The sequence below is a fragment of the Malania oleifera genome, chromosome 3 (assembly GCF_029873635.1).
Source record: "Malania oleifera isolate guangnan ecotype guangnan chromosome 3, ASM2987363v1, whole genome shotgun sequence".
Taxonomy (NCBI): Eukaryota; Viridiplantae; Streptophyta; class Magnoliopsida; order Santalales; family Ximeniaceae; genus Malania; species Malania oleifera.
Window position 1 is genome coordinate 88,746,434 of NC_080419.1, and position 72,089 is coordinate 88,818,522.

At 35.7% G+C, this 72,089-nt stretch overlaps 2 protein-coding genes across 2 annotated transcripts; both read right to left on the bottom strand.

Annotated features, from left to right (window-relative positions):
- Positions 1–37,943: 37,943 nt before the first annotated feature.
- LOC131150458 (ATP synthase subunit b', chloroplastic) lies at positions 37,944–39,021 on the bottom strand. The gene has a single exon (XM_058101183.1). It carries the CDS (start codon positions 38,955–38,957, stop codon positions 38,151–38,153), a length of 807 nt encoding a protein of 268 aa, XP_057957166.1. The 5' UTR covers positions 38,958–39,021; the 3' UTR covers positions 37,944–38,150.
- A 994-nt stretch (positions 39,022–40,015) lies between these two features.
- LOC131150459 (uncharacterized) lies at positions 40,016–51,301 on the bottom strand. The gene is made up of 5 exons (XM_058101184.1): positions 50,724–51,301; positions 50,305–50,404; positions 44,845–44,944; positions 42,720–42,808; positions 40,016–40,559 (listed from the first exon to the last, which is right to left on the bottom strand). The coding sequence occupies exons 1-5, from the start codon at positions 50,920–50,922 to the stop codon at positions 40,280–40,282; spliced, it is 768 nt and encodes a 255-aa protein (XP_057957167.1). The 5' UTR covers positions 50,923–51,301; the 3' UTR covers positions 40,016–40,279.
- Between the last annotated feature and the right edge of the window lie 20,788 nt (positions 51,302–72,089).

A 72,089-nucleotide genomic window follows, 5' to 3' on the forward strand; every position in this document is an offset into this window, starting at 1 on the left:
AAAAACAAGATAAGGAAATCAAAAGAAAATTAAACTTTAAAAAAAAAAAATCAAAACCACTTGAACAATTATTCAAATAAACTCTTCAACTTTAATAAATAACTAAATAAAAAAAAAAAACAAACATTCAGTTGCAATTTAAAATTAAATGAAAGAAAAGAAAAGAAGAAAGAGGAAGGAGAGAGAGAGTGAGAGAAAGAGAGGGGTTGGTATGAGATGGTGGCCCGGTTATAGTGGAATTGCAGAGGCTGAGGAGCGGCTGGTCTATAGAAGAGTCTCAGCTGCTGTGGACTGGTGATGTTGTTGCTGGTGCTGTAAGCTGTCGTGGGCAGCTATGGTGGTTGGAGTGGAGAAAAGAAATTAAGAGGGATAGAGGGAAGAGGGAGACCGAGGAGGGAGACAGAGGAGAGAATTTGAGAGGATAAAAGGAAAAGAGAGAGATAAGAAAGAAAAACAAAGCAACAGAGAGGGAGAGAGCAAGAGAGGAAAAAAAACACAAGGGAGAAAGAGAGTATGGTGAGGGAGCAAGGGAGTTTGGGTGCAGGAGCACCACCCAACTGAGAAGAGAAAAGGGGAGAAAAATAAATAGAAGGGGGAAAGTATGAAGCCCTAGGACTTGGATCCTTGACCCATTTAGAGGACCCGACCCGGCCATGCATGGTCGGGTCACATCAAAGGAAACTAATTTTTTTTTTCCTTTTTTTGCTTTCATTTTTTTTCTCCATGTTCACAGCCAAGTTTGACCTTCCTAGTGCCCGTTTCGCTCAACACTCAAAACATGGAAGTTATAGATAATCTTTTCCTCTTTCTAAAAAATTTTAATCATCTCGATCGGAGTTCGGACGAAAAATTTATGCACGAATTACAAACAGGTGCCGATTTTGGTTCCTAAGAATTTTTCTGAGATAAAAAATTACAAAAAATTCATAAATTGTTCAATAAAACTCAAAAATGATAAATAGGGCACTTTGTTAAAATATTGGATGTAATTAGAAATTTAATTAAAAATAGAAGTCATAATGTCTAGATTAAGATGCCTAATTACGCAGTTGGGGGGTGTGATTTTGGCGTGTAATCACACCCCCCAACTAATGTTTTGTTAGTCTCTAGAAAATGACGTGAATGAATTTCAGGGTAGTGCCCACGACTACGAACTCCAGTGAACATGAAATTAATGCACATGCGATACAACTATATCGTTTCACATACAAAAATATAATTGAATTTCACACAGACTCATTCATATTCAATGCACACAACTCCGAAGCACGTCACTCATGCAAGTGTCATCATTTATGTGTCATTTAAGAACAATATACTCACATGAAGTTAATCTATGGCACAATTCAGAGTTAATGCGATCATATAAGTTTGAGTATGAAAAGGTGAACTCTCGAGGTGTGTGTGATGTGCTTGACTTAGTACACCTAGGATACCAGTAGACACCTACAGAACGATCACTTTGACTCAGCCTAGTTGGTATACCCTCAAGAACACTCAAAGAAAATAGGTTCACTCATCATATGTAAGGAGGAGTGTCGCGATCAAACATCCCACATATTAAAGGGAACAAACGCTAAGTATATGGAGTGGACTAGTTTGGAAAGGATCTAGCCTATCTATGAGGTGTCGGGTCCTTCATCCTAGCATCTTCTCACCTACTCGCCATATCTAATTGAGACTACCCTAGATCAACTTATTCACAAAATTATCGTGAATACATCTGAGGCATTAACCGGTTGAAGAATCTTCATACGTGGAAAATATGTGTCATGTCCTTGACTTTTTGTGATATTTATGTGGAGCCGACATTAGCATTTCATTTCATGCTCATGTTTATTTCTTATTCTTTCTTCTGCTCATTCTTCATTTTCTATCTTTTCTTGATCAATTAGGACAATCTTAACACTTCTTTTGTTATCTTCATACCGTCAATGGGAATTGAGTTCGAATAGTGGTCCGTGAACTAAGTCTATCTATAGGGGTGGCTCAGCCTTCACATCTTGAGTAAGTTACAAGACCTAGGTTTCTATCTCCCCACTAGATGTCACCTCTAGGCTAGCTGTTGATTAAGGTGTAATCCCAAGAGGGGGGAGGGGTGAATTGGATATAAAAAAAAATTCACTTAATTTTCTTTTACACACTTCTTATAAGTTTACCAACTACTTCTAGTTGCTTAATTATGTGTGAGTGTGGCAATCCTATCTATGCATGCAATATAGTCAATTTAAATATAACGTGGAAAATAAAAAGTAAAAGGAAGAGAGAAGACAAACGTGATTTTATGAGGTTCAGCCGACTTGGCCTACGTCCTCGCCTTGAGCAACCACTCTAGGATTCACTAAAAACCCTACTCCTTAAAGTGGGACGGAACTTCCCTTACAAACCGCTGCTTACAAGAGGTACAACTCCCTCCTTATCCGCTACTTACAAGAGGTATAACTTCCTCCTTACACCCGGTTCACAACCCGAACCGTGTTTACAATGAAATCTAAAAATAACACTCAAAACAATGCTTCTAACAAAAGCTTGTGAGTACAATTCAATTTCCTAGTTCATTAATATATGATATAACTTGAAGCTCAAGAAGGTATGAAAAACGATACAATCGTTTAATGTATGATATGTGTCAACACACAAATTCGTAGTTAATCAAAACTCCCAAGTGAAAATATATTTGGAATGCTTTGGAGTCTACTAGGGTTCTCAATTCACTTTGTAAAGATGCTCAAGTATATTTGAAGTGAGCTATTTAACAAAAATTTGACTTGAATACAACTCAATCAAAAATCACAAAGTTTTCCTTCAAGTTCCAATATTTTAATCAAAGTAGGTTTTTCAATAACAAGCCCAATGAACAATATATATATATATATATATATATATATATATGAATATGTGTTTATGTACTTCTTGAATTTCAAATCAATCAACCAAGCTAACAAGTTTTTCTCAAAACATGATCTTCCTGAAAATCAGTTTTTATATGTGAATACACACTCAAGATCAAAACCTTTTTCTAATGATAAACACGTAAAGAGATGAGAGATTCTTGAAGAATAATAACTTGACAGATCAAACCTTAATACTGCATCAAAGTTTAGTTGGATAAATGAATGCCTTTTTGATTTCAGTAGAGATTTTCCCAAATGAAGATGGAAGAAGATTGAAGTGCAGAAAATTGGCTCTAGGGTTCAAGTCTTGCAATGAGAAGTATATCTTTCTTGTTGTGTCCTTTAGCTTATGTTCTAGGGTTTAGATATTCATAATATATATTATATTACCCTTAGAATTAATCTCAGCCATTGGATCAATAAGATACTTCGCGTATCTTTTTAATAAAGAGCTAATTTTTAGGCTTTTCCAAGAGTTCAGGAAACCGAACTCGACTTCAGACTCCTGAAGTGTCAACTTCAGGCGCCTGAGGTTTCAAGGTCAGACGACCAAAGAGCCTCGGCCAGGTTCTATCTTCTCCATTTAATTCTTCAGGCGACTGAACTTAATCTTTAGGCAACCGAAGAAATTCTTCAGGCTATTGAGGTTTGAGTTTAGGCGACCGAACTACCCATTCTCTCAAATTTTTATTTCTAATTAAAAATCTGCTTGGCTTCTTTTCTTGGATCTTTCATAAAATATATTTTTCATGATTTTGAAAACATTTCAAGGTCCATGAGAGTTTCCTAATGATGTACATGAAATGTATGAATCCTAAAACCATTCTAAGTTATAATGAGCCTAAAATTAAATCATATGAAAATGTTAATACATGAGTTCTAAATACCCTTTCCCAAGATATTCTTGAACTTTGCCGCTTGCATCTTGATTCCCATACTCTTTGAGTTCCATGGATCTTGCCAAGATTTGTTAACTTTCCGTGCATGCTTAGTATAAGTCCTGTTCACAAACTCAATGCACAGATCAAATATCAAGTGATTTGTCATTATCAAAATAAGATTGGACTCGTAGAGTCAACACTAGCAATTCAAAGAGAGAGACTAGTGTACAAGGAATCATCCGGAAAAAAAAAAAAAAAAAAAGAGAATTGAGTTCCATGAACTCTAATTTGATGTTAACGCTCAAAAGGAGGATAAATAGTTCAAGGATATCTCACAAAGTGTCATAGTCGCCACGAGTGTTCTCTCAATGCTCGCAGAAAACCCTAAGTGCAATAAATCACGTGAATGTGCTTACTCAGCCTCGTGAGATACTGCGTAGATACCAAAAATTAATAGTTAGATTAATACGAGTGTACTACCAATCAATTCTTCATGGAGTCATAAATAAAATCATATAAAGAGAAACTATGCATGATTGACTCAAGTGTGTAATTATTAGGTTATATGCAAGTACGTGAAGGGTATGAGTCAGCGTTAAGCATGACATAGTGTAGTGTAATTCCTTAGTGCTCTTCCCTTTTCTCTCTCTCTCTCTCTCTCTCTCTCTCTCTCTCTCTCTCTTTGAATTTTGATTTTTTTTATTTTTTATAATATAGAACCTAATATAAAACCCATTATGTATACGTGCACAGTGTCACATGCGAATGCTCACCCCCCCAACTAAAGCGGAACATTGTTCTCAATGTGAAAACATGGGGGAAACAAAAAAACTGTGCATGGGAAAAGTAGGGTGTACCTAAGTGGTGGGGTACTGGAAAAGGAAAACTAAACTACAAGAAAATGGACCTGAAAATTAACTAAAAATAAAATAAGATAAAATAAAAGGAAAAGAAGGAAAAGAAAAACGTCACAATTGTTTGGCGGAGGCTCAGGAGGGATTTCGTCTAGTGGCCGCAAGTCTATAAATTGCACCCGTGGGTCTCCAAATTTGAGCCGCCACAATGGATCAGTCTTCATACTTGCACGAAAATTAGCCTCAAATGAATTAATACTCGTCAAAATACCAAACAATATGTGTGCAGATCGACCCTCTTGTGTTGACAAGAAAAGGTTTTATTCAATATCAAGTCTAGGAAAATTGCTTCTTTACGAACTAGTGTTTGAGAGAGAGTTATTGGAACAAGTACCTGTAGTTCTTCAGAAGCATTAATATTACAAGTTTTACCTGGTTCCTTGAAAATTAGATTCTCACCAGACTGGTCACCCTCTTTATAGGGTGTACGAATCATTTTACCACTGCAAAGGTCTACCTCCACATTGGGCTCCTTTACATCTGATTCAGTCGGGAGTGACGGTTCCACGATTTTTGAGCACTAAGTATGAGGTACTATCGGTTGGTACTCCATATTGGTATCAGTCTCCTCATTAACTAACTGCTCCGCTTCTGGGCCCGTTTTCTCTAATTTTTCTTTGAATTCATCTATTTCAGCCGTAACTTTCGGTGTTGGGACAACTGGTTGTTCGGCAATGAGCATTTCATATTAGGGAACTTTTTGCTCACTTCTTAAAGTGATGGCGGCCTCCGCCGTCTCAAAAGAAACATCGTGTATTTTTTGTTGTGGTTGCTGGAACTTTTGAGGACTTGGTTGATGTTCCGCGAGCGATTCCTCTTTTTCTAAGATGTTCAACTGCGTGCTTATAGCATTAATGGTATCCCACAATTCATTATGATGATCGACTTGAGTTTGCATGAATTTTTGGAGCATGTTCGCCATTTGTGTCATGCTATCCTTAAGAAATTCTGATGGCGTAGAGCTCTGAGGGATCTGTTGTGGCTGGTATTGAGGCGGAGGATTATCTGGATAGTATGTTGGCTCATATGCTTCTCTACCACTAATTGTGCTGATAGGGCATACAGTCATAGGTACCTGATCATATCGTGTATTCCACTGTGGTACACATTCAACTAGGTAATCAAAAAGCGATAGTACCTGATCTGGATCCTTGCTGAAGAGTTCTCCATTGCACATGGTCTGGACAAAATACTTGCAATCAAGGGTAAGAGCAGTATAAAAACAATCAGCTAACCTCTGTGAGTCAAACCCTGATGTGGAAAAGTACTTAGTAGATCCTTAAATCGCTCCCAGCAAGCCCAAAATGTCTTGTCACCTTGCTGCGCAAAATGAATAATCTGTTCCTGCAAAAATTGAGTTTTCTGTAAGGGACAAAACGTATGCAAAAATTCACGCTCCATATCAGTTCAATTATTGACAGCGTGAGGTCTCAAGGAGTGAAACCACATCTGTGCCCTATCCTACAAAGAAGCAATAAATAATTGCAGTCTAGTAGATTCGTCAGTTCTAGCATGAGAGAAAAACATGTTGCAGGTTAACACAAACTCTGCTAAGTGCTAATAGGGACACTCAAATTCCATCCCAAAGAACTCGGGTAGTAATGACGTCCTCCCGCATTGCATCATGAAATTAAGCTCTTCATTAGGTAAAACAGTGGAAGAGGATGCAATGACATATTTAAGCTGCAAAAAGTCCATTATCGTGCATGGTGCAGGTACAGCCATTTGTATTTTTTTTTCTTTTTTTTTTCTTTTTTTTAAATGATGGGAAGAACTCTAATTTGAGACTAAGACCGACATTCCCCGTCAACGGCGCCAAAAACTTGACTCACTTGAAAAATGAGCAACTCGAAAGCTATCCTAAGTATAGGAGTCACGTTGTGTAATACTCAGCCCAAGGGCTAGATCATCTTCTCAGGGAATGAGTTTTAACCTCAAATTTTATGTTCTTCTAATCGAAATTAAAAAAAGTACTGAACTCAATTCAAATTCAGGTTTTTCAAGATTGTTCAATTTCACTTTTGGCAAATTAAATGACACACAATTTAAAGTCCTAAAACTAACATGCAGTGAATTAAAGAACAAAAACGGGAAACCCTAGTCTACTCCAAGAAACATCGAAGCACACGCTAATTAAAGATGGTAACTGACAACATGGAATTAAAACACGCAGAGATAGAAACTCAGTAAAATACAATTTAAAAAAAAAAACTAATTTTTTTCTCTTTTTTTATGCGATCAAGAAATTAAAATGAGATTCAAACATTCCGAACTAAACAATGAATAGAAGTACGATAAAAATTCAAACTTTAACTAAATTGCCCTAAACTTAAAGAAAACCTAATACAATTCAATCTTAAAACAAAAATAGCAAATTTACTCCTAAAAGTATTTTTTTTCCTTTTTATACTTTATTCTTTTTTTTTATTTTTTATTAAGAATTAAAACAGAATCTAAATTAAAGACGGATAAATAGAAAGCCACTAAATAAATCTAATAATAACTTGAATTAAAAACAAGATAAGGAAATCAAAAGAAAATTAAACTTTAAAAAAAAAATTAAAACCACTTGAACAATTATTCAAATAAACTCTTCAAATTTAATAAATAATTAAATAAAAAAAACAAACATTCAGTTGCAATTTAAAATTAAATGAAAGAAAAGAAAAGAAGAAAGAGGAAGGAGAGAGAGAGTGAGAGAGAAAAAGAGGGGTTGGTCTGAGATGGTGGCCCGATTGTAGTGGAATTGCAGAGGCTGAGGAGCAGCTGGTCTGTAGAAGAGTCTCGGCTGCTGTGGACTGGTGATGCCGTTGCTGGTGCTGCAAGCTGTCGTGGGCAGCTATGGTGGTTGGAGTGGAGAAAAGAAATTGAGAGGGATAGAGGGAAGAGGGAAACCGAGGAGGGAGACAGAGGAGAGAAGCTGAGAGGATAAAAGGAAAAGAGAGAGATAAGAAAGAAAAACAAAGCAACAGGGAGGCAGAGAACAAGGGTGGAAAAAAAACACAAGGGAGAAAGAGAGTATGGTGAGGGAGCAAGGGAGTTTGGGTGCGGGAGCACCTCCCAACTTAGAAGAGAAAAGGGGAGAAAAATAAATAGAAGAGGGAAAGTATGAAGCCCTAGGACCCGTATCCTTGACCCCTTTAGAGGACCCGACCCGACCATGCATGGCCGGGTCACATCAAAGGAAACTAATTTTATTTGTTTTTTTTTCCTTCATTTTTGTTCTCCGCGTTCACAGCCAAGTTTGACCTTCCTGGAGCCCATTTTGCTCGAAACTCAAAACATGAAATTGTAGATAATCCTTTCCTATTTCTCAAAAAATTTTAATCATCTTGATCGGAGCTCGGACGAAAAAGTTATGCACGAATTACAAATAGGTGCCGGTTTTGGTTCTCGGGAATTTTTCTGCGATAAAAAATTACTAAAAATTCATAAATTGTTCAATAAAACTCAAAAATGATAAATATGGCGCCTTTTTAAAATATTAGACGTAGTTAGACATTTAATTTAAAAATAGAAGTCATAATGCCCGGATTAAGATGCATAATTACAGAGTTTTGGTGTGTGATCAATTTTCAATGACCCAAGTTTCTAATGTTTTGAGTCTAGGAAGATTAGCTTTTGTGGCGATGTTAGGACTTCAAATGTGGCTGCTATTATTTACTAATTTCTCAAGTGATCTTGAAAGTTTTGGGTCATTATCACCTCTATCTCTTAACATAGATGGTACGTACTACTTTTTCTCTTTCCAAGTTCGAGTTTCGAGTTCCAATAAGTTATTTTCTAGTTTGTCCTAGCAAGTGAATATGCCAAAAAAAGGATTTTTCATTTTTGCATATTTTGTAAAACTATTGAATTGTAGGCTTCAATTAATTTTTAAAGGCTCAACTATCTCACAAAACGCACAAATAAAATAATATAATACATCTAGTCCTAAATTATTGTCTATTTATAATTATACTATATTTAAAGATAAGAATAGTTATGAGCGTTTTATACTTTTTAGTTAGATAAAAATGCCCTTTAGGTAGTGTTTAAAAACATGAGTTTCATACTTTAAATTTAAATTTGAATAAATTTAAACAAATTTCAATGCAATTTTTTACTACATTTGATCTATATCCAATACCACTTTAAATCCAATCCCTATCCACACATTGTGTAAAGTTCGGGAAAATAGTAATTAACGAAATAATAAAGGAAAGAAAGGAGTTGGTTTGGTATAGGTCCAAATTGTCGATGGTTTGAGGCCATCTTAGGAAACTGTCGACAGTCATAACAACCAAGAGTATTTTAAATGTCAAACCATCGACAGTTTTGTCAAACCCAGGAAAACCGTCGACAATTTTGAGTTACTATGGCCAAGTAAAGGTAAAATAGTAGAAATTTTTTGGTTAAAAAGGCTAGGGAAACCGTTGACGGTTTTCCCTGCACCAGCAAGCTTATATAAAGGCTTTAAGTTCATTTGTGTTAGAAAAAAATTAAACTTTTTCTCCCTCTCTCCCTCTAAGGCTACAGCCAATCCTCTCTCTCTATCTCTCTTCCATTTTCCTCTTGAAACAAGCCCGAACCAGTTAATAAACATCATTTTGGGATCCCTGCAACGATTCTCCATTGTTTAATTGGAGCAATTTCGCTGTTTAGGCTTCCTAGACACTACTCCAAACCTGCGGTAAGGAAGTTGTTTTTCACGTTTAATTAATTATTGGAATATGTGGACCTCAAGGATGTTAAAATGATAAATATTCTGGGTTTGAACTGATTGAGTTAGGTATATGGATATAAGGTTTGTACGAGCACCACAAGCATAGTTTTGGGATCCCTGCAGGCATAGCTCCAGGAAACAAGTAAGGAGAATAGGGTATGTCAGGTGTTTTCAGAAATTTTGTTGAGTAAATTATAATATGTGATTTCTGAGTAATATATATGTTTTCTTGAGTATATTTATTTGTAAAAATGGGAACTTTGGAAATGATATACAAACATATATGTTTTGAGATAGTTGAGTTATTGGGTTGAGTAAAACCTTGGAGATAGTCATAGCATTATTTTCAGAAGAAAAGTATAGTATAAAGTATCACTCAATCTGTGTGACATGAGTTTGAATGTATGTATAAAAAAATTTGTTAGTTTTTATGGACATATATATATATATATATATATATATATATATATATACACACACACACAGAGATATGATTTTATACGGTACAGTTTTCATACAGTATTACAGCGTCCTATTAAGGACTACAGTACAGATTTCATACAATATTATAGCGTCCTATTAAGGACTACAGTACAGATTTTATATAGTATTACAACGTCCTATAAAGGACTACAACGTTCTATATAGAACTACAATACAACATTTGATACAAAAATATAGAATGATAGTGTTCTATATAAAACTACAGTATCATAATATTTTATACAGAATTACAGTATTTCATTGGTTTTATACAGATTTATAGTATAACAGATAATACTGATTCGTGAAATGAAATCATGTGATTATATTATTTTGGAAATTGCATTGTATGATTTTAGAACCCTTATGGACCATTGCTAGGCACGATACCATAGCCCCATGGTTGCCACACTTCTTAGATAGAGTGTTGGTGGCATAGTCGATTGTGCCATAGAAGTGTAGAGATTACCACCTAGAGTCCAGACCAGCTGAGTAGGCCAATCGTACTCATAGTTATAGATACAAACACAGATACAGTTGACTTAGCCTGGTTAGGCCAACCATGGTTAGGTCCAGCCTTCGGGTTGCACAACTCAGATCATGCGGGGTTTATATATGACGTTATTGTTTATCCATTTAGGGAAGTTCTTCTATGCATATATGCACATTTACTTATACAGAGTTATTGTTTTATATAGAGTTATATGTTTTATACAGAGTATGATGAGAAAGTAAAGTATGTATTTTGAAATATATTTGTATATACGTGATTACAGTTTTATATGATTTCACATTGAATGAAAAAGTAAATAATGGTTGTATATTTGGAACACTAAAACTCATATTACCACACACTGATGATAACTTATTCTCACTTACTAAAAGGTATCTCATCCCAAGAATTCAAACATTTTAGGAGGTCTAGACAGACGAGCGGAGTGAGCTTCGAGGTAGAGGAGGTTGTGGTACTGCCCTAATTTCAGGGTAAGTGTTTGAGCTGGGGGATGTGTTTTTGTGCAATCTTGAGGATGTTTTATGGATTTTGGGGATGCATATGTATAATTATGGAAATAGTAGAACTTTGGTATTGTATATGAGATTTAGGTACTTTATGTTTTTCGCTGCATAGATAGTATGTATTTATGGACAAGTATATCCCTGGTATCCCACTTTGGGTCCAGGTTGACTTTGTTGATATTTTGTGGTATCAAAGTTTATTATATGGAAAAAAAAAATATAATATAAAAGAATTTTTGGGTCGTTACAGTTTGGTATCAGAGCTTAGGTTGTTAGGTTCTTTAGACTTTAGTGCACAGTTGAAAAGTAATACCAGAGTATAGGAATGGTATTTGATGAGAGTAGGAATTGGGTAGATTAGGATATCAATAAGTCATTGTTGGAGGTTAAGATGAGAATTTAGGGTTTTTTCTTATGGCCTGGAGGCAGGAATTTTGTGACAGTTTCTGTGGCTTTCCTGGAATGATGATTTTAGGAAGATCATGGTAAACTATCATCGTTTTTTGTTTTTTAGTGGTAAGACTAAACCTTAAATTAGGGATAAGGATGTTAAGTTGATTGGTGGTAAAATGATATTTTATGGTTTATAGTTAGATTAATGTATAAGTTGTGTTATGAAGTTAGGATTCTCAGACTATGTTGTTCTATTTTCAGGATGGACCCTGGGAATGACAATACGAATGCTCGTGGTGGTGACGATGCAGGGCCTTCCAGTATGGGCAGCAGAGATTCTGATGTAGTGTTATGTAGCGTTGCCCAGCAAGTAATGACTGAGATAGCGAGAAATTCAAGGGAATAGGGCTGCCTGCCAGCTCACCAGAATTTTACCATTGAGTAGTTCACTCAAATGAATCCCTCGCCATTTTCTGGAGGAGCCAACCCATTCATGGTAGAGAACTAGGTCCAAGAGATTGAGGATACGTTGGCAGTTCTCCCATGCACCAAGGAGCAAAAAGTTTTATTTGCTACTTTTAAGTTGACAGGGGAGGCTAAACGATGGTGGAATTAAGTGAAATTGCTGGAGGAGCATAGGTCAGTGCCTATAGATTTGACCTGAAGCTGCTTCCGAGAGGTATTCTTCGAGCGTTACTTCCATGCTACTACTAGAAATGGTAAAGCAGCAAAATTTCTGAATTTTACTCAAGGATATCTGACGGTATAGCAGTACGCAACCAGATTCATTGAGATAGCGTGGAATTCTAGGGAGCAAGGATGCTTGCCAGTGAACTAGGGCTGCACTATAAAGCAGTTTACCAGGATGAATCCTTCGGTCTTTTTAGGGAGTACAGACCCGATTATGGCAGAAAACTGGATACAGGAGATTGAAAAGATCCTAATTGTACTATGTTGCACCGATGAGCAAAGACTTCTATATGCCACATTTAGATTGAGAAGGGAGGCTAAGCATTGGTGGTCTCTTGTAAGGCTCTTGAGAGAGCAGAGGCCAATACCAGTAGCCTTGACTTGTGGAAGATTTAAAGAGATCTTTTTCAACTGCTATTTCCCCTTTTACGTTAGAGACGCCAAGATGGAAGAGTTCTTGAATCTGACCTAGGGTCATTTGACAGTGCCACAGTACACTGCTAAATTCGTGGAGCTATCATGATTTGGCCCCTTCATGATACCAGATGAATTCAAGAAGGCTCGGAGATTTGGAAGAGGGCTAAGGTAGGAAATTTATGAGTAGGTGGCATTGTTGCAGATAAGAGATTGTTCTGAGTTGGTAGATAAAGCCATCATAGCTAAAGCCAATCGATAGAGGGGTAGGGGGGACAGAGTTAGAGGAAGAGGCCTGTGCCTCCTAGTTTCAGGTGAGCACTAGTCAGGACCAGCGAAGGAGGCGTGATGTGGGCAAGTGTCAAGTAGGGGGATACCAAGTTCCTCATGGAAATTCAGCACCTTCTACTTGCCCTCAATGCTACCGGAGGCACTCAGGAGAGTGTCGAGTTGGGGTAGTCACCTACTACCGATGTGGGTGGCCAGGCTATATGGCGCGAGATTGTCATGGGCCTCTGAGCAATGTGCTTGTTACTAGACCATACCAAGGAAACTATCCAGCACCCCGAGGCGACCAGCTAAGGAATACTGCCACGACATGAGTTTATGCACTAACCTCGGGAGACGTAGAGGTAGCAACCGGCGTGGTGACATGTATCAATTGTGTTATGTCATATGAGGCTATTATTTTGTTTGATTCAGGGGCGACACATTTGTGGCCCAGGAGTTTGTAAGGTTATGTGGGATAGAAACTCAATCACTGGATGTTAGTCTATCAGTGGCGACACTGATGAGGACCATAATAGTGTGTAGGAGGGTACTTAGGAATTATCCGATTAGTATTCAAGGGAGGTCATTGCCTGCTAATTTGGTGGTTCTCGATATGCATGAGTTCGACATGATTCTGGGGATGGACTGGTTAGCTGCCAGCTATGCTAGTATTGATTGCTATAAGAAAGAAGTAGTCTTCAGACCTCTAGGAGAGCAAGAGTACAACTTTGTGGGGACATGTGTGCGTACCCCACCATAGGTATTATCAGCTATTCGGGCAAGGAGGTTGCTTCTGAAGGGATGTAGGGGGTATCTAGCTTGCATGAAAGATACACTGGTAGGGGATTTAAAATTAGAAGATATCTCGGTAGTGAGGGATTTTCCTAAAGTGTTTCTAGAGGAATATTCGAGATTGCCTCCCGATCGAGAAGTTGGGTTTGTGATTGATTTACCTCTAGGGACGGTGCCGATCTCTAAGCGTCCATACAGAATTGCCCTGGTAGAGTTAAAAGAATTGAAAGAACAGTTGCAAGATTTGCTGGATAGGGGATTTATCAGGCCCAGTGTGTCACCCTAGGGAGCGCCAGTACTCTTTGTGAAAAAGAAATATAGGACGATGAGGATGTGTATTGACTATATGGAGATAAATAAAGTAAAATTAAGAATAAGTATCCTCTTCCCCGTATTGATGATCTGTCTAACCAGCTTCAGGGAACATGGGTATTCTGTAAGATTGATCTTCAATTCGGGTACCAACAGGTGAAGGTCAGGGCAGAAGATGTTTCGAAAATAGCGTTTTGGACTCGATATAACCATTATGTGTAACACCCCGAACCCACCACGTGGGGCCCGGAGTGTTATGAGACAATCCATACATCTTTGATACCATTCACGCAATGGAATTAAATAAATAATCTCAAACAAAATACCAGAGTTCTATATTTACATATGCAGACCCATAAAATACAATCTCAATCTTCATATTACAAAACCTGAATAAAATATATTAAACATAAAACTAAATACATATCCATTCTGATATCCACTCACAAAAACTAATCCCGCCCTGGAGCTATCTAAGCCCGATCACCTAGAAGACTTGAAAAGATTGATAAATCAACGAAGTGAGACACCTCTCAGTAAGGAAGAAATAAGTTACAACTGTGTGTGGATGAAGTGTTTGATATAATTAAAAAATACATATACAACCACATTTCACCATCAAAAGTAGCTGAGAGAAAATGCACTCTTAAATCACATCATTATTGATTTCTCGGTCACCCAATCACATACACACATACATCATTATATTTTACTGATAATTCCCGAGAATAGGGAAGTCTACCTACCCATACAAGTAGATTCCCTCTGCTCTAGTGCTAACACCAGGGTACTCACCTTTCTCAGTAAGCCCTCAGGTTATGTATCCTAGTAAAGTCTCTGAGAATAGGGAAGTTCACCCGCCCGTACATGTGGCTTTCCTTTACTATGGTATCCACCAATAATTACCAGAGTACTCACCTTCCTCAGCAAGCCCTTGGCGGAGTATTCTACTTTACCATAAATATTTAAGTAATTAAAATTACACACAACCAATGCCAATCATTTCACAGAGTTACACACATATACGCATACCACAATCAATCCACACAGGATATATACATCATCCATTCTCACCCACACAGGGTCCATATCTACACAGAATGCAACGTCCACATAGGACTCTAGTACACACAACATACACGTCCACACAGGACTATCATACATACAACATACATGTCCATACGGGACAAATCATCACACATATTATAGAACAAACACCCTGTTCATGGTAAAGAGGTAAACAAACTCCTCATACCACTGCTAATGTCTACCCCCCCAAATATAAACGACCATATAACGACCTCTTCATACCACATCCAACGTTATATGACTATTATATCAAGTACTATATAACGACCTCCTCATACCACTGCCAATGCTAAATCGCAATTTACATGAACCACAACACAAATCAAAAGCAAATCCAACCACTCAACACATCCACACATCTATCACAGCATACACAATCAACCAGTATTTCCAACCAAATAGAAATCGTATTCCAAACAGTATTCGCAATCACAATAATTCATTATCCCACAATACTCGCACCCATTTAATTTTCAAAGCTATTTTCATGCCACACAATTTTTTTCCAATATTTTATATATATATATATATATATATATATATTCAATAATAGTATTTTCAATACCTACACGGTTCAGAAAATTATATCTAAATATGTAAAATTTATACCCAAAATTAGCTAGTTTAAAATTAATAAAAATGCTATTATAAAATATTTCCCCTTACCCGTTCCTTGGGGTTCTTGCCTAAATAGAACAAGACAAGACCCTATATTCCAAAAATCTTAACTTACTCAAATCTTAGAAAAATACCCATTTAATACTTCCTAGGCTCCAAATAACTATATTTATTAAGAAAATTCCAAAATAACTCACTTACCCTGATTTTGGGATGTTTCCCAAACTTCTCAAATCGAAATTCTACTCCGCCTATGTTGTAGAGAATCTTCCCAAGAGTCTCATGATAGCTTCCGATCATCGAACCAGGCTAAATCCGAGCCGAATTCTAAGAAAAAAGACAGAGGGGCCCTTTTTAAAGAGAGAAACTGAAGAAAAAAAAAATGAAATCCTCCACTGAAATTCTAATTTTTGCCTATTTATAAGAAACTTGCCACATGGCCTCATCAACAAGACATCTGGACTCGTTGACGAGCCCAAGAACACCACTTGTGGACAAAATCGAGAGCTCGTTGACGAAATTCAGACATATGAGAACCTCTCTCGGTAAACCCTCATCGATGAGACATGCATACTCGGCGACGAGGCTTAGAAGATTGCTTATCAACGAGAAAATCTAGTTCGTCGACGAGTGTTTGCTTGTTACCCTTTTAAAATTTCTTTTCCCTTTCTTTTTTTTCCCCTTTTCCTTTTATTATCTTTCTTATTATTTTAAATAGTTAAAATTTTTTGGGTCGTTACATTATGAGTTCCGGGTTATGCCTTTTAGACTAATGAATGCTCCGGCAGTATTCGTGGACCTAATGGATAGAGTTTTCCACTAGTATCTAGATCAGTTTGTGGTAATCTTCATTGATGATGTTTTGGTATATTCAAAGAGCCCTGAAGAGCACGAGGAACATTTGGGGATGGTGCTTTAGGTGCGGAGGGAAAAAAAGTTGTATGTAAAGTTCAGGAAGTGTGAATTTTGACTGGTGCAAGTTACTTTCCTCAGACACGTGGAATCCAAGGGTGGCATTTTTGTAGTGATCCAAAAAAATAAAAATAAAAATAATAAATAAATAAAATAAATAAATAAATAAATAAAATCAATTAAATTAATTAAATATTTTTATTATTAATTAAATTATATAATATAATATAATAAGATAATATATTATATTATAATATAATATTACATATGTATGTAAACAATCCTTCCTGAAGAATTAGGAAGAATTGATAAATTTCAATCCAGAGGAGTCATGCAGCCCCCCCTGAGAGTTTCCTGTGGCTAATGCTCGCCTCCGTCTCCGTCTCTTCTCTCCTCAATTTCTCGACGGATTTGCAGCGGATCGAGAAATGGAAGGTGCCGTTGGATTCTTAGTTCTGCCACCGACATTTCTATGAGAGCGGATTTGTCGTGGAAGCAGCTTAGACACTATTATTATGGTAAGACAATTTTTTCTTAATTTCTCAATTTCGCTTTAAATCTGCCGTTAAATCGACGATCGGGCACCACCACGGTGTCCTAGTTGCGATCGTCATCATTTTTCCTGGAGTATATTTCCGATTGAGGTTTTCTAGATCTCACTCCAAAGCGAGAGTGAGATTTGGAAAATTAGGTAAATTGGCTATATTTGAAGGTATAATTAGTTATTGGGAATTTATGGGTTTAGGAAATATTAAAATAATATTTTATTCATGGATAATTACATGGAACTAGAATTTTTAATTTCAGAATTCGGGTAAGCGCCGCAAGCATCTTTTCAGGGTCCTTATTGGCGTAGTTCAAGAAATCACGTAAGGGGAAAAATATATATTAAACTAGAATTTTTATGAATTTAATGGAAAATAAATTTTTTTATAAATATGTGTATACATTTTGATATGAGTTTAAAATGCCAACCATTTAAATTATGTTTTTTCGAGTTTAGAGCTATTTATTAGATATGTACATGCGAAAATAAACTAATGAAAGTGGAAAATATTCTCAGGATAATTATGTAAGAAATAAAAGGTCTTTTCAATATTGGTTGGCTTATTTTATGGGCAGTGTATGAATTTTATTACTAAATTGTGTGACATAAGTAAATAGGAATGTTTTGTGGAAATATATGTTAAATGTATAAGATGTAGCTTAAGTAAGTAATACATTGAGAATGAAATATGATATGAACTATGCTGCCTGTGTGTGTTAATGCAACCATGTAAACAACTGAAAGATGCTGGGTAAAATAAATGAAAAATGTTGGGTAAAATAGTTGAAAGATGTTGGGTAAAACAGCAAAAAGATGTTGGGTAAAACAGTTGAAAGATGCTGGGTAAATATATGATAGCTGAAAAATGCTGGGTAAAACTGCTGAAAGATGTTGGGTAAATGTATGACAGCTGAAAAATGGTGCGTAAAACAACTGAAAGATGCTGGGTCTGAAATGAAATGAAATGAAAATGGAAATGAATGAAACGGAAATGAAATGTGAAATATAAACAATGTAAAATGGGAAAGAGTCACATAAAGTGAAATGAAATGAAAAGTAAAGGATGAAAACATGAACAGTTGAGAGATGCAGAATAATGGCAAACAAAATAATGTATTATAGTATTATCAGTATTTATGCTAGTAGAACATATTATGTTTTGGCGAGGCAAACTCTTCGCCCGAGGGCTTGTTGAGCAAGGCGAGTGCCCTGGTTGTATCAGGTGTAGCAATAGGCTGCATAACGTGTTAGGACAGAGGGAAACTACTTATATGGGCGGATAGATTTCCCTATTCTTGGGAGCCTTCGCCAATAAAATTTTGTGTGAAATGTGTGAGTATGAGATTAATTTATCACTTGAAGGCTTACCGAGTAAGGTAAGTTCTCCGGTATGCTACTGCTGTGACCTTTCGGTTGCCTAATGCACCAGAGCAAAGGGGTGCTACTTGTATAGCGGGTAATCACCCCTATCCTCAGGTAATCTCATAGGCAAAATATCTTGCATGTGTTTGAATAGGATCAGAAAATGATTTCAGAAATTATTTCAACGATTTTCAAATGTTAAATATTATGTTGTTATATAAACTCATGTTGGTCACACACTATTTTAATATATTGTTTCTTCCTTTACTGAAATATGTCTCACCCGAATATGAATTTATCTTTTTCAGAACCTCCACGAGATCAAGCTTAGAGAGCTCGAGCTGTTTTAGCACTTTTGAGGAAAAGGGTATAATTTTGTTAATATTTTGGGATGTAAATATTTTATGTTCTATGTTTTATGTTTTAAGCCTTATGAGAAATGGATGGTTGTGAAACATACTGGTGTTTGTGAATACTGGAAGTGTAGGTTATGATTTAGAGATATGTATATATGTGAATACAAGTGGATGTATGATTTATGTCAGAATGTAGATGGATGTAGAAAACTCGGGTACTGTATTGATTGAAAGATTATAGTTATGTTTTCCGTTGCATAAATGAAATTAGAATGTGAATTATTAGGTAAATGAATGGATTAGTAGCACTTCGGGGCCACTTAGGGGGTCGGGGCGTTACAGATGGTATCAAAGCAGTGTCTAGCCGGAAGTGTGATTAATTACACATCGCCTAGATATAGAAATGTTGGAGTATTAGGTTAGAGATGATTTATACCAGAGTATAGTAATGAGTTAGGATGAAAAATAGGAGATGGGTAGGTTAGGTGTTGAAAAGTAGGTATGGTGTAGAGAAGTATAGGATTTTGTCTTATAACTTGGAGGCAAAATTCCTTTGACGGACTTATGTGATTTTCTGATTCAGTCGACGGTTTTAGAAAACCACGGTAAATCCATCGACAGTGATGTTTCTTAGCCGTGAGACTGGTCCTTATATGAAAAACTTGGATGTTTATTGGATTTAAATTTAATGATGGTGTTGATTAGGTTATGATAATTGGATCTAAATTCTTTTCTGTCTAATTTTCAGGGTGGATCATAGGGGTAAAGATGTAGTTACTGGAGGAGGAATTTATGACTTGGAGGCTCCAAGTGAGGAGAATTTTGATACCCTCACGAAGCTGGGAGGTATAGCTTGTCAGGTCAGGGCGCAGGTACGAGTTTATATTTAAAATAAATAATAATTTTATTTAATTGTAGATGATGTAGAAGTATATATGAAGCTATATATACTGATTGAATGAAATATAGTTAGTTGATAAACTTTAGAAATGTGAAAAATGATCGAGTAGCAAATTTCGAGAATGAAATTTCTTAAGGAGGGTAGAATGTAGTGATCCCAAAATAAAAATAAATAAATAATAATTAATTAATTAATTAAATTAAAATTAAATTTTTTAAAAAAATTAATTAAATATTTTTATTATTAATTAAATTATATAATATAATATATTATATTATAATATAATATTACATATGTATGTAAATAATCCTTCCCGCCGCCCCCCCTGAGAGTTTCCTGTGGCCAACTCTCACTTCCGTCTCCATCTCTTCTCTCCTTAATTTCTCAATGGATTTGCGACAAATCGAGAAATGGAAGGTGTCGTTGGATTCCTAGTTCCGCTGCCGACATTTCTATTGGAGCGGATTTATCGTGGAAGCGGCTTAGGCACTATTCTTGGTGTAAGACAATTTTTTCCTAATTTCTCAATTTCGCTTTAAATATACCGTTAAATCGATGATCGGACACTACCATGGTGTCCTAGTCGTGATTATCGTCATTTTACTTGGAGTAAATTTTCAATTGAGGTTTTTAGGCCCCACTCCAAAGCAAGAGTGGGATGCAGGAAATTAGGTAAATTGACTATATTTAAGAGTATAATTAGTTATTTGGAATTTATGGGTTTAAGAAATATTAAAATAATATTTTATTCAAGGATAATTACATGGAATTAAAATTTTTAATTTCAAGGTCTGGGTGAGCGCCGTAGGCATCTTTTCGGTGTCCTTGCTGGTGTAGTTCAAGAAACCAGGTAAGGGAAAAAATATATATTAACCAAAAGTTTTATGAATTTAATGAAAAATGAATTGTGTTATAAATACGTGTATATATTTCGATATGGGTTTAAAATGCCAACCATTTAAATTATGTTTTTTTGAGTTTTGGGCTATTTATTAGATACGTACATGCGAAAATAAACTGATGAAAGTGGAAAATATTCTTAGAATAATTATGTAAAAAATAAAAAGTATTTTTAGTATATAAATATTAAATGTTTGTTAACTTATTTTACAGGTAGTGTATGAGTTTTGTTGTTAAATTGTGCGACATAAGTAAATAGGAATGTTGTGTGGAAATATATGTTAAATATATGAGATGCAGGTTAAGTAAGAAATGCATTGAGAATGAAATATGATATGAACTATGTTGCTTGTGTGTGTTAATGCAACCATGTAAATAGTTGAAAGATGCTGGGTAAAACAACTAAAAAATGTTGAGTAAAACAGTTGAAAGATATTAGATAAAACTGCTGAAAGATGCTGGGTAAATATATGACAGCTAAAAAATGTTAGGTAAAATAGTTGAAAGATGTTGAGTAAATGTATGACAGTTGAAAAATGTTGGGTAAAACAACTAAAAGATGTTGGGTCTGAATTGAAATGAAATGAAATGAAAATGAAAATGAATGAAACGAAAATAAAATGTGAAATGTGAACAATGTAAAATGGGAAAGAGCCATGTAAAGTGAAATGAAATGAAAAGTAAAGGATGAAAACATGAACAGTTAAGAGATGTAGAATAATGGCAAACAAAATAATGTATTATGGTATTATCAGTATTTATTCTAGTAGAATATGTTACATTTGGGCGAGGCAAACTCTTCGCCCAAGGGCTTGCTGAGAAAGGCGAGTGCTCTGGTTGTATTAGGTATAGCAGTAGGTTGCATAACGTATTAGGGCAGAGGGAAACTACTTGTATGGGCGGGTAGATTTCCCTATTCTTGGGAGCCTTCGCCAGTAAACTTTTGTATGAACTATGTGAGTATGAGATTAATTTATCACTTGAAGGCTTACTGAGTAAGTTGAGTGTCCTGGTATGCTTCTACTGTGACCTTTGGGTTGCCTAACATATCAGAGCAGAGGGGTGCTACTTGTATGGACGGGTAATCACCCCTATCCTTAGGTAATCTCATGGGTAAAATATCTTACATGTGTTTGAATAGGATCAGAAAATGATTTTAGAAATTATGTCAATGATTTTCTAATGTTAAATATTATGTTGTTATATAAACTCATGTTGGCCACAAACTGTTTTAATATATTGTTTCTTCCCTTATGGAGATGTGTCTCATCCGAATATGAATTTATCTTTTTTAGGACCTCCACGAGATCGAGCTTAGAGAGCTCGAGTTGTTTTAGAATTTTTTAGGAAAAGGGTATAATTTTGTTAATATTTTGAGATGTAAATATTTTATGTTCTATGTTTTATGCTTTAAGTCTCATGAGAGATGGATGGTTGTGAACCATATTGGTGTTTGTGAACACTGGAAGTGTAGGTTATGATTTGGAGATATGTATATATGTGAATACAGGAGGATGTATGATTTATGTTAGAATGTAGATGGATGTAGAAAACTTTGGTATTGTATTAATTGGAAGATTATAGTTATGTTTTCCGCTGCATAAATGAAATTAGAATGTGGATTATTAGGTAAATGAATGGATTAGTAGCACTCTGGACCCACTTAGGGGGTCGGGGCGTTACAACTTCGGTTAATCCAAGCAAGATTGAGGTGGTAGTGAATTGGAAAAGACCGAAAAATGTGCAGGAAATCACAAGTTTCTTGGGATTGACCGGGTACTACAGCATATTTTTTGAGAGCTTCTCTAAATTGTTGGGTCCTTTGAAGAAATTGACTAGAAAAGGTGTGAAATTTGAGTGGACCAACGAATATGAGCGGAGCTTTTAGGAGTAAAAGCAGCGGCTCAGCAATGCATCGATTTTGACGATTCCTTCAGGAGAAGAGGGTTTCATAATTTATAGTGATGCGTCACACAAAGGGCTCAGATGTGTTCTGATGCAGCAGGGGAGAGTTGTAGCCTATGCCTCCTAATAGTTGAAAGAATATAAGAAGAATTATCCTACCCATGATCTAAAGTTAGTAGCTAGCGGTGGACTACGTGCTGAAAATTTGGAGACACTATCTATATGGGGGTAGATGTGATATTTTCACCGATCATAAGAGTCTGAAATACTTCTTCACACAGAAAGAATTAACATGAGGCAGAGGAGATGGTTGGAGCTGATAAAATTACGAGTGCACCATCAGTTACCACCCAAGAAAAACTAATGTAGTAGCTGATGCTTTGAACCGGAAATTAATGGGATCAACACTATCAGCAGTGGTGGTGCAACATCAGATTAGAATGGATCTAAAAATACTTAGGGTGGAGCTTGTAAAGGATAATCACCAAGCGTTCATTGCTAATCTAGTAGTACAACCCACCTTGTAGGAAAGAATAAAAACTGCTCAAAGGAGTGATGCAGAGTTAGTAAAGCTTATGGATAAAGTGTAGAATGGACAAGTTGCAGAGTTCAGTATCTCATATGATGGAGCCTTGAGGTTCCGCACCAGACTATGCATACCTACTGACCCTAAGATTAAGAGGATTATCTTGGAGGAAGCGCACAAATCCCTTTATACAGTGCACCCGGGAAGCACTAAAATGTATAGAGATCTTCGAAAATCATTTCAATGGAGCAACATGAAGAAAGAGATAGCTGAGTATTTAGAGTAGTATTTGACATGCCAACAGGTGAAAGTTGAGCATCAGAGATTGGAGGGATCATTGCCGCCACTCCACATCCCCGAGTGGAAGTGGGAACATATATCGATGGATTTTGTCACAGGATTACTGTCGGTATTGCATGGACAGGATGCCATTTGGGTAGTCGTAGACTATTTTACGAAGATTGTCCATTTCCTTCCTATTAGAGTTAACTACTCCATGAGCATACTGGTATAGTTGTATATACAAGAGATAGTTAGACTCCATGGCGTGTCAGTGTCCATAGTTTCAAACCAAGACTCACGGTTTACATCTCAGTTTTGGAGGAGTTTGCTGAGGGCCATGGGTTCTCAAATGACGTTCAGCACATCATTTCATCCTCAAACAGATGGGAAGACAGAGAGGACGATACATGTTCTGGAAGATATGTTACGAGCATGTGTGCTGGACATTAGGGGCAATTGGATACAGTTTGTATAATTGGTCGAGTTTGCTTATAATAACAGTTATCAGGCCAGCATTGGGATGACACCATATAAGGCGTTATATAGCAGGAGATGCTGATCCCCATTATACTAGGATGAGATTGGGGAAAGACAGATTTTGAGGCCAGAGATGGTACAACAGACTCATGATTGGGGAAAGACAGATTTTGAGGCCATAGTCGGTAGAAGAACTATGCAGATACTTGCTAATGAGAGTTAGAGTTTGATGCAAGAGATCATGTATTCCTAAAAGTGGCACAAATGAAAGGGGTTATGAGATTTGGGAGGAAAGGTAAGCTGAACCCTAGGTATATTGGACCATTTGAGATTCTTGAGAGAGTGGGTCTAGTTGCCTGCAGGTTAGCCTTACCACCAATCTTATCTAGAATCCACGATATATTTCACATTTCTATGTTGAGGAAATACGTCTTAGATCCCTCCCATGTGATTAGTTATGAGACACTGGAGCTTAAAGATATTCTGTCATATAAAAAGGTGCCAGTGCAAATTCTAAATCGGAAGGAATAAGAGCTATGCACAAAAAGGATTCCATTGGTAAAAGTGTTATGGCGCAACCACGCAATTGAAGAAGCTTCGTGGGGATTGGAGGATAAGATGTGCTAGAGTTATCCATACTTGTTCAACGGGGCCCAAAGTTAAGTTAGATAGTCTTGTATATGGGCTTGTACAGGGTAAAGTAGTTGGTGTTTTAATTTTGGTTATGAATGGTTTTGGGAGAGTTTTCTTTTTGTGTGTTTGATTGTAATCTCCCAAGACACTATTATAACCACGTTATTCATCCGCCACAAGTGAAGGTTATTAATAAATTGGGATGAGGCTACTATGTGGGTGACTGCCGACTCTTCCTAGAGTCGGGTAAATAATTCAGTAATTCTCAGTGGGGATTATTATAAGTAATGGTTAGCAAATTTTGAGGACAAAATTTTTATATGGAGGGGAAAATGTAGTGATTCAAAAGAAAGATTAATTAATTAACTAATTAATATTATAATATCATATATATATATATATATATATATATATATATATATATATATATACATTCCTGAAGGATTCATATCCTTTAGGAAGGAAATTGTTTTTTTTTCCTGAAGTAGAAGAGCCCCTATGCAGCGCCCTCTCTCTCTCTCTCTCTCTCTCTCTCCCTTCTTGATTTCCTCGGCCAAACGTGCGCCAATTGGAGAACAGAAAATCCCCCTAGGTTCCATTCTCCACGACTGACATTTTAACTAGAGTGGATTTTTCATAGGAGCGTCGTAGGCACCACTCTTGGGATAAGGTAATCTCTCTCTCTCTCTCCTCAATTATTTTCAAATCTTTAGCCAAATCGATGATCGGACACCACCACGGGGTCCTAGCGTTGATCCTCGTCATTTTAAGCAGAGCAGATTTTTAATTTGGATTTTCAAGGCACCACTCCAAGATTAGGGTAAGGATAATGAAATTATATCGATTAATTATTTTAAAAGTTTAATTAGCTATTTGTAGTGTGTGGGCCTAGGAAATATTAAATTAATTATTATTCTAGCGTTGAATTGATTGAACTGGGGAAAAATGATTTTAGGGTTTTGAGCTCCGAATATTGCGGGCGTGGAATTAGGAATTTTTGCAGGCCTCTCAGTAAGTCAGGTAAGGGGAATTAAATTATGTCATAAGTTTATGGAAATTAAAGGATTAAATTAAAGTATGATATGAAAATAATATATGTGAATTTTCTAACTTATCGAGTATATATATGTGAAATGGTAGTTTTGGAAATATCTAATGTTTTACTGGATAACCATGATATGGTTAAATATTATCGGAAATCTATGTGGCATGAGAAATAATTTTGATTACTAAAAATAAATCTGTAAATATTTTATATGAGGGAATGGGGTTTATGTGGGAATATAAACAGATATGATGATATGAGTAAAATATTGATATGTTTGGGACAAATATATTGAAATGAGATTTATACAAACATGTTTTTATCAGACATGATATGATAATATGTGATATACACAGTTAAGATAGTTTTATACGGATAGATATGATGAACAACCATGAGTTACAGACAAGATGTGTTGCATGTACATGGATACTCATGAGCTTGAGCGCTATGAGTTACAGACGAGATGTATTACATATGGATACTTATGTGCTTGGGCATGTTTATGAGAAATGAAAACTTTTGGGAAAATAGATTTCTATGTAAAATGAGTGATGGAAATAAGAACCCGAATGATTAATGATATGAGAGCACGATACCGTTGCTAGAGATTGTATTAGTACAACCACACAGCTCGGGGAGCGTGTAGGTATTGGAAGTCGATTGGGCCTTTGGAGAGATGTTGACTGCCCCTAGGTCCGGACCGGACCGCAGTGGGCTAATCATACTATAGACGAGGTATTTTGACTTAACCTAGTAGGCCAACCAGGGTTAAGTCCCTCCTTTGAGCTGCATAACCCAGTCATGTGGGGTTATTACATGACGATGATATGAATGGGTCTCCTCATTATAGATGCGATACACTCATATGATTGTACATTGACAAATATGATACTTTGTATACAGAAATATTTATTGACCATAATTATATTTTCGAAGAAAGTATATGGTTACAAATATACATATATGTTTGTGAATATGAGTACAGATTCCTATGATACCTTAGTTAAATTAATATTTTTATAAACATGATATGATACCCTGAAACACATTGCCACACACTGATAATAATTTATTCTCACTTACTGAGAGGTGTCTCACCCTATAGATCTTAAACATTTCAGGAAATTTGGGGCGTCAGGCGGACCGAGCTCCGTGATAGAGGAAGAGTAGATTTCCATTAGTCAGGGTATGTTTTTATTTTGGGACTAGATATATGTTTGTATAGACTTTGGGGGTCTGATGAATTTCGAGAGTTGGTTTGTATATTTTTGGGAGAATGTAGTACTTTGGTATTACACCTAGAATTTGGATATGTTATGTTTTCCATAGCGTAACAATATATGAATGTGGACAGGTATACCCCTGGTACCCTGCCCTGGGTCCAGGTTGACTTGGTTGACCTAATATTTTATTATGGTATCAGAGGTATTTGATTGAGAAAAAAAAAACCAGGGCGCACATAAGACCTCTCCAAATATAAGGTTAGAGTCGAGACTTAGTAGTAGGGGTGTGAATAATTGGATGAAAACTGAATTAATTGAAATAATTGACCAAATTCAACTTGTTGGAATTTGTGTATTCCCAAGAGGGGGGCTGAATTGAGTTTTTAAAAATTCTCTTAGGTTAATTCAGATTCCACAAATAGATTACACAAACCTAGAGACTTTCTATATAATCAAAACCCAATCAAATACTCAAATAATTAAATACAAACATTCAAGGGTTGAAATTTAAATGACAGAAATTAAAAGCAGACACAAGAAATGTTATTGGGGTTCGGCCAATACTACCTATGTCCCCGCCTCAGCTCACAAGTCTGAAGACTCCACTAAAGCTCACTTAACGGGTGGAGTAGCACCGTATACAACACTAGGTTAAATTACCAGGGCTGACCTCAACCTTTACAAACTCTCCTTATGGGGCAGAGAAGGCCCAAACACTCCTTAAGGGGCGGAGAATACCTACTTTAGGCCATGCCTGGATTACAATCAATAAAGTTTTTCATACAATTAAAAGTGCTTCTAACACAAGCAGATTTGTACAATAATATGATCCAAATATATGCACTCACAGATGTTGGAATTGGTGTATTCCCAAGAGGGGGGTAAATTAGGTATTTAAAAATTCTACCTAGGTAAAACCAGATTCCACAAGCAGTATTACACAAACCTAGGGTCTTTCTATGTAATCACAAACCCAATCAATCTCAATAGAAAAACATGAACATTCAAGTGCTGGAATTTAAAATGCGGAAATTAATAGCAGACACAAGAGATGTTATCGGGATTCGGCCAACTATGCCTACATCCCCGCCTCAAGCTCACAAGAGGATTCCACTACGGGTTCACTTAACAGGTGGAGCGGCACCTAATACAATACCTTAACAGGATGGTGCACCTAACTTTCCTAATCGGGTCAAAGTCAATCCGAGACTTTTACCAGGGCAAGTCTCCCTCTTCAAGCTCACGCCTGGAATACACTGAAATACAAATTTTTGTACAAGATATATTCTTCTCGCACTAAGCAGATATGTACCAATATGCTTAACCAAATAATGCACTCACATATGATAGGATATTAAGCTCAAGTGAGATTTTGTTAACCAATGTGTTAACTCTCAACAGAATGTATATCAATGTGTGTATATGAGAGTGGGACTTTTGATATCAAGCTAATGTGCTTCTTGTGTGAACAATCAAACAATTTCTACAACTCTAAACATATATCACAATAATATTTCTCAAATGTAAGACACAATAAATAATAGGGTTTTAAGCTTGCTAAAAATATTTCTTGTCAAAGCACAAAGCAAGCTTATGAATCTTACAATGAGGATGCAAGATCTTAAGCCAAGTAAAAGTTTTTCCCAATCAAATATTTATGAATGAAATATTATAGGAAAAACCTTAAGCTATTCTCCAAAAATCAGTACACAAGCAAATATAAATGGGGGAGAGTTTGAGCTTGTATGATGAATATGTAAAATCACTCTCATTCAAAATAAATGGCTAAATGAATATAGGAAGAGGATTTAGGCAAAATATTTGAAGAGATATGAAGGTATGGATGATTTTGGCCAAAAAGATTTTCAGAGAAATTTGGCTAATCTGAAAACCCTAATCATATCTTAATTTTGCAATTGAGGAGGTATTTATATAGTTGGGAAGAATTATAGTCGTTGGGGACGCGCTAGGTATTTTGAAAAAAGATTAAATGAGTTTAATTAAAAATAACCCAGATTTACCTCGGTAACGTTTTTGTGCAACCCGAGAGGGTCGGTCGACCATTTTTAAGGTTCAGTCGACTGGGTTGTTCAGCTTGGTTGACCAAGGTGTATTTGAACTATAGTGATGGTCGACCGAACTTGAGGCGATTCTTGAACTTTGAGGTTCGGTCAACCAGATATAGTTCGGTTGACCAAACTTCATACACTTCGGTTGACCAAGTCATTTTGAACTTGGAGGTTCGGTCGACCAAGGCGTTGGGGTTTCCCACGTGTCGGTTTGGTCGACCAGGGCGTTGGTATTCATTTTAGGATAATAGACCAAGTGGTCAACATTTTGACCCTGGAGACGTTTAGTCGACCAAAGGTTCTCAGTGTGTTCATGTTCGGTTGACCGAACACGTGAAATTTGTGCTTTTGATTTCTAACCTTCTTTTGAAGATACCCCTACTCATATGATTATTACATCTAAGATATATGAGGTCTTATTCATGCAATATATTGGGTCCTATGGCCAGTTTAAGGTCGTTGAACTTATTCCCTATCATGCATGACATGCAAATAATACTGTAACACCTCAAATCCGCCACGTGAGGCCTAGAGTGTTACGAGACCAAACATGCATCTCTGATACAATTCACGCAACAGAAATAATCAAAAAACCTCAAACATAATAACAGAGTTCTATATTTACATATGCAAACCCATAAAATTCAACCTCTTATCCATATTACATGACCAGAATAATTAAACATAAAACTATACAGATAACCATTCTAGTAACCACTCACAACACTAACCCCGCCTTAGAGCTATCTAAGCTCGATCACTTGGAAGACTTGAAAAGATTAATAAATCAACGGGGTGAGACGCCTTTTTAGTAGAAGAAATAAGTTACAACAGTGTGTGACTGAAGTGTTTAATATAAAATTACAAAATATACATATAGTTGTATTCCACTATCCATAGCAACCAAGTAAACACATTCATAAACACACCATCGTCAACTTCTTTGTCACCCAATCACATACTCACATACATCATTATTTTACTGATAATTCCCGAAAATAGGGAAGTCTACCTACCCATACAAGTAGATTACCTTTGCTCTTGTGCTAACACCAGGGCACTCACCTTTCTCAGTAAGCCCTCGGGTTATGTATCTAGGTAAAGTCTCCGAGAATAGGGAAGGTCACCCGTCTATACAAGTGGCTTCTCTCTACTCTAGTACTCACAGATAATTACTAGAGCACTTGCCTTTCTCAGCAAGCTCTCAGGAGGGATATTCTACTTGACCATAAATACTTAAGTAGTTATAATTACACCCAACCAATGTCAATCATTTCACAGAGTTCCACACATATACGCACACCACAATTAATCCACATAGGATATACACATTATCCATTCTCACCCACACAGAGTCCATATCCACACAGAATGTAACATCCACACAGGACTCTAGTACACACAATATACATGTCCACACAAGACTGAGTCACACAAGATTATCATACATACAACATACATGTTCACACAGGACTAATCAACCCACATATTACAATACATACCACCCTGTTCATGGTAAACAGGTAAAACAAACACCTTATACCACTGCCAATGTTTTACCCTCCAATATAAACGTCCATATAACGACCTCCTCATACCACTACCAACGTTATATGATGGTTATATCAGGTACGATATAACGACCTCCTTATACCACTACCAACGCTATATCGCAATTTACATGAACCACAACGCAAATCAAAAGCAAATTCAACCACTTAAACACATCCACACATCTATCATAGTATACACAATCAAACAGTATCCACAACCAACCAATATTTTCAGCCAAGTAGAAATTGTAGCCCAAATAGTATTCACAATCACAATAATTCATCATCCCATAGTACTCGCAACCGTTTAATTTTCAAAACTATTTTCATGCCACACAATTTTTCCCAATATATTATATATATATATATATATATATATATTAAAAAACAATATTTTCAATACCTGCATGGTTCATAAAATCATACCTAAATATGTAGAATTTATACCCAAAATTGGTCGATTTAAAATTAATAAAAATGCTGTTATAAAATATTTCCCCTTACCTGCTCATCGGGATTTCTGCCTAAACCAAACAAAACAAGACCCTGTATTCCAAAAATTCCAACTTTCTCAAAACTCAGAAAAATACCCATTTAATACTTCCTAGGTTCCATATATCTTAGAATAATAATAAAATCTTAAATTATCTCACTTACCCTGGTTTTGGGATGTTTCCCTGACTTCTCAAATCGAAATTCTGCTCCTCCTATGTTGTAGAGAATCTTCCCAAGAGTCTTGTGGTAGCTTCTGATTGTTGAACCGAGGAGAAACGGGGCCAAAAACCTAAAGAGAAGGTGAGAGGGCCGTTTATATATATATATATATATAGAGGGAGAGAGAGAGATAGAGAGAGAGAGAGAGAGAGAGAGAGAGAGAGAGAGAGAGAGAGAATACATGCAGAAAATCCTCTCTGAAATGAAAGATTCACTATTTATAGGCAGTGATTCGTCGACGAGACACATAGACTCGTCAAAGAGTCCAAGCACATCGTTCATCGATGAAAACAGAAACTCGTCGACGAATTTCAGTAATATGAAAACCCCTCTCGGTAACTCCTCGTCGACGAGACATGTGCCCTCATCAACGAGCCAAGGTAGGACACTCGTCAACGAGACTAGTTGGTTTGTCAACGATTTCTTGCTGACACCCTTTAAAATATTTCTTTCTCTTCCCTTTTTCTCTTCTTTTATCATTTTTATTAATTAATTTTTCGAGTCATTACAAATACAGTCCATTATTACAGATCCGAAATCTTAATACAATTACAACGAAAATAGAAATGTTTTTAGTGTTCATGCTCTTTACTCAATGAAGTACGTCAGGAGAATTTATATAATCCATCTTGGCCTCTATGCTCCCTATCCCTTATCTGTGATCTCAATTGAAGATCTGTGCACATGCTAAATACACACATAAGTTCATAGTGTTTTGTCAACACTAAAACAGAGATCGGACTCACAGAGTCAACAACAAATGATATGGATTTAATGCTCAAGTGAGATCTTGAAAATTTAATTCAAAATAATATATTCAACAAATGAATATTCAAGGTTAACTCAAAACCCTAATCAAGTATCACAAAGATATTTTATCAAATATAATCACAACAGATACTTAGGGTTTAAGCTTCCAAAAGATTTATCAAATAAAGTATGCAAGCTCTCAAGTCATATAATTTGAATGCAAAGATTAGGAAGTTAAAACAAGTTATTTCCAATCAAATATTTATATATGAAATATTATGGGAATAAACAATCAAGCAAAAGTCTCAAAAAGATTTTTCAAATATGTATGAATATGTGAGAGTAATGCCGGGAAATGATTTGAAAGATGCACACAATAATCACAATCAAATCCCTACAAACTTGCAATTCATTTAAAAGAGAGGAATAATATGAAACTCTCTACTTCAAAAATAATATTTGCAAGCAAGTGTAAGAGAGAGTATTAAAAAAATATGCTTAGAATGTAAAGTATATAGAAAAAGAAGTGAAAACTAAGGTGTAGTCCCAAGAGGGGGGATGAATTGGATTTAAAAATTTCTTTTACTTCTTTTTAATGTATTCTTGACTTCTTGTTGATTTACCAAATACACAACCAATACTTAAAATAATATCCAATCCATAGTCATATACCAATAAAGTACTTAAACAATCAAGTAATCAATCAATCAACCAAACCAAACAAATTTTCCAATCAACCACAATATCCGATCAAGATGGTTATTTTGTTTGTAGCCCTGGGTATACGAATTTGTAAGCCTTGTAGAGAATGTAATTTGTTTCTCAATTTAATATTCAACAAAACATTCACACTCTTCCCAAAATTCAGAATTCAAATAAACTCTTAGTTAATTTATCTTTGGGATGTTAACCAATTAACGTACTCCTTTATGGTTTCTGCAAAGTATGGTTTAACCAACGTACTCCCTTTCAATTTCTGCAACCCAAATCAAAATTAAACTTTAAGTTTACTTAATTTCCAAATTTACGTAGTATATATGATTAAGAAATTAAATCATCCATGCAGTTGATATGTGCTGAAAATAAAGAGTATGGGAAAGAGAGAGTGAGACCACGATTTTAACAAGGTTTGGCTTATCCTCAACCTACGTCCTTGCCTTTGCCAAACCACCAAAGGATTCACTAAAAGCAGTTCCTTTGTCGGGCGAAAAAACACTATTTACACACTCCTTTGATTAGGCTAGAACCCGCCTCTCCAAACGATATACCCTCATTCGATCACTCCTTCAATTAGGCTAGAGCAGCACCTATCTAAGCGATATCCCCTCGCTTAGCCAACGATACAAACACCTCGAATCGTCCAAGAACTACAAAAGATATAAAGTAATCTCTGCGTACAATAACACTCTCAAAACAGAGTAGATTAGTACAATTTCAGCTCTAGGTACTTTAACAATTTAAATACCAATAAGAAATAGAATTGAAGCTCAAGTGTAGAATTCACTAAGGGTTCCTTTGTGATTTGAGAAAACTCAATATGAGAACCTTAGTTTGGTGTTTTAGCAATTCAGATGATTTCCCTTCAGCAAGAGTTTGAGCAATATGGAGCTTTAAGAGAGATTGAGAGATTTGATGCAAGTATGTTGTGTGATTTCTTGTATCTTTGAATTCTTGGGATTAAAGGAGTATTTATAGGCATTTTAGCATTAGTTTTATTGTTCCCCAATTGACTTGGAGTGTCCACCAAGTTTTTATAACATTCATATTTGAAAAACCAATTTTTGAAAATTTTTCATTGGAATTTTAAAAAGTCAAAACCCATGGAGTTAGTCGGCTGAACAGGCGATTGGGTAGTGTATTTCCATAGGGTCAGTCGGCTGGACAGGCAGTTGACACCATTCTATCTCCTAGAAATTAAATAAGGAAATACTCAGTCGGCTGGCATGACACGGTTCATTTTGGGTCAGTCGGCTGGGTACTATCAATCGACTGGGTACTTTCAGTTTATTGAGTCAGTCGACTGGACAGTTAATTTTTTTATTGTTTCTATGTCCGTCAGCTGACTGAACCAGAGTGTTTCTGGTCAGTCGGCTAACCAGACAATTTTGCTGAAGTGCTGATAGCTTCGACTCCGCTTCAATATTTTGGTCATAACTTTTTTTATATAGAGAAAAAATCTCATTAATGCAGATGCAGAAAAATTAACTGAATTTAGAAAATCCTCTTTTTGGTGCTTTTCATTGCAAAATTGATTCTAACCTTTTTGAAATAATTTTTGACCTTATAAAAATATTGTCCAAGTATTTTAAAAGGTATCTAGGGCTAAAAAATTAACCTAAGAGCTTCTTGTATCCATATTGAAATCGAATTAAATACTTACATAAGGACTTCTTAGATTTTTTAACATTCTTAAACACTTAAGTCTTCATGCTTTGTCTCGGTCCTTTCTTCAAGCTTTAATATCAAGTTCATCCTCTCATAATCGTCAAACTTTAATATATTATCCATGCCTTTAAGTATTCTTTAAGCTTCATACGATCATGTTCTTTTGGAATATAAGCTTCAATTGATCCTTGTGAGTACTTGACCTTACTTTCACATATATGAGATCTGAAATATCATCACTCAACCAAATATGTTAAGTTCTTCTTGTTTGTTAGCATCAAAATAGGATATTAAGTCTTATAAGGCCAACAAGAAGTATAAAAGATTTGAGAGAATTTTTACTAATTACTTTTACTAATATGCTTACTAATCAAGGAAAATGAGGGAGTATATATAGATATCTCTCAATTTTTGACCGTTGGGGGCCTATTGGGGATTTTGAAAAAGTTTAATTAAAAATTAACCCAATTATCTTTAATTAACCATGGTAAAAATAAGGTAACTCGAGAGTTTTGGTCGCCCGGTTCTTTGGGTCGATCGCCCAAACAAACACACAGAAAAAAGTGACTTTTTTAAGTTTGGGTGCTTGAGGAAAAGTTTGGGTGGTTAGGCCAAAGCGATTTTCTAAGAGGTCAAGGTTCGATCGACTGATGAATAGTTTGGTTTGTCGAACTTCACAATTCGGTCGCCTGAGCCTATTTTGATCTAAACGTTTGGTCGCCTGGGGATAGTACATTTTAAACACTCAGACAACTGGGGAAAGTTAGTTCATTTTAAGTTCGATCGGCCGAGCAAATTCAAAATTTGACTTCCTAGTCGTTCAGTCTATTGAGATGTTTATAGTGCATATGGTTCGATTGACTGAGGTCTCTTGAAAACTTTTCTTCTTCTTTTGACCTTATATGATTTAATCCCTATTTGTATGCATTTGCAATTTTGGCTTAAGGGATTTAGCCATGATGTGTCCTATGGTCAATCTATGGTCTTGAGTATATAATCATATCATGCATGATGTAGTTATTATAGACCATAATAAATTACAAACCAAACTGGATTGAATGCAATTATAAGAAATAAAAGTTGTCTTCATTCCTTTTGCTTCTTAAAGAGTCATCTTAGACTTGAACTTTATGGATTGAATGACTTCCTTGTGTTCCTACTATTAGCGTATGCTAAGGATGAACCTGTTCAATAAAGTCAGAGCGCTGGTAATAAATTTTGTATTTGTCATAATCAAAACGAGATATGACTCAAAAAGTCAACATGGCGGCTTTGATTCGGTTAATTTTTAATTCAGGTCAATTTGGTTTTATATTTTGGTGAAATTGGTTATTCGCTTTTCAGTTCGGTTATGGAGAAATTACATTTCAATTAATCGATTTAACTGAATTATATAATTAACTAACAATTAAATATAAATTATATAAATTATAATTAGGGTTCTATAATTATTATATACTTAATAATTAAATATAAATTAAATATTGAAAGCATACAATCATATTTGTTGATTTTTTTAGTCCGATCTCTGTTTTGATGCTGACAAAATGCAAGTGTCTTATGTGTGTACTTTGTGCTTGAACAGGTTCTTTAATTTGGCATGCACATAAGACAAAGGGAAATGGGAAGCCAGAAGGACTTAAAGCTCACATCATCTGGTGTATTCCATGAAGGTAGAAGACCAAAGAAGAAGAAGAAGACATTTAATATTTGTTTCATTTGTAATTGCATTTTTAGTTTTGGCATGTAATAATGCATTGCATGCATGATATGAATAAAAGTTCAGACGAACCATAGACTGACCGTAGGACACCCAACACCTTCATGAAAAACCTTTTCCTAAAAAGATAAGATCTTACAAAGATTTTAAAATGAATTTGAGGTCAAAATTAGGGCTAAAATTGAGTTTAAAAGCAACCTCGGTCGACTGACCTTGGCATGTTCAAAATTGCCTTAGTCGACCGACCTTGACCGACCGACCCATTTTTGAACTTAAATTGCCTAGCCGACTGACCTTTCAAAATTGCCCACGTTTTGACTCCTTGGCCGACCGACCATTCAGTTTAAAACAACCACGACTGACCGACCTTAAGTGATAGCCGATCGACCTTGATCCCCAGCCAACCGAACATATGAAGATTCGGAAATCGCCTTTGCCCGGTTGATCCACACCTTACACAGCCAACTGACCTTAGTGTGAAAATTCATAAATTGTTAAGGACGGTCGACCAACACGTTCATCAGTTGACCGAACCTCTCGGGTCGACTTAATTTTCAGTGCTAATCAAGGCTTAAAATTTTCATTAAATAATTTTAATTAATCCAGTTATGTCCCTAACGGTTAGGATTTTTCCAGACTCTATATATACCCCATCATAACTCATTTTTAAATAGAGAGATTAGAGAGACAATCCACCAAAATAATTTTTGAAATTTATTCATTCTTGTTCTCCTACTCTTATTATTTTTGAAAATCTTTCAAGGGAACATTCATTAGAACATTTATTTTGAGCATTCATTTTTAACATCTCAAGCATTTCTCTCATTCAAAACTTCATTTTAGAAAATCATTTTAGAGAGTAAATCTAAAATTTTCTCCACTCATTTCATCTTGATAAAATATTTATTGGAGAAAACTTCACTTAAACTTGTGAATCTTTGCACATCTATTGTAAGAATCAAAAGCTCACTTGATTTTTGTATGCAAAAATATTTTTGAGCTTAAATCCTAACTTATCCAAATACTCTTCATTGCAAAATCATTTTTGGAGAAAATATTAGTTACACATGGATCTTTGAAATTTTTATTGCATATTTCATTATACATCAAAGATCACATATAGTCATTTTTGCAAAAGATTGTTTGAAAATAGAAACCCTAGGTTCTCCTACATTTAATTTGAAAATAATTTTTGGGAGAAAAGTTTATTAGGGGTTAAATCTTTGAGCACTCATCATATATATCTTACCTCAAAGATTGAAATGCTTATTTTGAGAAAAATACCCAAATTCACTTGAGCTTTATTTCATATCATATGTGAGTGCATTTGTGCTAAAAATTGTACATCATTTGCTTAGTAGAGAAGCACATTAATTGTAACAAAATTTTTATTATTGTTGTATTCCTGATGTGTGGTCGAAAGAGAATTGCACTAGCCTATAACGTGCACTGGATTGACTCAAACCCAGTTAGGAGAGTTCCGGATTGGTTTAGACCTAGTTAGGAAAACTAGGAACACCGTCTTGTAAGAAGTAGTTGTATTGGTTGGGCTCAACCCTGTAATTTGAGTCAGGGGTATTCCTTGCCCCGTAAGGAGAGCTGATAAAGGTTGGAGTCAGCCTTGTAATGTGACATGGGGTATTCCTTGCCCAATAAGGAGAGGAGGATGTAATCGGTGACGCTTCTTCCGTTAAATGAGCATTAGTGGAATCCTCTTACTGGTGAACTTGAGGCAGGGACGTAGGCATGGTTACCGAACCTCGATAACATATCCTGGTCACTTTTTCCTTTACTCTCTTTACATTTCAGTATTTGCATGTTTATATTAACTTGTTCAGATTATTGCTTGAATTTTCATTTGTGTTTGATTGGAGAATATTGGAACTGTTATTCTTGTGCAAAATTAACTAAAACTTCATATATCTACTGAATTGATAATTGATTAGACAGACCTAAGTTGAGTAATACTGATAACCTAAGAAGAATTTTTAAAATCTCCAATTTACTTGTCTCTTGGGATTACACAAATTACATCAATATTTTTTTCCCCTGATTAATTATAATTTGATTTAGTTAAATTTGGTTAACTAAATTATAATTTAATATTATGTATTATTTAAAATTATATAAATTTAAATCTGAATTCCATTTGCAAAGACAAGATAGAATGTTTATTTTTTTAGGGCTTAAAATATTAAACAAAGCATGAAAAAAAAAAAACTATTTGCATTAATTATGACGTTTGATGGCAAATGAAACACAAAAATCTTCATAGTTCATACAACATAAATTCCAGATGTTCTGCCCCCATCTTCATAATATCCAATCATTTTCTTTTCCCAAAAAAAAAAAAAAAAATAGTAGTCTCTGAATTTACCCATGTAGAAAAGAGAATGGGAGGGAGGAGTTCACAATTCACATGGGAAGGACCTTCTTAACAACATCATCACTGAGAGCAGCAATTTGGGAATCAAGAGCCTTAATGGCCTCTTCCTTCTGCTTCTCCAAACTCGCCACCGCCTCCTTCAGCTCCGCCTCCACCTTCCGCCTCCCCTCCGCCAGCTTCTCATCCAGCTCCACCTGCGTCTCCGCCTTCATCTTCGTCAGCGCCGCCGATATCTCCGCACGAGCCGCCCGCATCACCGCCGCCGCCTGCTCCTCCAGCTGCTTCACTTCCTCCGAAGTGTCCTTCACGCTGCTCAGCTCCTCCTTGATGGCGGCGTCGCGGTCGTCCATGAACTTGCCCAGGGGTGTGTAGTAGATCTTGTCCAGCACCACCATCAGGAGCAGGAATTCCACCATTATGATGGGGAGGGTGAGGTTAAAGTCGAAGAGTGCAGCCTTCTCCATCTGTTCGGCGAGGGCCGGCGCCGCAGCCAGGAGTGAGGCGGCCACGGCGGCGGAGGATTTCAGGGCGGCGGAGGAGAGGGAGAGGATCGATTGGCGGGTGATTGGATTGGGGGGGATCTTGGGGAGGTGGAGTTTCGGGAGGGAGAAAATGGGTTGCTTGGGTTTGGAGGTGGTGGTGGTGGTTGAGGGAGGTGGGATTAGGGTTTTGGAGGAGGCCATGATCACATTAGCCATGGCTGCTGCTGGTGTTCCTTCTGCACTGACTTGATTCTGTGGAGAGAGAGAGAGAGAGGGGAGGAGGAGGAATATGGTTTGGGCTATCTCATTCCAGGCCACACAAATGGATGAGGCTGAAATTTTTGGGAAAAGCATGATCTTTTTCTGAACCCGATAAAAACCCAATTTGAGATTTGGCACAATGGGGTTGGGGTAAATGGTAATACAGTATCCCTTATCATTTTAAAATTAATTTAGAACGACCTGATTACTACATTCAATCGTTAACAGTTTAAAATTTTTATGTTGACAATTTTTGATTTAAATTTTAAGAAAAGTAAAAATGAAAAAAAATAAAAATAAAAAGTGTTGAGTGGGTGATGAGTTATGTCTTAATCTAGCCTTAACAGGAGTCTCTTAAGTTGAAAAAAAAAACTCCTTTTCCTTTGTTAGGTATGAACAATTATTATATTTTTTTAAAACTTTAAAACAAAACAAATCTCAATATTTTTTTTTAAAAAAATTGGTCAATATTGGAGCAGTGGTGCGGTGTTTACTGATCCTATGATATTGGGCATTTATAATCATGAATTCTTGTTTTTTTGGCACTGACTGAATTTATGCTAGAATACTTATGGAACTATGGCGTGTTCATTACAGTTTTGATACTGTTTGGAGGACAGAATTTAAGTCTTAAAATTTTGATTACATGAAGTTAAACAAAATTCATAATTTTGTATGGTATTCTGTCTAAAATTATTTTATTTTAAATTCAAAATTTAAACTCTACGCTCCTAAATGCAAAATTAGCAGCAGTGATATCAAAAATTGAATGATAATCTTGTTACACTTGGTTTGACAAAGAATTGAAATGGCCCCCACGTAAGATTGTTTCTTATTTGAAGAACTTACAAAGCTTAAAACAGACAATATTTCATCGAAATTGGACTAAAACCCATGCAATTGATATATGTGCTACCTTGGTGGTATTGCAGTGTGGGGTACTCAGGGTACGTGCAATCGTGGACCCTGGTTCCGAGCTGGCTTCATTTCAACCGTGTCCTGCTTTACCACATTTGTTTTGTGTCTTCTCACCTTTCATGCGCAGGCTGTTGAATGGTGATCTATGCGCTCTGCCTGCATTGTCCGTTTAATTCACCACAGCTACAAGAAATGAAAAATGCTAAGTTTTGCCCATGATATTGATGAGCTGCTGGACATGAAATCTGCTTTCCTCTTTTCAATTGGTTTATATAAAGTTGAATGGAATGCAAAATGGCACAAGGCATCGAGTAGATGGGAAGTAGCCTAAAAATGGAAATTTACAAAAAAATCCTATCTTTACAAGTACACAGACTTTGGTGTGTTGGGGGCCGGTGTGAACGGTAGCTAGTTTTGGAACACTAGTTCACTAACCAGTTTGTCCAGTTGCCACTGGGCATTTAGCGATCTAAATTTCTTTTGTCCCGTTTCTCCCTTCAAGAGCACTTGCCACTGTAAATTCGTATAATCTTCTGTAAACCAACCAGGAAACTGCTAGCAAATCTTGAGGAATGGGATCTGCCCTTTAATTTCCTTCTTCTTGAGGATAATCTGGAGTATGAGAACCACCCTTTCAATAAATGAGTCTGTCTGATCATTTCATGCTGGCTGTCAAGATCTTCATTCTCCTCATCAAAGTGTTGGGGCTTTGGGTTTTCCAGATCTTCAAAAACATCTTCCTCGGAACTCTGTTCTCCCTCTTCACCTTCATCTATTCTGCATCATGAATTATGGATCACCAAGTTAATCAGTTCTTTCTTTTTTAATGATTCACTGTTTATTAACCATAAACATAAAGGACTAGACGTCTAGACCATGCATAAGGCATGTCAAAGGTTTCAAATTGACCCTATAAAATGAAAAAACCAGAACCCAGGTCATCTTTAAGGCCACAAAATGAATTGCTTTGGATTCCTTATCATTTGGTTGAGATAATTTTTGCAGTGTCAATGTCATTTTCAGTGCAATGGGAAACTTGCAATGGCTTAAAAAATAGTTTTCAGAACCATTTTCATGAGTAAGCTGACATGGCAGCAATGCGAGATTTTTTTGGTCCAATTGGCAGCTGGTAAGAGAGAGTGAGGATTTCTCTCATCAGCTGTCGTCAGGACAAGTTTTTTAAATAATTAAATTAATTAATTAATTAATTAATTAATTAATTTTTTTTTTTGAGAGAGTCCCAGTTTAATCAGCAGGTTCACTTAAATGAAACCCCAACCACAATTTCCATCTTGCCTTCGTGCAATAATAGAACCTGCATCTTGCATTTGCAGATGACTTAATTCTATTATCTTCCCCATCCCCTTCTCAGTGTTGGAGCATGTAGTGAAGCTATGTAGGAACTTTCTGTGGGGAGGCAGGAAAAAGCCACTTGTGGCTTGGAAAGAGGTATGTCTACCAAAAACAGGAGGAGGACTGGGGGTGTTTGATTTAAAACTCTGGAACAAAGCTCTGTTATCTAGGGCCCTGTGGAATATTCATGAAAAAAAGGATGGGTACCCTTTGGTCTAAATGGATAAATCAAATATACTTGAAGGATACTAGCATTTGGGATAAGACTCCTGAACATGAAGATTCTCCTTTGTTTAAAAAGATCATTGACATTAAGAATCAGCTCTTACAAGCCTGTGGGGGTAAAGAAGCAGCAGTGAGGATGCTTAATCAATGGGTAGTTGAGGGGCAGATCTCCACCTCAGAAATCTACAACTTCTGGAGAAATAAGGGTAGTAGAGTTACATGGCACAAGGAGATTTGGAAATGTGGGAGTTTACCTAAACACGCTTTTACCTTGTGGTTGGGTATAAAAGGGAAGCTATTCACTCTTGATAAACTGGATGGGGATGGTGTAGATAAAAGATGTGTTTATTGCAGATCTGAAACTGAAACTCTAGACCACCTATTCTTTAAGTGCAGGATTACCAAACAGGTGTGGGACACAATCAGATCTTGGCCGGGGGTAAGAAGGAATATGTCTACATTGAAAGCAGCTCTAAAATGGCTGCATAAGGAAGCAAAAGGCACAGGTATAAAATCTAATGGTGAAAAGATTTGTGTGGCTGCTACTGTCTACCTCCTATGGCATTTCAGAAAAAAAAGAAGTTCAAGGCAAAGAAATAGAACCAGATAGCTTGGTGAAGATAATTCAGACACAAACATATACAATAGTATATGACAAATATGATCTACATTCAGATTTGTGAGCTTTAATAGGCCTTGTAGATCTGAGAATATGTTATGTTGATGACTGTAATGGGCTTATGATGTATTATTTCTGGGTAGAGTTATTTTTTTGAGGGGCCATCTTGGCTTGCCATTTGAATGTAATGCTTTGCATCTTTGATAGGGACTTTGTTTCCCATTCTCCTGGGTATGCCCAGTGAATACTGTACATCTCCATTTGATCAATATATTTACCGTTTACTGATTAAAAAAAAAAAACCAATAGAACCTGCAGCTTTCTTACTGTTTGGCCCCAGAGGAGCAAGATTTTCATCATTCCTATAACGAAAAAAGTACTTCAAAAAATTTATTTCCCTTTATTTTCCATTGAATAACAGATGCATCCATCTACATTGTAATGTTCAGCATTCTAAATTAATAATTTAAAAAGCTAAAGAAAATCCAGGCTGCAAGAGTTACTCTTTGCCTTTCAAACAAGTAATTGCATTTGCTCAAGTCACAAGTGAGGGATACAGATGGCCAAACATTTTATTCAACTTTTTAGACTACTGAACCACCAAAATGCGTTGGTCGGTTGCCAGACAGCAGCAGTCCTAATATGTGCAGTGGATCAGTAAAAATTATGCATTTTTATGTAAGGAATATTCACATGCATACAATATAATCATGAAAGAGAAAGGATGATTGGAGGCTTACATCTTATGTTGTTTCCTAGATGCAATCCCTTTATTTGATCCCCTTTTTATTAGGGTGTAGGTAATTGAAACATGCCGGACAAAATGAAGCTACACGGGTCCATGGAAGCAAAATTAGTATTAAAAAAGAAATCTGGTCAGATTAGATTACATAAACACGTTTCAAGTTCCAACATATAAGACATACATCCTATTGAAAATTAAACATGCGTCCATGAACTCAAAAATGACGGAAGAAAAAATGTCAAAACGGTATATGAAAAAAACACAGCCAATAACTCAAAGGGTCATTCATGTTCAGAAGAATTAGCCCTTAATATAATCCTTATTCCATTAGTACATGAAAAAATAAAACTCAGCTCTACTTAATTCATAATTCCATTAGTATACAACAGGAGCGATCCTTCTATAGAGGTCAGATGTAAAATAAGATAAACTGCAGTATTCATTCAAATAGCATATAGGGAATGCATCCATTAAACCTTGAAACATGCATCTTGGAACCCTAAAACATGCTTCAAAAAGGACTAAGTGATCATCTCATAGAAACCGTATAATAGCAATAAGTTTGATTCTCAATGGGCAAAAATGAACAAGGAAGCTCTAGATTTAGAAAATCAATGCACAAATCCCCTATTGTAAAAGGAAATTTCTCCATATCCAAAACATTTTTCCAAATCCAAAAGCACATATGGTGTTAAATATATCCAGAAGAACCCCATAAATATTCTTATTCACCTCCGTGAGTGCATGAGTACATGGGCACTTTTTTGACAATCTACAAACATCATTAGCTGATCTCAAAGTTTCTTTAAATAAATAACTAGGGATGGGGGGAGAGGCTTGAATCCCATCTAAATTTATGGTTGGATAAGACCATCATCACCAGGCTATCCCATGTCATCATTCCTAGGATTAGTCTGTCCACATTTTTGCAAGCAGCTGCCTCTATTTCTAAAAGGAACAGATGACATAGAGATGCTATGGTTATAACCATTATTCATACGAGGGCTTATAGCTGATAATTGTATATCTTTAAGCCAAAAAGCCAAAACATAAAGTGGAGAATTTTTTTCCTTTCATTTTCAAAGCAAGCTAGTCCATACTCAACCATGACTGCCTGTTGAACACAATTTTTTCTCATTCTCCATCTGTTTCTTGGAATTCCATGAGAATATTCCCACATCTGAGATGTCCCATCAATCATTTAGAAATTCATTCTCAGGCTTCCTTCTTATCCATCAGAGCTCCCCTTAACACTACAAGAGGTTTATAAGGAGGGTGGTATGAGCAGAGTTTTGAGGCGAGTTATATTACAAATAATAGTAAGATCAATTAACTGTCATATATCAGCCATTGCAGTTTTATGCAAACCCAAAAAAAAAAAAAAAAATTGGCAAATACTTGCCAACCTGAAGCCTTGAAGTACCAGATGTTTGTGAAGTGGGCAGTGCAAACTACATTTTGCATGTTACTCTAAAGAGGAGTAAATTTCTGTTAGTATACCACTGCTGTTCATGGTGACACAGCATAACATTACAAAGAGCTTTATTGTAGCATTTTATTACCACGTGTCATGAATCTTCTCAATTGTTTCCCTCATAAATATATGATTAAGATTAGTTCATTAAGAGTAAGACAAATAATTGATCCATTTAGACTAAAGTTCTAAGGAACCTATATAATCTTTAACTACTTCTTGCAAAATTGATTTCTGTCTTGCACCTGAGTAAGGTGTTTTCATCTGCAGAGTAATGAGTATCCCTCAGCATACTAGTGTGACGATATAAGCGGCCTCTATGCCTTGTTTCAATCAATTCCCCTAACTTCATTTGTTCCGGGTTTTCCCAGCCATCAAATTAATGCTGAAAACCTCGTTGTTGTCTAACCCAAATTTCACATATTTACAATATCCTACAAAAATCATAACCTTGGAAGTTGGAAATGTTTGTTTTCCCCTAGACAAGAAAAGACATTATGTGTGCACATATGAAAAATAGGTGCATGTGTGCTGGCTTTGCATCATATAATTCCAAACTGAAAAGGCAGTCAACAATTTGATTATGAGAATGACCATCTCTAAATAAAATATTTTCCTTAGAAGACAAAGGACAACACACACAAACCTGATCACCATCCTTGATCCCGTAGTTGTTGATACATTCAGTCTCAGTTAGTAGCTTTTGACCATCATAGCATAAGCAAAATTGTCCCCACACATGTGGCCTTCAAAAAACGAGTTCAAATAAGTATATAATTAGTTCAATGTAAATAATCCAGTAAAATTTTCCATTCAAAATTAGTAAATTATCTAAAATATCATGATAAATGATCTTGAGAAAAAGCTTAAAATCCATGAATGTTGTGACAAACTAACAATATCTATATAAATTGCATCTTACATTCGAAGAACCTAAAAAAGAACTTCAACTAGACAAAACTTGCTTGAAGTTTAAGTTCATAAAAATATTTACTTCTCTACTGATTCAATGAGAATAAATAGGATAAATATTACTCAATGTATTAAACAAAGCATAACACAAATAGAATCTAGATTCATGAAAGCAATCATTAATCAATTGGAGTGCATAAGTTGAGAAAGAAGAAAAAAAAATGTTGTAGTATGTGGCTCATATCGAGTGGAACACATATACAAAGAAAACATGCTGAAGGAAAACAAGGAAGTTGGTTTGAAGAAAGCCGTAGACGGTTTGCATAGTGAATCTACAGTTACATCGACGATTTCAGGAAGAAGCCAAGTTAGGAAGAAAACCATCGACGGTTTTACATAGTCCGTTGATGGTTTCAAACAAAAGCTAATTTAGAAGGAAACCATCGACGGTTTCGTTCCGCGCTATTTTTGAATTTTGAATTGGAAAGATCAATAGGCTGCGGATATGGAGGCAAATCCTCTGGGGATTGATATAGGGGTGTTAGGGAACTTTCTAATCCCTTTGTACATGTAGGGTTAGCATAAATACAATGTTGTAACCCTGGTTTTGATAGATAGTGAATTTAAGCCAGTGCTTGCTCTCATGGACGTAGGCATTCTGCCAAACCACGATAATTCTTGTGTTGTGTGTTTATTGTTCTCATTATCTATATGATTGTGCTTTCGTATTGTTCATCGTTAATTGCAGCATTGCACGATCAGTTACGCATGCATTAATTTGCACAACAAATTGGTATCAGAGCAATTGGTTACAATGACTAGGATTTATTTTGCAAAGTTCGACATTGTCAAGTTCGACGGATCGAGAAATTTCGAACTATGGCAGAGGAGGGTTAAGGATTTGTTAGTGTAGCGGAGTATGGTGAAGGCGTTATATGGAAGGCAGCCGGAAGGCATGAACTACATGAATTGGAAGGAACTAGAAGCGAAGGATGTGGCGACTATCAAACTTTGTCTGGTTGATGATGTGATGTATCACGTCATGGATGAGGAATCGCTGGTGGCATTTTGGCTAAAACTGGAAAGTCAGTATATGTCCAAGTTGTTTACGAACAAGCTTTATCTTTAGCATAAATTGTATGGGCTCACGATGTCAGATAATTTGGATCTGAACCAGCACATCAGCGTGTTCAATCAAATCATCAGTGATTTGAAGCGAGTTGACGTGAAGTTCAAAAACAAAGACAAGTCGTTGATGCTGCTGAATTCCCTACCTGTGGCTCCTACGTATGAAAATTTGGCTACAACTTTGATGTGGGAAGAGGAAACTCTCGAATTGGAGGATATCACGAGTGCTCTTTTATGTTTTCATCAGAGGAAGAAAGCTAGCGATGAGAATCTACAAGGTGAATGACTTGTGGTGAAGGGTAACCACGAACGTAGGAGAAGCATGTTCCGGAGCGGATGGAGTAAAAATAAATCTCGGTCCAATTCTAGGAAGAGGAAGGACATACAATGTTTAAAGTGTAGGAAAAAGAGGCACATAAAACCAGATTGTCCAGAGAGGAAAAAGGGAAATGCAAAGAATAAAGAGGGTCCATCAAAGTCTGCAAATGTAGTGAAAGAAGGAGACTTAGAGAGCGGTGATGGGGATATGCTTTCGGTTTCATTTGGTTCAGATCGTCTCACGGATTCTTGGATCCTAGATTCGGCATGCTCCTATCACATGACACCCAATAAAGATTGGTTCACCACCAACAGGTTAGTAAATTTTGGTTCTGTTTTGATGGGAAATGATGTTTCATGCAAAATTTTTGGAATAGGGAATATCAGAATTAAAATGTTTGATGGTATTGTTACAACGTGGTGTGATGTTAGGCATTTGTGGGGTTTAAGGAATAATCTGATTTCATTTGACACTTTAGATTGTAATGGGTTTAATTACAAGTCTGCAAGTGGAGTAATGAAGGTGAGTAAAGGTGTCTTTATAGTGACGAAGGGGCAGAAATTAGCAAGAAATTTCTATACACTGCTAGGCACCACAGTTGTAGGTGGAGCCAAGTCAGAGACATTTGCCAAGTTCAAGTTGTGGAAAGCTGAAATGGAAAACCAAATTGGAAGGAAGATCAAATGCCTCAGGTCTAACAATGGTACTGAGTATACAAATTCAAAGTTCATGGAGTTGTGTGAGCAGCATGACATTAAAAAATATTTCACAGTACGCAAGACACCACAACAGAATGACATGGCGAAAAGGATGAACAAAACAATAGTTTAAAGAGCTCGGTGTCTCAGGTTGAATGCAAGACTTGTAAAGAACTTCTGGGCAGAGGTAGTGAATATGGCGTGTTTCTTGATTAATAGATCACCAAGGGGGCAGCACTAGATGGGAAAGTAACAGAGGAGGTGTGATAAACTAGTTTAGTTTGAGAGTGTTTGGATGTCCAGCTTACGTGCATGTTTCTAGTGAGGAGAGATCGAAACTTGATGCGAAGTCTAGACAGTGTATCTTTCTTAGGTATCAGCAAAGGGTGAAAGGTTTCAAGCTATGGGATCCGAAGGCAAACAAGCTAGTGATCAATAGAGATGTGCTTTTTGATGAGAAAGCCATTGTTGCAGCGTACTTAGGAAGAAGAGAAATAGGTGCCAGAAAATAGCAACAACAATGAGCATGTGGTGCAGGTGGAGCTAGAAACTCAAGGTAGAGATGACAATGTTCAGAATGCAAGGATTTCTAACTTAGGTGACCAGCAACATCACACTATAGCTATAGACAGGCCCAGACGCACTATCAGGTCACCCCTAGGTATGAATTTGATAATCTGGCTTCTTATGCACTCATTAATAGTAGCAAGGATCCTACTACTTTTCAAGAGGCCGTGCACAATCAAGAGAAAAGTAGATGGATGGGTGCTATGGTGGAGGAGATGGAGTCTCTGCATAAGAACCAAACATGTGAGTTGGTGGAGCTTCCAGAGGGGAAGAGAGCGATAGGATACAAATGGGTATATAGGAAGAAAGAAGCGGTATCAGAAAAAGAAGGAGAAAAATTCAGGGCTCTTCTAGTAGCAAAGGGTTACTCATAGAGGAAAGGAGTTGATTATGATGAGATCTTCTCCCATGTGTTTAGATATACTTCCATCAAGGCAGTGTTAGGATTGGTGGCGCATTTTGATATGCAGTTGAAGCAAATGGATGTAAAGACAACATTTCTTCATGGTGACTTGGAGGAGCTGATTTACATGGTACAACCAGAAGGGTTCAGTTAGCCTGGATAGGAACACTTGGTCTGTAAATTGAGGAAATCACTTTACGGGCTAAAGCAGACTCTGAGGCAGTGGTACAAGCGATTTGACTCCTACATGATCCGGACTGGTTACAGGAGATGTGAGTATAATTACTGTGTTTATGTGAAGATTCTTGATGATAAATTCATTTTTCTGTTGCTTTATGTGGATGACATGTTGATTGCTGCGAAGAGTATGAGTGAGGTCAACAATTTGAAAACATTGTTGAGCAAAGAATTTGACATGAAGGATTTGGTTACGGACAAGAAGATTCTTGGGATGGAGATTTGTAGAGATAGAGTTTCTAGGAGATTGTGGTTATCTCAATGTAACTATGTTGAGAGGGTGTTGGAGAGGTTTAGCATGGATAATGCAAAACGAGTGAGTACACCATTAGCGAATCATTTTAGATTGTCTATCGCTCAGTGCCCGAAGACAGATGATGAAGTTCAAGTCATGTCAAAGGTTTCATATGCTAGTGCAGTGGGGTGCTTGATGTATGCTAGGGTTTGTACAAGATTGGACTTGGCACAATTTGTTAGTGTTGTGAGCAAGTTTCTTTCAAATTCGGGTCGACAACATTGGGATGCATTCAAGTGGATTTTCATATACTTGGGGGGGCACTACTGACTATGACATCATGTTTGACAGACAATAGGGTGATTATTCAGTTGTGGGATATGTGGATACAGACTATGCAGAGGACTTGGATGACAGGCGATCTACCACGGGATATGCATTCACCCTTCTGGGAGGGCCTATTTGTTGGAGGTCCATGGTTCAATCTCTAGTTGCACTATCTACTACTGAATCGAGTATATGGCAGTGGCTGAGACTGCCAAGGAAGTTTTGTGACTTATAGGATTGGTCAAGGAGCTGGGTATTCAATAAGGTGGAGCTCAGTTGCATTGTGATAGTTAGAGTACTATTTATTTGGAGAAAAACCAGGTGTATCATGCGAGGACCACACACATAGATGTGAGGTTTCACAGGATCAGGAAATTGGTTTCTTCTGGTGAACTACTGTTTGAGAAAGTTCACATTCTGAGAATGCAGCAGACATGTTGACAAAACTTATTACCACGGACAAGTTCAAGCATTGCTTGGACTTGATTAACGTCTCCAAATGCTAGATGGGAGGCATCCCAACCTATTGTCACAGGTGGAGCTGCGGGTTATGTTTTTGTTTTTCTCTTAAGGGGTGTGTATTCGCCAAAGTGGAGATTGTTGTAGTATGTGACTAATATCGAGTGGAGCACATGTACATAGAAAGCATGTTGAGGGAAAATAAGGAAGTTGGTCTGAAGAAAACCGTCAACAGTTTGCATAGTGAGTCGATGGTTACATTGATGGTTTTAGGCAAAATCCAAGTCAGGAAGAAAACTGTCGACGGTTTTTTTCGGCGCTGTTTTTGAATTTTGAACTGAGAAAATCAATAGGTTGAGGATAGGGAATCAAATCCTTCAAGGATTGATATAGGGGTATTTAGGGAGCTTTCTAATCCCTCTATACGTGTAGGGTTAACATAAATACAATGCAGTAACCATGGTTTTGATAGATAGTGAATTTTAGCTGCTGCTTGCTCCCATGGACGTAGACATTCTACCGAACCATGTTAATTCTTGTGTTGTGTGTTTATTGCTCTTATTATCTGTGTGATTGTGTTTTCATATTGTTCATTGTTAATTACTGCATTGCACGATCAGTTCCACACGCATTAATTTGCACAACAAAAATGTACTATGGTGATCGGATTGTATGCTGGATAATCCCACTGAATCTTCAATATTTTCTCATTGGAGCTTCTAGAGAATAAATTGAAGTGATGACAATGCTAAGGAAAAAAAAAATAATTCCATATTTTTGTTTTTTAAATTAAAATAAGAATTATTTAGGAACAGCCATACCATGAGATCTTGCCCAATCCCTTTTCCGGGAAGTGACTGAAGACACTCTCCACTGCCTGCTTGAGCTCTGCAATGGTTGCTGTCTTTGCAACCTCAACATCTAAACAATCAAACAGCTCAATCCATAAAATTGAGAACATCCAAACACACACAAACAGAGATCAATTCAACTACAGAATTTACAAAAAAAAACTGGAAAAAAAAAATGACTCTCAAATAAACCATAAATTATAGCCTTCTGGAATTAAAAGGACAACTAAAGGCAGAGAATGTTGGAAACAGAGGCTTTTAAAGGTTGGAACCAATCCAAGCACACAACTTGGAAAATGTTTTATAAGATGGAACACCAATGAAACATTGTGTATTATCTCTTCTGAAAAAATTCAATTAGGGAGAGAGAGAGAGAGAGGTTTGAATACCGAAGCAAGAACCGTCCAGTTTGAGAACGGAAAGCTTAAGGGGCTGCTGAGGTAGCTTGCTATAGGACAAACTCTTCCGAGAGAGGCCATTGATGAGCAACAATGGAGAGAAAGAGAAATCAAAACTACTCGATCGACGAACCCTGACTGAAGAAGCCCTAGGGATATTAAAATCGTTCTCAAACTCAATAATATGCATAATAGTAATGAATAACGCAAACCCTAAAACCTAAATTCGTATTGTTCATGACTAGTTCAGAGAGATCTGAGGTCATATAAAGGGATTGGGCGGGGAGATTCTGTAGGGAGGGGGACACGCCATCTCCTATTGGTGGAGTTGGTATTGGAAATTAGGGTTTTCGCTTTTTGGGCGCTGTGTAATGAGCTTCTGTCGGGGGAGATTCTAGAGAGAGAAAGAGGAGAGAGAGAAAGAGGGAGAATTGGAACCGTATTCTTCCTCTGCACTCGCTTTCTTCCTCCCTCCCTCTCTGTGTTTCGTTGTTGGGGGCGCCGATGGCAGTTAATTTGGTTAGTTTTGGGGAAGAACCGGCTCGTCAACTTCCCCTGACCTGGCGTCCTGGTTGACGTCCAATGTCGTTCGATCGGACGGTTGTGCTTCTTCATTTCTTCTGTTTTTCTTGTTTGTCTGACTGTCAAATATATTGTTTGAAAAAAAATATAAAAAAAAAAAGGAAAGAAAAGGAAGATGAGAGGAAATTTATATTATAATTATTCTCTTTGAATGTTTTCTTTTAAAAATATCAAATTATTTCGATGAGTATTGATAATTATTTCAAAATAATTTTTAGTTACCTATAACTATTCAAAAATATCCTTATAATTAATGTCAGATTTAACCCTATAACTATTCATAATTATTCCAAAATATTCTTATAACTTTCTACATTTTCTGAAAATGCCTTTATACTATTAATTTTTTTTTATTTTTTAATAATTTATAATTTTTTTTTTTTAAATAGAGAGTCATGAAACACGCACATAGTGCATGCCCAACACAAGTACTAAAACAAAAGGGATTCCCCTATTTGATCTAATCTTTCAAAAATGTCATATTTATTCCTATAACTATTCATGATTATTTCAAAATACTCCTTTAACTACCCATAACTCTCTCAAAATACCTTTATAATTATGTAAAATTTATCCCTATAACTACTCATAATTATTTGAAAAGACCCCTATAATTATCTATAACTATCCCAAAATGCCCTTATACTATTTAATTTTTTATTATTTCCTTTATAATTTTTTAAAGTTTTAAAATATAGGAAACTCTAGAGCACGCACGTAGTGTCTGCTCATGACTAGTCATATATTAAATTTTATTAAAATTGAAAGAAATTTAATATAATTAAAAATTATGAAAAATAAAATATTAACTTATAAAATAAAAAATTACCCATTAATTTGTCATATTTTATTTTGTTATTTTGTTTTTTATAATCACACGTGAAAATTGACTTCCTTGCTATTTTTTCACTTTTTCTTTTGAATTTTTTTCAAGTTCTAAACATGTTTTATGTTTTTATTTATTTATCTTTTTACATTTTGTTTTTCGATTTGGTTTTTTAAGATGGGGGTTGGGTAAGAAGGGGAAAGCTTTAGCATTTGTAAATTTGTTGGGAATCCATCTTGTTAGATTATATATATATATATTTTAGTTAAGGGACATTTTAATTTTTGTATTTAGGGTTAGGTTTATTATTTTCAATTGTATTCAATTATGTATTAAGCTTGCCTTTGTGCAGCAACTCTCTCTTTTGCAATTGAATCTCTTCCTTTCTATTTTTCTCTCTCTCCCTTTTTGCATTGGATAATGTTTTCGGGTATCAGAGTATAAATGATCCTAATCTCTTTCTCCTTTGAGTCGTAGCCGCTGCACCACCTCCTAGCGCCGCACACAACCCCACTTGTCTCCCAACGCCGCATTCAACGCCGACCAGACCAAACTAGACCTTCCATATAGTTGCACCGTCGAAAATTGCATACTGTCGCACCACATAGCCGTCGCACCATTGAAAATTGTAGACGGTCGTCCAACTGGAATTGGGCGTAAGAGACGGAAGATATTTCTTGCCCATCGCCCAATTGTTGACTCCGTCTTCCCTCGACGTCTTATCAAAATTTGAAACCCTAGGAGGAGCCCTACGATCCTCGTCAAACCTGCCGTACGACGAGAACCTGCCACCGATTCGGGAGGGCTGCATTTCCTCAGCGGTCCGCTCCTTTGGACTGGTGGGGAGCCGCATCATCTTGTTGGGAGTGAGCCCCTTGTAGTCGAAGGCCGATTCAATGAATCAGTGTTCTCCGAGTCTCTCGTGATTTTCCGTGGAAATCTAACTTCGCACTCTATAGAATAGTTGGTATTTACTTGAATCTTGGGGCTGAAGCTTTTGTATTAGTCTACGAGTTTTGCTATTTGTTGTGAGAGTTAGGGCTTATTTGCAATTTGCTATGAGAGTTAGAGATTCTTTGCAGCAGGAGTGGCTTTCTTGGTGGCTTCCAAACCTAGGGTTTTTCCTCTTTCTCATTGATATACGTAGATAATATTTCTTTTGCAATATCTTGACTTTATTTGTTGATTGGATCTCTACAATTAATTTCTTGCATTTGAAGATGTTTGGTAAAAGAGATGATTCTCTCCAAGCCATTAGTGCTAAATTAAATGAAAATAATTATTCATATTGGGCATATGTTATGAAGAATTTTTTGATTGGAAAAAACTTGTGGGAATATGTTTCTAGTAATATGTATATGCCCTCTAATAGTAAAAAAGAGAATTATATAGAATTGTTAGCTATTAGGGAGGTGAATAATTCAAAATTTTTTACCTAAATTAATAATTCCGTTGATAACTCCATTGGTATGCAACTAGCTAAATTTTCTATAATTAAGCAAGTTTGGGATTATTTAGCAAAATTATACATACAGTCCAATTTTGCTAAACGATATTAGTTAGAGATGTATATTAGAGTAGCAAGGCAAAGAGATCAAAGTATTCAATAATTTTACACTCTTATGACTAGTTTTTGGGTTGAATTGACTCTAACTGAACCTCTAAGTTTGAATTACTCTTACTGCACTTATAGAGAGAAACAACGACTTGTTTAGTTTTTTATGGCACTTCGAGATGAATTTAAGGCACTTTGTGGTTCTATCCTTCGTCGGAGCCCTCTTCCCTCTATTGATTCAATTGTTAGTGAACCAATGGCAGATGAAGTATGTCTCAAGTCACATGTGGGTAAAGTTCTTCTCCTAGTTCCCACTCAAACTATTTTGGTTGTCTCATCTAAGCAATCTTTTGCTAGTCAAAATCGACGTCGAAAAGTTGTTATTAATGAGTGTATTTTTTGCAAGTAGAAAGGTTATTGGAAAGCTTAATGTCCATTATTATTAAGGGACAACAACATGCTTCTAAGCTTAGGCATTATCACACTACAGCCACTACATCATCAGAAGAGTCGTCACCCACCGCACCTACGCTGTTTATTATTGCAGAGCAATTACAAAAGCTTCTTTCTACATCAATGTCTAATTCCTTATCTATTTCTCCCTCCATAGGTTTGTCCTCCTCATCTACTTCAGGTATATCTTCATCTACTTGGATATTTGATTCAGGTGCTACTCATCATATGTCAAATGACATCTCTATATTTACATCAATGTCTTCTACCTTGACACCTTCATCTATTTTGGCTGCCAATGGTACCCCACTGCCATTGGTAGGTTCTGGTTCCATCATTTCATCTTGCTTGTGTTTTTATGATGTTTATTGTATTCCTAAACTTTCATTAAATTTGATTTATATTAGTCAACTATGTGATTCTAGATACTGTGTTTGCTTTACTTCAACCTCATGTTTTGTGTAGGATCCACATTCCACGAAGCTAATTGGGATAGGCCGTAAGAAGGGGGGAATTGTATGTGCTAGAAGAGCTTCGGGTCAAAGAATTTACTGGTTCTAGTGTTGATTTGTCTTCATTTCATTTCAGTTCAAATTCTTCTAATTTTTATTTATGGCATTCACGACTTGGACATGTTTCTAGTTCTCGATTGATATTTTTGGCTTCCACAGGAGTATTAGGAATTTTATCTTCTCATGACCTTTCTGATTGTAGTGGTTGTAAGCTTGCAAAATTCTCTTCTTTGTCCTTTAATAAAAGTACATCGGTGTCCTTGCACCATTTGATCTAATTCATTATGATGTTTGGGGACTAACTCCTATTACCTCAAAGGGAGGGTCCCAATATTATGTTTCTTTTATTGATGATAATACTCGTTTTTCTTGGATATATCTTATGAAGAAACGTTATGATTTCATTACCATCTATAAAATGTTTCGTGCTTTGGTTCAAACAGAACATTCAACTGTCATTAAGTGTTTCATGTGCGATTTTGGGGGGGGGGGGGAGGGGATATAATTCTACTGAGTTTTCCACCTTACTCACCTCTAATGGTACCATACATCAATCATTGTGCACAAAAACTCCTTAGCAAAATAGTGTGGTTTAAAGAAAACATAGGCACATCATTGAGGCAGCTCAATCCCTTCTCCTTTCTGGTAACGTTCCCAAAGTTTTCGTGGAGAAGAAGTACTTACTGCAACATATTTGATTAACAGAATTCTTACTGCTCTTACTTTGGGAGTCTCTCTTTATAAGAAATTGTACGGCAAGGCTATAAAGTATTTTCATTTGAGAGTATTTGGTTGCACATACTATGATATCCCATGGAAAGAAGACTTAAAAAGGATTTGATTTTACTACTCATATTAACAAGGTGCACCATTCTTTTTGGGAGCTTTCCCTTAAGAACCCCATGGTTAAGCGTGCTTGGTTTGGAGTAATCTTGGGATGGGTGACCTTTTGGGAAGTTTTCTCAGGAAGTGTGTGAATGAGGACAAAGCACACTGAAAAGAACACATGTTGGTCTGTGGGGCCAGTCATTAGTATGATAAGGCTCGCCCCTTATTGTCAGATCTAGGTGGAGGAGGAGAGACGCAGTGCTCCCTGGCAGACCCAGGTTGGGGCGTTACAAAATGGTATCAAAGCAATTACCTAGCTGGAAGTGTGATGAGATTCACGTTGCTTGGGTTTGGAAATGTGGGTTCGCAACGAGGACGTTGCATTCTGTAAGTGGGGGAGAATGTAATACCCTGTGAAAGAAAAAATTAAAAAGGATTTGATGCTACTACCCATATCAATAAGGTGTACCTTTTTTTTTTCGGGAGCCTTCTCATAAGAACTCCACAGTTAAGTGTGCTTGACTTAGAGTAATCTTGAGATGGGTGACTTTCTAGGAAGTTTTATTAGGAAGTGTGTGAGTGAGGACAAAACACACTAAAAAGGACATGTTTTGGTCTGTGGGGCCAATAATTAGTCCGAAAAGGCCCGCCCTCTATTGTCTGGTCCAGGTGGAGGAGGAGAGACGCAATGCTCCTTGACAAGCCCAGGTTGGGGCTTTACACATACTTTGTCCTTTGTCCTCATACTGAGTGTTCTACGTTGTTTGCACGATCCTTTATGTGTGTGTTTCTTGGTTTTGGTGATGAACAAAAAGGATATCGTTGTTATGATCTAGAAACACAAAAAACTTTATGTTTCTCATCACGTTGTCTTTCTTGAACACATTCAATTCTTCTTTATTCCCACAAGTTCTAGCATCTTAAATGAGTCTAACATTATAAATATTGATCCATTTACTTGTGATATTGATTCAGAGTCTTCCGCAGTTGCTCCCATTTCTTCAACTTGTCCTTCATTTTCTCCTATAGCTACAAATCCCCCATTCTCCTTGGTGGACTCCTCTTCATCTTTAGATCATGTGGACCCTGCATCTTCTCTTTATCCAATGCGACTTCCTAAGTCCCCTTCTCATCTTGATTCATATGTTCTTATGTCTCATTCTTGTTATTCTTCTAGTTTTGCTACTTTTTTAGTTTCTCTTCATTCCCATTGTGAGCCTGCTTCCTATAAAGAGACATCTTTTGATCCTCTTTGGCAACAGGTTATGAATGAAGAACTTGCTGCTTTGTATAAGACCAGCGCGTGGGAGTTGGTACCTTTTTCTCCCTGTAAAACGGTAGTGGGATGTTGCTGGGTCTATAAGATCAAAACTGAGTCTGATGGTTCTGTTGAAAGATATAAGACCCATTTGGTAAAACGTTTTACTCAAAAAGTTGGTTTCGATTATGAGAAGACATTCGCACCAATTGATGACATCTGTACAAACTTTGATTGCAGTAGTCTCTATTAACCAGTGGAACCTCACAGTTAGATGTAAAGAATGCCTTCTTAAACGTAGATCTCAAATAGGAAGTTTATATGTCTCCACCCCCAGGAGTTCCTCATCATCCAAAGGAGGTTTGTAGATTGAGAAAAGTTTTGTATGGCATTAAACAAGCTCCCAAGGCTTGGTTTGAGAAGTTCTCTGAAGTGCTTTATTTTTTTTACTTTCGCTCAAGTGATCATTGAAAGTTAAGGAGTTGTCCCAAGAGGGGGGTGAATTGGATTATTAAAATTTCTTTTAATTCTTTTTATGAAACCTCTTGTTGATTTAATAATTACACAGCAAAGCTTTAGTTAATTACTCAATCCTCAAACCAAAACTTAACACAAGTAATCAAAACTTAAACAATCAACCAACAATCAATGAACAACTTTAAATTAAGCAACCATAGATACCAACTTAAGATATAATATGCAGCTTCTTGGGAATTCTCAGCTTTTACAAGAATTCAAGATATTTTCTTATTTGCAGCCCTATGTATATGAATTTGATTCAATCCTTGTATTAATGAATTTGCTTTCTCAATCTGATGCACAATTTAAAATCCAACACTCTTTCCAAAAGCTTAGACTTTAAATAAACTTTTAGTTAAATAGTCTTTGAGTGCTAACTAATTAATGTACTCCCTTATTGTTTTTGCAAATTATTGATCAATCAATATACTTTCTTTCGGTTTTCGCAATCCCAAAAATAAATTAAACTTCAGTTTATTTAATTTCCAAACTACGTAGTATTTATGATCATGAAATTTAAAACATCAACGTAGTTTATAAGTATGCTAGAATTTTAATAGTAAGGGAAAAAGAGAGAGAGAGACAAGAGTTTTTACAAGGTTCGGTCCTCGCCTTAGGTAAACAACCTAAGGATTCCACTATACCACTCCTTTAGGGGTGGAGTAAACCTTACACACTCCTTTAATAGGTTAGAGCAATGCCTCTCCAAGCGATACCCCATGCTTGGTCAGTTCTTCAATAGGCTAGAGCAAACGCTATTGACTTTTTGAGTCCAATCCCTGTTTTGATGCTGACAAAGCACACGTTTCTTATGTGTGTATTTAGCATGTGAACAGGTCCATTAATTTAACACACACATAAGAAAACGGCGATGGAAGCTTGTAGGACTTAAAGACTATACGATCAACCGCATTCCATGAAGTCGGAAGAGCAAAAAGATGAAGACATTTGTTTTTAATTTGTAATTGCATTAAATTTTATATCTCTGGCCTATAATAGTGCATGCATCTACATGATGTGTTTGAATGCTCAGAATGACTGTAGATAGACCCTAGAGACCAGCACATCTCACCAAAAACCTTTTTCTAAAAAGACTAAAATCATACAAAGTTTTTGGAATAACTTTAGGGTCAAAATTAGGGCTAAAACGAAGTTTACAAGGTCGACTAACACTGAATTTTTTCGGTGTCTTCAAAAGGACCTAGAAATGACCCTATGACACTCACTCATACACTTATATATGTTAGTCATTTGAATAGGGTGTTTATTGTCTGAAACAGGACCGAAATGCACAAAGTGTGCACACTCGGTTGACCGACCATTCACGTTCAAAAGTCCTCGGTCGACCGAACCCGAACCAGGTCAACAGTTTGACCACAGTCTGGTCGACCGAGCTTATGTAGCTCATTTGACCCCAGTCGACCGAACCTCCTAAGGAGTCAACTTTTTGACTACCTGGTTGACCGAGCCCAAAATGTACTCAAACGCTCTGGTCGACCGAGGGTCCTCAGGAGATGCCCTAACTACCTGGTCAACCGAACTTCTTAGTTGAAAATGTCCCGGTCAACCGAACCACGTTAAATTGGAAAATAGTCTTCGAACTTAGATGTCCGATCGACCGAACCTTTAGTTCATTTCATGCCTGGTCGACGGAACCTCAAGAACTTCGATTGACCGAACTTGTCTTGGTCAATCGGTGCTCTCGGGTTGGAATATTTTTTAAGTGTTTAAAACATCATTAAACTTAATTAAACTTTTCTAAAATACCAAGTGTGTCCCTCAACGGTCAGATTTGTTGAAAATCTATAAATACTCCCTCCATAACTCAGATTAGCAACTTTGATTAGTCAAATTTCTCTTTCTAATCTTTTGGGCTAATTTTTATCAAAGTTCCCCCAAATTAATTTTTCATTGCAAAAATCTTTTCTTGGGGTAAAATATTTTTAATCTCTTATACTCTCTTTCACTCTCTACGTTTGAAAAACAATTTTTGAAAGAGAGCACTTGTCTTAAACTCTCCAACTCTCTTTCATCCATTCTTTTCAAAATCATTTTGTAAGAGAGTATATTTATTTTGGGCAAATTATTTTTGTATTCACTTGCTTACTCTCACTTATTCTTTATTTCTTGAAAATCGTTTTGAGAGTATAGCTCTGGATTTCTCTCGGATTATTTCCTTGATAAATATATTTTGGAAGAAGTTATTTATTGCACAAATATTTTATTAAGTTTAACTCCTAGATTCTTCAAGTATTTCTAACTTGTATAAATCTTTGTTGGAGAACATAATACTCATTCTTTATATACATTCTATTTGTGCAAAAATCATTAAAAGAGAAAAACCCTAGGTTCTCCTATAGTTTTATTGAACTATATTTTTGGAGAAAACTTTTGATTAGGGTTTAAATATAGTTAAACATCCTTACTCTCTTGAGCATTATTTCATATCATTGGAGTGTGTATTTTATTGAGCTTAGTGTTTACATTTCTGCTTGTATTTTTCAGAAGCACTTTCATGTACAAAAATTGTTTTTATGTAACAGTTAGGTTCAACTCAGAATTGAACTGGGGAGTCTCAGCCCCGTAAGTGAGACTAGTTCGGCTCAACCTAGTAATTGAGCTAGGGTTTTCCTCGCCCCGTAAGAAGAGGATTTAAAAGACTTTTGCTCCGCCCGATTAAGTGAGCAAGCTTAGTGGAATCCTTGGGAGGTATGCCCAAGGCAGGGATGTAGGCTGGATTGGCCGAACCTCGATAACAAATCTAGTGTTGCTCTCTCTATCTTATTTAAATTCTTGCACTTTAATTTCAATATGTGTATGAATGTTTATTTAATGTCAAAATTACTCTCATGCACTCATTTGATTTAAATAAGATACTGCACACGTGTATGTTTACTTTTATCATTAAACTCGCTTTACATACACGTATATAAGTTGAATGAGATATAAACTGTGGTGAATCGATGAAACTTTTTAAATTAGCAGAAAAGTTTTAAATGTCCAATTCACCCCCCGCCCCCCACTCTTGGGATCACACAAATTCCAACAAACGCCTCTCCAAGCGATACCCCACGCTTGGTCAACAATCCAACAACCTAGAATTATCCAAGAACTACAAGAAACAAGTAATGATCGCTACGTACAATAACACTTTCACATAGGGCAGATTAGTATAATTTCAAACACTAATATACTTCAAAGTAAATATTAATATGGAAAGATGAAGCTTAAGAAGATATTACCGAGGTTCTTTCTTAGTTATAAAACTCAGTTAAGAACACAAGAATCATGGCCTTTAAATCAGCAAAATCTCATAAGTGAATTTTAGAAATTGATTGCACAAGAGAGCTTTGAGAGAATTGGGAGATTTTAGAGGAAGAAGGCTTGATCGCTGTATTTTCTTGGTATGTTTAATCCTTAGCCTTGGGGGTTATTTATAGATGAGAAATCAAGTCTATTTCGTGTTCCCCAAGTGACTTGGAGTGTTTCCCAAGTTTATAGAAAGTTTGGAGCACAAGAAATATGAATTTAAATTAAAAAAATTTTAAAAATATGTCCGTTAACAGTGTTCAGTCGACTGAATTATCAGGTTCAGTCTTCTGATGTTCTTTAAAACATTGAAAAATTCAGTTTGGAAACATGGTTAGAAGACTGAAGTGGAGTTCTATCTTCTGAGGTGTTATTGCCTCTTCAAGATTTCTCCAGAAAATTCTTCAATAGGCTAAACTTATTCTTCAGTCTTCTGAAGAAATTCTTTAGTCGATTGAAGTTACACTTCAGTCTTCTGAAGAAATTCTTCAGTCTTTTGTGCAGATAAAAACTCTAGTTTGCTGATAGCTTCAACCCCCTTTCAGTATTGTGGCCATAACTTTTTATATATAGCTCCAAATTATACGTTCTTAGTATCAACAGAAAGATAAAAGAAAATCCAACAACTTTCATGTCGAACACTTTTTAAAATAAGGAGTGTTTGATAGCTAAAAGTGCACATCAATGCGGATATAGAAAAAATAACAAAATTTGAAAAATCCCGTTTTAGTGCTTTTCATTCAAAAAAATAATTTTAACCATTTTGAAATAACTTTTGACCTTATAAAAATATTTTCAAAGTATTTTAAAAGGTATCTAGGTCCAAGAAATTAACCTAAGAGTTTCATACATCCATATTGAAGACTTCTTAAGACTTTGACATTCTAAGCACTTAAGTCTTCATGCTTGTCTTTCTTTGGCTCCATCTTGTCTTCAAGCTTAAATATACTTTAAACTTTTAGCAAGTTCTCTTTAATATTCATGCTCTCATAATTTTCAAACTTTATTAGATCATCTTTGAATTCATGCTTCATTTGATCATCTTTCTTTGGAATATAAGCTTTCAAAGATCCTTGTGAGCACTTGACCTTGTATTCTCATACTTAAATCCTGAAATATCATCACTTAACCAAATAAGTTAAGTTCTTCTGATTTGTTATCATCAAAACAAGATTTTAAGACTTGTAAGGCCAACAATCATGATTCTGTCTTATTTACTCATTCTACATCTGTTGGGCTTATTGTTCTCCTCCTTTGTGTAGATGATATGATTTTAACTAAAGATGATACATATGAGATTGCAAAGTTGAAATAAAAGTTGCACCACCACTTTGAAATGAAGGATTTGGGACCCCTGAGATACTTTCATGGCATTCAAGTAACCTATTCTCCTAAAGGTTATCTCCTCTCACAGTATAAATATGTAGCAGATATTCAAAAAGCTCGTCTTACTGATACTCGAACTATAGCAACTCCTCTTGAACTTAATGTTCATTATACCTCTTTTGATGGGGTTCCATTGGCGGATCCAACTCTATACTTTACTATTGTTAGCAGTTTGGTTTATCTCTCCATCACTCGACCTGATATTATACATGTGGTTCATATTGTGAGTCAATTTGTCTCCTCTCCCACTACGATCCATTGGGATGTTGTTCTCTATATCTTATGCTATATCATAGGGACATTATACCAGAGTATATTACTCCATTCTACATCTACTTTAGAACTTTGTGCTTATTTTGATTCTGATTGGGTTGGAGATCCTACAGACCGCAAGTCCACGACTGGTTTCTGTATTTTTCTAGATTGACTCTCATTTTTTGGAAAAACAAGAAGCAATCTGTAGTTTCTTGTTCTTCTACTGAGGTTGAGTACCGTGCCATGACTTCAACTACTTCTGAAATAGTTTGGTTGCATTGGTTACTTGTAGACATGGGTGTCTTACTTACTGAACCCACTCCTATGTATTGTGACAATACTAGTGCTATTCAGATTGCTTATAACTCTATCTTTCATGAACACACTAAGCATATTGAAATTGATTTTCATCTCACACATCATCATCTTTGCCTTGGTACCATCTCTCTCCCATTCATTTCCTCTATTATGTAGTTAGCTAACTTCTTCACAAAGTCTCACACTATTAGTCGTTTCTAGTTTCTACTCGACAAACTCTCGATATATATATATTATCTAACATCCCCCCTCAAACTCATGATGGCGCATTGAGAAGCATCAATATTTTAGTGGTAAGGGCAAGTTAGTCTGTTGTAGAGTAGTTAGGGTTGGGTGGGTTGGGTTTGGGTGGGTTTGGTGTATAGTTCCAATTGTATTAATTAAGTATTAAGATGGATTTTGTGAAAAAATCTCCTTTTGCAATTGAAGAAGGAATCAGAGCGCGGAGATAGAGAGCGAGCGATCGGAGCCGAGAGCGAGAGAGAGATCTCATCTCTCTCTAGAGAGAGGATGCGATGCTCTACCTATCGCTACTATCTGATCGATCTCTCGCGAGATCTCTCTATCGGCATTTGGAGATCAGAATTTTTCACATCTTCAGTGGCCAAAATATGTGATGCACTTTTTAACTTAAAGGTTGAGGTCCATGTTTGAGTCTTATTATATTATATATCATTTGATTATATAAAAAATCATGGGTTGTTAAATACTATTGTAAAAAAAATTATATAAATAAAAATTAAAAAATAGAAATGAAAATTAAAAGTTAAACTCTAGCAATATATTAATTGAACTCATGCTGTTTTTTGTTATTAAATAAAACAATAATTAATAAATATGATTAAATTAATAAAATTTGATAAGGTAAAATGCACCTAAGCATGGTTCAAGATCAAGGAAAATTTAATAGGAAAATCATCAGTAGCCCAAGATTTAATACAAAATTTTTGTAACCCGAAAAGAGAGTTACAAGCAGGCTAACAAGGGGTACTAACCCCCACATAAATGTTAAAACCCATAATAATTATATTGAAATTTAAGGTAGTAGATGCTCACTTACAAAAGGTACTCTTTAAGATTCACTTTTAAGATATTCTATTCTATTCGAGAACTATGATTATATTGCCAATATGCTATCTTGATACTAACTTGAGCATTGAAGAAAATTCCTTGGAGGTCATTAGAGGTCTTACTCTTTATCTTTTTCTTGGTTATAGTTGATCACCATGACCTAAAAGCATGGAGACTAAAGTTTGAGTTTTAGCATCAATAGATTGGCGCACCAAAGAGGGGAAGTTTGTTTCCCACATGACAATTCTCGTAGAAGAGAGAGAGAGAGAGAGAGAGAGAGAGAGAGAGAGAGAGTAGAGGAGGAGGAGCCGAGATAGGCGTGGGAGGATAGGAACACTTCATTGGACCCTCCGACCAAGAATACTTTACGCAAAGGCCTGAGAGGTAAGGGAGGTAAAAAAAGAAAGAAAGAAAAATGCTCACCCACAACTGTGATCACTGAGGCAGGGGAGGAGGCAACGAAGGGTAGATAGACCGGCGGATTACGAAGAATGGGAGAAGGAGAGCGTATAAAATAAAATAGAACTAATGCAATAAAAACTTGCAATGATTTTAGATATGCGGTATGTAGTGGCAATATTGTGGGAGTTAGATAAATGATAAAATTCGTATCCTCACAGTGTTCTTTGGTGGATTACCCTACATAATATTCATTATTATTTGGATGGTAGCTTTTATGCATGATAACTTATTAGGCAACCAACTATGATCATAATAGGACGAAGAACATGAGGCTCTTTACCTTACTTAGATGGACTAGACTAATATTTTAGTACTTTACAAACATGTATGATGGATATATATTTGTTGGAACTAATAATTTAATTTTTATCATCTCTCTAAACTTCCAACCATTAAAAAAGGTTTGTCTTTATTTGTTTACTTAATGACCACACCTCTAATTCTAAAAAGACACACCTCTAATCCTAAAAAGACACACTCATGCAAAGGTAAAATTTCTACCATAAAAACAAAGAACACTTCTATTCACTACAAAACACTGGTTTTTAGCACTTTTAGTGAGGAATTCGAAAGCGTCACTAACACTTTCATCACTAAAAACCACATTTCCTGCTCAAACTATCGCGGGAAACTATTGGCAACATTTTTTTTTTCCCGTCACTAATATTCATGTGTTAGTGACGGTTTTAAAAACTGTCACTAATACTTACACTATTAATGATAAATCTAGACCGTCACTAATAGTCATTTATTAGTGACGATTTTGAACCATCGCTAATAGTGGATTATTAACGATAGTTTAGAAAACCATCACTAATAGTTGAATATTAGTTACAGTTTTTCTATTTGCTTGGGTAGTGTGCTTCAAATGCGGTGGCCAAAAACCATTTGCAAAAATTGATTCACAAAGACTTCTAATAGATCGAGCAACGAAAATGGCCATCAAAGTGCAATAAGTGAACGCAAACATAAAAATGACCTTTCCTTTGCAAAATACATAAAAACTGACCTATATATATAGGTCTAGCCAAGGACGTACTTGGATTGTTCTTAAATATATAGTGGACAAAAAAAATAGTAAAGCTATCATTGATATATAGTGAATATTGATTGAAAAGATTCTCTTAATTTAAACATTGGAATGACTATGTACAAACCAAGGAAGTTGTGGTGAACATCTGCAATAATTGGACTGGTTTTTTAAATGCAATAGAGTTTGAGAGATCTTTTAATTTGAAGTTGTTCATTACCACAGTACTAAAAAGGAATGGGATGCACGAAAGAAACAGTTTGATTCGAATATCTATGCATGGGTGGGTTACTCATGAAGATGATTACAATTCAAATGTGCCAGTAGGAGTTTATCTTCGTAGTAGTAGACAGATAGGAACAGTTGTTGATATATTGTCTAGGAAGCAAATCATAATAGAAATAATGTTGTGGCTAACCTAGCCAATGTGCGTACACCACAAATAAGAATCTTGATGAGTTGAAGACAAAATACAACGATAAGAGCATATACTTAAGTAGAATGCTTAAAGAGAAAAACTATCACTAGTACTTTTATATTGATGACGTTTTTTAGAACTATCACTAATCATGCATTTGTTGATGGGGAAAAATTAAGGTCAAGAATGTTAATTAGTGACGGTTCTCGTAAACTGTCACTAATAATGCATTTGTAAATGGGGAAAAAGGTCAAAACTTAGTGATGGTTTTTGCAATTACTTGGTGGTATGATTCGGTAAGAATATAAAAGGTTTATCTAAATTCAATTGCTTAGTATTGTTCTTTCTCCCTTTGCCTCAATTGTTCTTCAATTTTTTTTCCTAGGGAATTATTAATGATCATGAGATTTAGGAGATCAACTGAGCACAAACCTTACAAAATAATATTGTATAGGTAAATTTACTTGTGACATGTTTTTGATATTTGTTTAGAAGTTTGATGGTGTTTTACCATTTGTTGCATGCTCCTTTGACATTAATATGTTATGTTTGGAATTTTTCTTATTGAATTTTTTTGGCTCTTAAGGCGGTGGGGCTTGGGTGATGTAGCTATTGTCAAAGCTGCATTGTGGTAGTGTTTTTTTGGAAGACTGGTCATTGGTACAATATTTTTATGTTTGATTTTAAATGGCAGAGTATTAGTGACAGTTTAGAAAAATCGTCACTAATAGTTTGTTATTAGTGACAATTTAGAAAAATCATCACTAATAGTCTGTTTTTAATGATGGTTTAGAAAAATCGGCACTAATAGTATTTTTTATTTAAAAAAATTTAAAAATAATTTATTTAACTATTAGTGAGGGTTTTAAAACCATCACTAATACTTTAACTTAGTAAAACCCTAGAATCTGAGCGAATTTCCAATTTTTTTTTTTTGCCAATCTCCTGCCTACTCCCTCCTTTCCCTCCTCCCTCCTTTCCTCCTCCCCCCTTTCTTTCCCTGTGCGTGTCCTCTCCGGCCATCCCCATCGTCGTTGTTGCTCACGTGAGCTCCTCTTGCTGTCATTGCCGCCGCCGCTCGCCTGAGCTGCTCCTCGCGCCTCTGTTGCCGATGCCACTCACTTGAGCCCCTCCCGTAGCCATTCCTGTTGCAGACTTGAAACTTCTCCCAGGTTCTTCTTCTTCTTCTTCTGCAAACTGTGGGTTCAACGTGTGTGCGTGCGTGTGTGCGTGTGTGTATGTGTGTCTACGTGGGTGAGTGACTCTGTGTGTGTGTGCGTGAATGTTTGTATGTGTGCGTGCATGTGTGTGACTGTGTGTGTGTATTAAATAACGCAGGGATTTGAGGCTAGGATAGCTTATTATTTAATTTTTTTATTTTTAATTATTGTATCTTAATTATCATTAATTGTACATATTTTTAAATAAATTTAATTTTTTTATATTAAGTGTGAATTTTATTAGTATTTTTGTACTCTCGCTCAACTCAATAAAAATTTGTTGAGTTTGTCCACAAACACAAATAAATGATTTTCAATTCTAATTTTAAAACTCATTTAGAGTTTGTTTGAAGCTTATTGATGCCAAAAATTGAATATGTCCTCCTCATTGTAATCACTTCTAACCAAAGAAAAAGAAAATAACATTGAAGATTTTAGTGCACTCTGGAAGTTTTCTCTGACGCTCAAGTTAGTATCTAGATAGTGTATAAGTCATGTAATTATTGTCTTATTTTATAAAATATCCTACAACATTTTGAAATATCCTCAAGAATCCTTGGAGCATCCCCTTACCTTCTTCTAATTTGTGTTTTTTATAGACTCCCCTAAGACCCAAGGGGTTAAATGCCCTATCAAAATATTTTTATAACCAAAAAAAAAAAAATCTATGGTCTACCTTAATTAATGTCCTACCAGCCATGTGCATCTTAAGATATTCAACTATATTAAAATAAAAAAATATATGTTAAGGAAAAGAAAGGAAAATATAAATGAATTTACTGTTTCATGTTTGGCTATTAAGGAAAGTACGAAAGAGAATAAAAAATAAATGAGCTAATAAACAATTTTTTTTATTTTTCTTTAATTTTAATCATACTAAAGCAAAAACGAATTTTAATAGTTTTTAAAATAAAAAGAAAATGTACATGAAAACAAAATTTCTTCTTAATTACTTTATGTTTGTTTCATTTTCTCATACAAATCCTTAATAAAAAAGTCTTAATAAATGGGTAAAAGTTAAATAAGGTTGAATTCAACTTCTCTGCACTTGTTTTTGAGCAAATCGTTCAACTTATATATGTTCATTTGTTGGTTACTCTCTTATCTTGTTTATAATTTGGTGGGCTAACATTTTCTATTTTGTTCTCTTTCATTTTTTTAAATGTCAAAAACTTAGATGTGCACTTGGCTGATAAGAGTTCATCAAGCTTGTATATATATATGTATGTATGTATTAATAAGTTAATTTTAAAGCTAATCTAATAAATGAGATAGGCTTGAATAAACTCGAACTTACATCATCCTAAGCCTTCGTAACAAACAAGCTAAATTTGGAAAAAAAGTGAACTTGAATTCTACAAGTTTAATTTTAAACAAATCAAAACTCGGCACCTATCTTAATTGGAGGGTAACTCTTTGCACTATTATTCGCAACTTCCCAGACTTTACATTCATATACTATTAATTAATGTCTATCGTTGTGGTTTATGATTAAAATATTTTATATTATGAAAATAAATTTTACTATTATAAATCTTAATTTTGTTTTCAGATAAATTTATTTTTAAATTCACAAAAAGTGAAGAAAAAAAAAAAGGAAATTAAGAAAAATTCCCTGATTCCTTTTGACTCATAAAATAAATAAAAAAAATTAAAATCATAAAAATGAAAAAAAATTTAGGAAAATTCCTTTAAAATTTGTAAAAATTGTTGAAAATTTATGAAAAATAAAGAAAATTTTGGAACAATTCTAGAACCTTTTTTTGCTTGATTTTGGTCATCTTCCTGCATATTTTCTTGTGTGGCTTGCTCGTTGCATGATTTTGCCTAATGCATGAATGTGTGTATCCCCTTTATTAATGTATGCATATGTTCGTGTGCTTGTGTGTGTGTGTGCACTACCCCTATGAGGAATACTCAATAAATTGGGGTTACATAGTCCTAAATTATCTCCTAAAGGGTAATGATTCTAACAAAACCACTTTGTGTCTCCTCGTTAGTGGTTCTACTAGACTCTTTGGATTTTGGTGCATACCTTGCATTTATGTACTATATAGGTGTTTGCATATATAATCTAGGACATGTTTGTATATATGTTTTCATGTACTTATGGCTTTACTTGTTTCTCTGTCTCTTTTATTTTTGCCTATGCTTATGTAATACTAGAAAAAAACTAAACCCATAAGGAACCTTCCTCTGATTTTGAAGGCTATGTATTTGCATGCCTTTGAGGGTTGGAGGTAAGATGGTCTTTGTCTTGTGCAAGATCTTCCAATAAGTTAAAGGCTAGGTAAACCACACATAAAAAATGTGGAAAGGACATTAAGAAAAGGGAAGAATTAGAGTTTTGATTGGTTATTTTCAGATGTGATCTAAGGCTAATAAGATATCGTCCATTGGGCGAGTGTGAAGAGGTACTAATACCTTTCCTATGCATAACCATACTCCCCAAATCCAACCCGGTAAAGCAGATTATTGATCACTAGTTTCCTTGGACTTAGGCATAACTTAAAGACCAATGAACTAGTGATATATTAAATAGGAGTTCTAACCTTACCTAGACTAAAATAGGTTAGTGGCAACTCTGTTGATTTAAAAATAACTTATTTCTCTGTCCCGTAATTTATACCAAGTTTCATATGATATTGAGTTCGTCACTCAGACGAGGCAATTCAGAGATTTGACTTCCGTTGTCACAGAGGTTGGCTCTCTGAGGACGTTGTGGCACATATATATCTGTGTGTGTGTGTGTGTTTTATTTATTAAGTGTAAGCATTTTGAAATGTTATTTGTGTGTATAAATAGACTCCTAAGATATTGGTACTACACATCATTCTCTTCACATCATTCTCATCATACCATATCATTCTGATTCAATCATCTACAATCTAAGTCTAGAGAGTTTGACAACCAAAGAAATGTGATTTTTTTTTTTTTTTGATATAGATTTGGACCCTTCCATTTGTACATAACTAAAGAGAGTCGTTCGATTCAAATTAGACAGATATATCTTGGGAGAAGAAAACTCAAAAGAGTTTTGCTCCAATATTTTGTGGATTAAGTTGATAACTACAAAGGGGTTGAATCTCTTTAAGGAGAACAAAATATCCATTCATTATCCTAATTGTGAATCGTGTGTGTATTTTAACTTGTGTTAGTTTACTATATATTTTTATTAAATTCCCAACAATTTTTAAGAAGATTCAAAATATGTAGCCTATAGTTGACAAATCTAATGAAAATGTTAGAGATCTCAATGAGTCATTTTAATTGAAAGGAGTCCATTTCAAGAGATGGAAAAAGCAAAGTTACCCATGTCCTCACCAAGAAGCATATGAACAAAGACACCACTAATAGCATGAATGGTAGTGAACTATCAAGCACAATAAGGTGAACTCAAATGAGGTATATTCAATTTCTTCTAAACACAATACTTTCCCTAGTAGTCAATTTCCTAAAAACCCTCAATTAAAACCTAATTCACATGTTATTATTAGTCTTAATGTGGGTGACTAGATAATTTTTTGTTCAACTTGCATGTTATAAATAAAAGAAAAGATATACTTAAAAAATATTTTATGATGAAAGATTTAAGTGAGACTAATGTTGTTTTAGGAATAAAAATTACAAGATCATGCATTTGTGTATTTCTTGATTAATAGCATTATGTTGAGACATTTTTGGATAAATATGCTTATGATAAGTGAAGCATGCTCTACTCCTTTTGATTAGTAACTACTAAAAACTGAAGTTAGCCGACCCCACTTAGTGGGACTAAGGCTTGGTTTTGTTGGTTTTGTTGTAGTAAAACTGAAGTGGTTAATTAAAAATAATATAATAGCAATATCTATAGCCTAAGATATATAATTGATTTAATTAAACTTGCCATTTCATATTAGATAGGAAAACTTAGTAACTTTTTTAGTAAGATAGATTGAGAACATTGAAATGCCTTGAGTGTATAATGAAATATTTAGTTAGTACCAAAGATTATAACTTGTTTTTTTTTACCAGTATCATGTTGTATTTGAAAGTTTTTGTGATATTGATTGGAATACTTTGTCAAATGATTCCCTCTCTACCACCAATTATATTTTTACTTTAGTTAGTGGTGTTATTTATTGGAAATCTAAAAAATAATCAATAATTAATAACTCAACTATAGAACTTGGGCTTACTAATTTAGCATCAGCTAATGAGAAGTAAGTTGGTTGAGAGATATGTTATATGAAATTTCATTTAAAAGAAACCATTTATCCTAATCAATTGTGATAGTACCACTCGAATGGTAGAGTGAGTAATTATTATAATGGTAAATTTAAACCCATAAGAAGGAAACGCAATACTTTGAGATTATATTCAAGCAATGAAATAATTTGAATTAAATAAGTTTGTTTTGAGAATCTTGCATATCCATTAACTAAGGCTTTAACAAGAGAAAGAGTTTGGAATAGATTAAGGGGGATGAGGTTAAAGCTCGTAAAATCATGAACAACTTATGAAGATACCGAAGGACTAAAGATCCTGTGACTTGGTTTAATGGGAAGAACGAATCATATAGTGGTTGTAAGAAAAAAAAAATTTCTCTATTATTTTAGACTCATCCCTATAGTGTAAGTACATTATCCAGTAACGGGGAAGATTGAGTTTTTAAAACACTCTTAATGATAACTTGTATCTCTAATGAATGGAGTGTTAAATTTACAAAAACTCTCTCGACAGATTTGACCTATATAAGCATGAGAGTGTGGTTGCTTCTTATGAGAATAAGGGCTTATTCTCAAATATGCTTATAAATTGGGATTTGTCCAAGTGGAAAATGTTGGCTACTAGAGCTCAAGTTGATCCATAGATAATTATTTGAGAGTAGTAATACTTTATTTCCCTTTAGTAGTTATAATTCAAGTTTGTGACCATTACTAACTTTAGAGTAAAGATTATTTTCATTAAGTGAAGGTTCAATGTAGAGCATACCTTCATTGTGCATAGTTATCCCTATTTGATTGTTATACTCTCTACATGCATGATGCATAAATAATATTAAAATGAGGAGGAATTGTTAGACATTGGTGAATGTATCTTGGGATAGGGCATGTATCTTGGAATGAAACATATATCTATATTTAATTGAGCCATTGGTTCTTTTGTTCTACAAATTCATAATATTAATTATGTAACTGTACCTTCCATTTAGATATGTATATATATTTAATTTATATGTTTCTTATTTATTAAGTGTATGGATTATGAAGGGTCATTTGTGTTGAGAAATAAACCCTTAGGCTTTGACAATGTGCACCAATCTCTTTATACAATTCTCATCATACCATGCAGTGTCTTGAAGGTCTTGAAGGT

Bases quoted from the DNA above. Each gene is read 5' to 3' on its own strand.
- LOC131150458 (XM_058101183.1), bottom strand. From the start codon at position 38,957: ATGCTTTTCCCAAAAATTTCAGCCTCATCCATTTGTGTGGCCTGGAAT.
- LOC131150459 (XM_058101184.1), bottom strand. From the start codon at position 50,922: ATGCATATTATTGAGTTTGAGAACGATTTTAATATCCCTAGGGCTTCT. The intron at 44,945-50,304 runs GTATGGCTGTTC...CGTTTTTTGAAG, and splicing joins GGATTGGGCAAGATCTCATG to GCCACATGTGTGGGGACAAT. The intron at 42,809-44,844 runs GTTTGTGTGTGT...GGACCCGTGTAG, and splicing joins GGATCAAGGATGGTGATCAG to CTTCATTTTGTCCGGCATGT.